At 45.6% G+C, this 72,089-nt stretch overlaps 1 protein-coding gene and 1 long non-coding RNA gene across 4 annotated transcripts; both read right to left on the bottom strand.

Annotated features, from left to right (window-relative positions):
- Nucleotides 1–41,613: 41,613 nt before the first annotated feature.
- LOC137349414 (zinc finger protein 229-like) lies at nt 41,614–49,490 on the bottom strand. Of its 3 annotated transcripts, XM_068014926.1 has the most exons (3): nt 49,440–49,490; nt 43,720–43,787; nt 41,614–43,239 (listed from the first exon to the last, which is right to left on the bottom strand). In XM_068014926.1, exon 3 carries the CDS (start codon nt 43,136–43,138, stop codon nt 41,693–41,695), a length of 1,446 nt encoding a protein of 481 aa, XP_067871027.1. In that variant the 5' UTR covers nt 43,139–43,239; nt 43,720–43,787; nt 49,440–49,490; the 3' UTR covers nt 41,614–41,692. The 3 variants fall into 3 exon arrangements, with proteins under 3 accessions (XP_067871027.1, XP_067871028.1, XP_067871029.1); XM_068014927.1 differs by lacking the exon at nt 43,720–43,787 and having other exon boundaries at nt 49,440–49,489; XM_068014928.1 differs by lacking the exons at nt 43,720–43,787; nt 49,440–49,490 and adding an exon at nt 48,514–48,732.
- A 6,155-nt stretch (nt 49,491–55,645) lies between these two features.
- On the bottom strand, nt 55,646–66,402 carry LOC137349419 (uncharacterized). The gene is made up of 3 exons (XR_010969393.1): nt 66,199–66,402; nt 59,194–59,351; nt 55,646–56,271 (listed from the first exon to the last, which is right to left on the bottom strand). It is a non-coding gene; the product is annotated as an uncharacterized lncRNA (long non-coding RNA).
- Nucleotides 66,403–72,089: the final 5,687 nt, after the last annotated feature.

Here is a 72,089-nt window from a genome sequence, read left to right as displayed (position 1 = left end):
AGCTAGTCTTAGTAATGATGTTATAAAACTATCAGTGATTGTTGTAAAAATCCATCTGATTCACCAATATTCCTTATGGAATGAAATAATGCTGTCCTTATTTAATGTGGTGTATATGTGATTCCAGACCCACAGCAATATTGTAACAGAGTTCACTGTTTGGTGTAGTGTCTTGCAAAGTTTAAGCTTAATTAGAAGTGATTATAAGTAATAATGCTTTCAAATATTGTTATAGTAACCATAATATGTGTAAGCTCAGTTAAACATGGTCTGAGGCTGAGAAGCAAAGCCTGATGCTGAACCAAGGTTATGTTAAAAAAAAACTGGCAGAGCAGCGAAAAAGAAACCTTGAATTAAATGTGAAAAGAATGTCCTGATATGTTTGAAATTAACAGATCGTGAAAAACTGAATATTAATTAAGTTACAATAAAAACAGAAGATTAAAAGCTTCGAAGATCTGTTATCACTCGAGTAAAAGACATTGCTGTACCTCATGTAACAACTGTATGAATTTCTAGATAAGAAATAACAAAGGTGCAAGAAAATGGAACAAAGAGATACCAGAAAACTAAGCATAAATTTCATTTTAAAGTTTTGAAAAATGATGATGGAACAGAATGAGTGAGATAGTCCAGGCGTGTGTCAGCTGCTACAGAGGCTCAAAGGCAAAAAAGGGGATAAAAGAATAGATATTGAACATGAGAAGCAGAACGAGAAACCCAGAGGAAGAAAGAAGAGAATCTTCAGAGAACAGAACCCAGGAAGAGAAAGAGAGACCGGACCACAGTTACTCGGAGGGCTACCGCCGAGGTTCTGAGTATCAGCCTGTGATTATTGTCTTTGTTAAGTATTACTTCTTTGCACTGAATGTAAACTGCTGAATAAATCGACAACACTTATAACCAATATATACCTGTACCCATAGTGATTTGTTGTAGTCACGAACAAGTCACCCTTGTTGGATTAAATTGAACCCTGAATCCAGGAAAGCTACAACTGGCACCCCAGATATCAATGAAGGACGTCTTCCCACTTGGGTAACAAATAGACATTTATCAGGATGATCCTGTTATCAGGACGATGCAGAATTCTGTAAAATTAGGAGTCTGATTGAGGTTCACCCGGTCAAGCACAAATGTCACAAGGTGGGGAACCAGAAGCTATTGGACTAGTAGTACACATGCCCAGTCTTATGAATGGAACCATGTCTAATCCTCTGTTTAGAACAGAAAACATAGGGGTTATGAGGGAAAGTGTCATTAATCGATTCCTGACATCACTTCAATGGTTGATCTAGTTAGAAGAACTAACTTGGATAGAACGAAACCTACAGGGATACAGAACAAGCATGGATATCCTCATTTGCCCATATGATTTATATGATCACTAAAGAGACACATGTGCTTTTAATTGGAATGGGAAGGGGCTGAACTGTATTGTGGAAGTTACAGGTTCATCAGATGTGAGAACTAGAACGGCCTATGTACGAGAAGGGAAGTCTTGTTTTATCACCTTCGAAGACTATTACCATCACGGGAACTTAAATGTTCAAATTGGGACCGACTGTATTACACCGATCAAAACCACAGTGATAGGGGGAAAACTCACCTCGCCATTGAGATGCCTGACCAACAGGTCTTACCAGCAAAAGATGGCTAGAACATAAACCTGGAGGTTTATGTCACTAAATTTGGGTACCACATCCCTGAACTACCTATAACCTTAACAACATTAATAAGTCAAGTGAACACCTCCCAACACCGTTATTACACACTACAGCAAGGAAATAAAACTATAGCTAAAGATATTCCAGGGGTAGGGGATTCATCACATTGGTGGGAAACAGGGTTAAACATGGAAATTCCCCCCTGGATTAGAATAATTTCACATGTATTGATTATAACCCAGTTATTGGCACTAATATACTTACTGATCCACACTTGCTACTTGAAGCACCTGGTGTGCCAGACAAGATCACAATTAAACATAATCACTGCACAAAATGTCTTGGAAATGAGTAAATATGTAAGTTCAAAGTATGCAAGAATTGCCCTTGAGGTGGGGATATTGTAAGATAATTCACTGCTTGGTGTATTGTTTCAAACCCACTAAGATCACCCAGATAGGGAATTATATCATGTTCCCTGTACCTACTCAAAACATTACTGAAATCAGAGTTGACTTTGGAATGCAGGAGGAAGCATTAAAGACAATAATTCAGTGGAGACACCCCATACCCCCTCTATCCTTAGATTTATAATCCATAATTAAAATATTGTAACATCCCAAAAGCACTGGTTTATGATGTGACAAGAACATGAACAATGAGACAAAGGAATTGGAAATCTGGGGGAAATAGACTTAGGTGGGAAACAGTTGTGAATACAAGTCAACATCCCTGACTCAGAACTATTTCTCTTCTGTTCATGTTGATACAAACGATGGTCACAATTGTAATAATAGTCTTCCTCTGTTACTTGAAAAATCTTACCTCAAGACAGCTGAAGCACACTGAATTGAGCTGGAACCCAGCTCTTGTGTCTAAAAGAAAGTAATAGTCAATGAAGAGTTGTGAGGGGTAAATATGTTGTCATATATTTCACCCTCAAACTTGGGAGTTGTAAGTAGGTTGGGTAGCGAGACTTTAGCTTAACTTGACCATTTTCACACTGTATCCTCTGGAACAACTAACAAGGTTAAGTAAGCCATTGTAATACTAACACATGAGTAAAAAAGTTAATTTTGTGTCTTGTTTCAGCAGCTACATTAATCAAATGAATGTATTAAGCAGTAACCCATCAAGAAACAATGATTACAAAGCAATGGACCTTGGTTGGTTTGTAATTAATGAATTAAGAATCATGCTGGAACGAATGGGCTTTAATTTAAAAGTATTATTTAAAAACTAAGTCTTAAGCTTGTAAGAAATTCAGTAGCAGTAGGACTTCGTAAGTCACTGTGACACAAATTCAGCAGAACAAGTTTTGTGACCCTGATCACATTCATTAACTTTGCTAAAAAGAATCAATTTCTGTACAAATTCAAAAATAAAAACAAGAAATGCTGGAACCACTCAGCAGGTCTGGCAGCATCTGTGAAAAGAGAAGCAGAGTTAACGTTTCGGGTCAGTGACCCTTCTTCGGAACTGACAAATATTAGAAAAGTCACAGGTTATAAGCAAGTGAGGTGGGGGTGGGGCAAGAGATAACAAAGGAGGTCTAGATTGGACCAGGCCACATAGCTGACCAAAAGGTCACGGAGCAAAGGCAAACAATATGTTAATGGTGTGTTGAAAGACAAAGCATTAGTACAGATTAGGTGTTAATACACTGACTATTGAACAGCAATTGCTGCTTTCACATGCGTTCAAATCCTCTGAAGAAGGAATTTTCCTCCACACAAGATCAGGGGGCAGGTTGTTCAACCTTGCCCGTCTAAGAGCGAAGTCCAAAGTACGGAAAGTCCTCATCAGAGAACTCCTCTTTGCTGACGATGCTGCTTTAACATCTCACACTGAAGAATGCCTGCAGAGTCTCATCGACAGGTTTGCGTCTGCCTGCAATGAATTTGGCCTAACCATCAGCCTCAAGAAAACGAACATCATGGGGCAGGATGTCAGAAATGCTCCATCCATCAATATTGGCGACCACGCTCTGGAAGTGGTTCAAGAGTTCACCTACCTAGGCTCAACTATCACCAGTAACCTGTCTCTAGATGCAGAAATCAACAAGCGCATGGGTAAGGCTTCCACTGCTATGTTCAGACTGGCCAAGAGAGTGTGGGAAAATGGCGCACTGACACGGAACACAAAAGTCCGAGTGTATCAGGCCTGTGTCCTCAGTACCTTGCTCTACGGCAGCGAGGCCTGGACAACGTATGCCAGCCAAGAGCGACGTCTCAATTCATTCCATCTTCGCTGCCTTCGGAGAATACTTGGCATCAGGTGGCAGGACTATATCTCCAACACAGAAGTCCTTGAAGCGGCCAACATCCCCAGCTTATACACACTACTGAGTCAGCGGCGCTTGAGATGGCTTGGCCATGTGAGCCGCATGGAAGATGGCAGGATCCCCAAAGACACATTGTACAGTGAGCTCGCCACTGGTATCAGACCCACCGGCCGTCCATGTCTCCGTTATAAAGACGTCTGCAAACGTGACATGAAATCGTGTGACATTGATCACAAGTCGTGGGAGTCAGTTGCCAGCATTCGCCAGAGCTGGCGGGCAGCCATAAAGACAGGGCTAAATTGTGGCGAGTCGAAGAGACTTAGTAGTTGGCAGGAAAAAAGACAGAGGCGCAAGGGGAGAGCCAACTGTGCAACAGCCCCAACAAACAAATTTCTCTGCAGCACCTGTGGAAGAGCCTGTCACTCCAGAATTGGCCTTTATAGCCACTCCAGGCGCTGCTTCACAAACCACTGACCACCTCCAGGCGCGTATCCATTGTCTCTCGAGATAAGGAGGCCCAAAAGAAAAAAAGAATTGAACAGCAGCAAGTGCAAACCTGAAAAAAAACAGTGGGTAAGCAAACTGAACAAACTAAGATGAAATGAAATAAATGCAAAAAAAAATTCTAAAAAAGTAAAAAAGAATGTAAAAAAAAAGGAAGAAAAAATAACTAAAAATGAAAGTAAAATGGGGGGCTGTCATGCTCTGAAATTATTGAACTCAATGTTCAGTCCGGTAGGCTGTAGTGTGCCTAATCAGTAGATGAGATGCTGTTCCTCGAGCTTGCGTTGATGTTCACTGGAACACTGCAGCAATCCCAGGACAGAGATGTGAGCATGAGAGCAGGGGGGGAGTGTTGAAATGGCAAGTAAACGGAAGCTCAGGGTCCTGCTTGCGGACTGAGCGGAGATGTTCCGCAAAGCGGTCACCCTGTCTGCCCTTGGTCTCCCCAATGTAGAGGAGACCACATTGTGAGCAGCAAATACAGTATACTACATTGAAAGAAATACAAATAAATCGCTGCTTCACCTGAAAGGAGTGTTTGGGGCCTGGGATAGTGAGGAGAGAGGAGGTAAATGGGCAGGTATTACACATCCTGCGATTGCAGGGGAAGGTGCCATGGGACGGGGACGAGGTGGTGGGGGTAATGGAGGAATGGACCAGGGTGTCGCAGAGGGAATGATCCCTTCAGAATGCTGACAGGGGAAGGGAGGGGAAGATGCGACTGGTAGTGGCATCACGCTGGAGGTGGCAGAAATGGCGGAGGATGATCCTTTGGATATGGAGGTGAAAAGTGAGGACAAGGGGAACCCTGTCACAGTTCTGGGAGGGAGGGGAAGTGGTGAGGGTAGAGGTTCGGGGAATGGGCTGGACGCAGTTGAGGGCCCTGTCAACCACAGTGGGGGGAAATGCTCGGTTGAGGAAAAAGGAGGTCATATCAGAAGCACCGTCATGGAAGGTAGCATCATCAGAGCAGATGCGTCAGAGACGGAGAAACTGGGAGAATGGAATGGAGTCCTTACAGGAGGTATGGTGTGAAGAAGTGTAGTCGAGGTAGCTGTGGGAGTCGGTGAGCTTATAATGGATATTAGTAGACAACCTATCCCCTGAGATGGAGACAGAGAAGTAGAGGAAGGGAAGGGAAGTGTCAGAGATGGACCATGTAAAGGTGAGAGAAGGGTGGAAATTGGAAGCAAAGTTGATAAAGTTTTCCAGTTCGGGGTGGGAGCAGGAAACGGCACCGATACAGTCATCAATGTACCAGAAAAAGAGTTGGGGGAGGGGGCCTGAGTAGGACTGGAACAAAGAATGCTCGACATATCCCACAAAAAGACAGGCATAACTAGGACCCATGCGGGTACCCATAGCGACACCTTTTACTTGAAGGAAGTGCGTGGAGTTGAAGGAGAAGTTGTTCAATGTGAGAACAAGTTCAGCCAGGCGGAGGAGGGTGGTGGTGGATGGGGACTGGTTGGGCCTCTGTTCCAGGAAGAAGTGGAGAGCCCTCAAACCATCCTGGTGGGGGATGGAGGTGTAGAGCGATTGGACGTTCATCGTGAAGAGGAGGCGGTTGGGACCAGGAAACTGGAAATTGTCAAAATGAAGTAGGGCGTCAGAAGAGTCACGGATGTAGGTGGGAAGAGACTGGATCAGCGGAGAAAAGATAGAGTCTAGATAGGAAGAAATGAGTTCAGTTGGGCAGGAGCTGTACAAATTCATACTGTCCAAGGAGATAACAACCATAATGAATAGAACTCTTCATAGGTTTTTATCTCAATTACTGGCAAAATGCTTTATCAATTAAGCCTCAATTAGAGTTGGGTCGGAACTGACATTACAGGACCTGGACCAACCATCGGGCAAACTAGAAAGGTGGTCTGATGGCCAAAAAGGGGATAAAAGAACAGCTATTGAACATGAGAAGCAACATGTAAAAAATCCAGAGGAAGAAAGAAGAAAACCTTCAGTCAACATAACACAGCAAGAGAAAGAAAGACTGTGCCACAGTCACTCGGAGGGCAAACGCCAAGGATCTGAGGTTCAGACTGTGACTATTGTTGTTGTTAAGTATTACTTCATTACACTAAATATAAATTACTTAATAAATCGTCTACACTTCATACCAACATATACCTGCACCCATAGAGGGTGGTTGTGGTCAGGGACAAGTCACCCTTGTTGGATTAAATGGAATCCTGAAAGTAGCAGGAAAGCTACACTTTTTTGACAAATCACCAAGATAGCAGACTACAAGTCATGGTCAAAACATCATTCATTAGTTACAAATCACACAACTTAATTAAATCTGGGCACACAGACACTTTATTGACATGTATAAATACATATAAATGTAATCAGTTATCCAGCAGTTGAGCTGGATAGGAATCGTATTTCACAAAACAAGTAACAAATACCGGGGTGAGAGTGGCAAAAGATCAAAAGGTCTGAAAATTAGTGGCTGAACACTAAAAAATACTGATTTTTTTGACAATGAATCATGTAATTATAACACTGTTATTCAAGCAAACTAGTTGAGTCATGGTAATTTTGTACAATTTTGCATATGTAATGAATAAACTTGCACTGCACTCAGAATACAATTTCATGAGACTTACCTGACAGTTGATAATTGGTTTACAGAGCTCCATGTTCTCATCAGGTGGCAGGACCGTATCTCCAACACAGAAGTCCTCGAGGCGGCCAACATCCCCAGCTTATACACACTACTGAGTCAGCGGCGCTTGAGATGGCTTGGCCATGTGAGCCGTATGGAAGATGGCAGGATCCCCAAAGACACATTGTACAGCGAGTTCACCACTGGTATCAGACCCACCGGCCGTCCATGTCTCCATTTTAAAGACGTCTGCAAACGCGACATGAAGTCCTGTGACATTGATCCCAAGTCGTGGGAGTCAGTTGCCAGCGTTCGCCAGAGCTGGCGGGCAGCCATAAAGACGGGGCTAAAGTGTGGTGAGTCGAAGAGACTTAGCAGTTGGCAGGAAAAAAGACAGAAGCGCAAGGGGAGAGCCAACTGTGTAACAGCCCCGACAAACAAATTTTTCTGCAGCACCTGTGGAAGAGCCTGTCACTCTAGAATTGGCCTTCATAGCCCCTCCAGGCGCTGCTCCACACACCACTGACCACCTCCAGGCGCTTACCCATTGTCTCTCGAGATAAGGAGGCCAAAGAAGAAGAATGTTCTCAATGTCCTGCTTCTGCCTATTTATAGCTTTCTCACGTAAAAGGTGTTCTGTGAAAATGTGTCAGCTTTAATGGAAAGCAATATATATAAGCATACCAGATGGCACGTTCTGGTACCTTGGTAAGCGATGTGGACAAATCAGTAGGTATATAAATTAATAAAAAGTAAACATTTATGAGACATTTACAATCCAGAAACATGAACATAAGCAGGGTAATTTTGTTATTTTGTACTGTGACATAATCACCTGAACGATGCAGAAAGTAAAACCAGGTAGGGAGGATTGTTTACCAGTTACACAGCCTGTCCAATTTACTGTCTATTAACTTAAATGGACAGGAATATCACATACATTCTGTTAGGAGCATGTGATACTCCTGATCCAATTTTCTTTACGACAATTATTTACCTCCCAGCACAAAAGAGGAAAATAACCTTCTTAATCTTCGCAAATGCGATGCCTCTATAGATAGAATTGCTTGTTTTTAAATATCATCACTTATGGTAGATTTTATCATTTAAAATAATTAGTCACATTATAATGATTGTAAATTAAAATAATCTTGTTTGCAGTGCAGATCTCATTATAATCTTTTTGAAAACTAATGAAAAATGTGGTTTTCCTCTTCAAATGGTCCAAATATTATGCAACATAAAAATTTTCCCAGCTCTTGCGAGTGACAGTGGAAAAGTAATGAGACTAGTGTTGTACCTCTAGGAAGCAAATCCTGCACTCCGGGTCCCAGTACTTTGTGGGACGTCCTGCCCCATGTGTCTAAAGATCTGCAGGTCGAGAATCAGCCTGTTCAGTGACCTGAAGACCCATGGAAGAAATTCGCAACCTTGAGTAGACATCATCCTCGAATCGAGGGACAGCCGACGACAACCTCTACAGTAACAAGTTTGAGGTTCTGTTGCATCATCGCCAAATCAGGCTCAAAAGTTTGGTAAAGGCCCTGTGACAATGCAGCAGGTCCAATGGACAGCTGTATATCCCAACAGTGATGAACACTCTGGCTCCTGTTCTCCTGCACCAATTGGTCCAGTGACAGCTGCATTTAACAGCAAGGTGAGCTGAAAATCATAACTATAGTGTTGGCTTGGAGAAAGGCAGCATTCTGTATATACTGAAGATTTACTACATTGGTCTCTGGGATGAGGGGGTTGTCCTATTATGAGGGGCTGAGTAAATTGGGCCTATATTCTCTGGAGTTTAGAAGAATGAGAAATGAACTAATTGAGACACACTAGATTCTGAAAGGGCTTGATAAGGTAGAAGCTGAGAGATTGTTTCCACTGGTCAGGGAATCGAGAACGCGGGGGCACAATCTCAGGATAAGGGGCCAATCATTCAGGACTCAGATGATGAGAAATTACTGCACTCAAAGCATCGTGAATCTTTGGAATTCTCTACCCAAGATGGTTGTGGATGCTCCATTGTTGAATATATTTAAGGCTGGGATTGATAGATTTTTGGTCTCTCAGAGAATCGAGTGATATGGGCAGCGGGCAGGAAAGTAGAATTGAAACCCAAGATCAGCCATGATCATATTGAATAGTGGAGCAGGCTCAATGGGCCATATGATCTACTTCTGCTCCTATTTCTTGTGTTCTTGTATATACATGTTCATACATGTACAGAGTATTGTGCCATCAGCCTGAGAAACCCAGTGACCATTTATAGTGACTGCAGAGAGCTCACAGTTTCACTGTAACCAATACACAGCACTTGTGGTGCAGGACAGTCTTTTCCAGATAATCTTCAGCAATGCCAAAACACACATTGAAGAAAGATGGCCAGAGTTATACTCCTTGCCCTGCATCACTGTGGTGTAAAAGACAGCTTCACACTGACTCCAGGTTGACAGTGTGACTGGGGCAGTAGACAGTGAAAATGGAGATGAACAATGAATGGAATTCAGCCATACACCTGAGAAAACCGATAAGTGAGAATTCCAGATCACTTCAGTTGCTCCAAAGCACAGGACATATTAAGTTTATACAGTTCATGTTCACTGCAGGATATTCACATTCAGTAACCAGTTTGTGCAGAGTTTTCAGAAATTATTTCAGACACACACTGCTGTGTAAATGGAAGCAAGTTTCAAATTCCTATTGACAGACCAATCTTTTTGCTGCAGACCAGCGACTTGCCAGCTACTGATCCTGCACCATTAATTTTAAGCCATGTCAAATGAGCTGTGTCAGTTCTCAGGTGGTCTCTGCTAAGATATCCCATGAAGGCAAAAATAAACATTGGGAATTGGTCTGTGTATACACACATCTCCTTTTTGTCTATTTACAGAAGACTGACACACTGAAGTTGTGAAGGAGTGTGCAGTTCCACACACTTGCTTTCCTGGTTGAAATTCATTTCCACCAAGGTGGAGGACTATAAAAAATAAAGATGACTTAAAAAAGGTAAAACAGATCACCGAGCAGCTTTGTGGTTGGCCGACTTCAAAAAAATCATAACTGACAGTTGCAATTTCTTTCAAAGCCGGTCTTGTGGTTAAGGTGGGATTGGGAGAAGCCAATGGTGGATTTCCGAAACCCCAATGTCGGAAATCTGCCATTTGGTGGAAATTTCTCATCCCTGAGTTACTTGTGAACTCGCTGGTGTGTCAGCAGGTGGGGTGAAGTAGTGAATTCCTTCCCACATTCTGGGCAGGTGACTGGCCTCTCTCCAGTGTGAACTCGCTGGTGTGTCAGCAGGACGGATAAATGATTGAATCCCTTCCCATATTCGTTGCAGGTGAATGGCCTCTCCCCAGTGTGAATGTGCTGTTGTGTAGTGAGGTTGCCTAATCGCCTGAACCCAGTCCCGTAGTGAGAGCACCTGAACAGTCTCTTGTCAGTGTGAATACTTTGATGGGACATCACTTCAGCAAAACGTTTATAGCAATTCCCACAGAATGGACATTTAAAAGGTCTCTCCCCAGTGTGAACTCACTGATGTGTCAGCAGGTAGGATGATTTAGTGAATCCCTTCCCACATTCACAGCAGGTGAACGGCCTCTCCAGGGTGTGACTGCATGGATGAGTTTCCAGCTCAACTGGATAATTCAATCTCTTTCCACAGTCCCCATATTTACATTGTTTCTTCCCAATGTGACTGCAGTTGTGTTTCGACAGGGCAGATGATTGGTTGAAACCTCATCCACACACAGAATATGTGTACAGTTTCTCCACACTGTGATCGGTACTTTTTCCTTCCACGTTCAAAATCCAGTGATATTCGGGTTACGATAAATTGGGCGACTCCTTCAGATCCTGATCTGACATTTGCTTTGCATTTCACAGCTGCAATTCCTCCCCTTCTAAAACCCTGTGAAATTGATTTAAAACTGAAAAAAAGAGTGTGTGAGAGAACCCACAAAAACACAAAGGCAGGTTGTGAAATGGAGCTGAATGAATCTGGTAATTTATGGGGCCATCACTAGGAAAACGTGACCATGAAAGCTGCTGGATTAATGTACAACCCCAACTGGTTCACTAATGTCCTTCAGTGAAGGGAACCTGCCACCCAGTCTGGACCTACACAAGACTCTGCCCTCTATGGGAGGAAAAAGAGAGAGAGGGAGAGGGGCAGGGAGAGGAGAGGGAGTTTATATATCGACAACTCGACCAGAACTTTGACAGAACCTCCAAAAACCTCAACTTCCATCATCTAGAAGGACCAGGGTAGCCCGTGTATATGAACACCATCATCTCGAAGTTCCCCTCCAAGTCACGCACCATCCTGACTTGTCTGACTGACATCCAGTACTCGATGAACAGAAATTTCATCCACTTAAATATTGGGAAGTCTGAAGCCATTGTCTTCAGTCCCTGCTACAATCTCCACTCCCTAGCCACCAGCTCAATCCCTCTCCCTGGTAATCGTCTGAGGCTAAACCAGACCATTCATAACCTGGATGTGGTATTTGACCCTGAGATGATCTTCCGACTGCATATCAACACCATCACTCAGACCACCTATTTCCACCTCAGTAACATCACCAGACTTCACCACTGTCTCAGCTCATCTGCCTCTGAAACTTACATCCATGTATTTGTTACCTCTCAACTTGACTATCCTGGATGGCCTCCCACATTCCACCCTCTGTAAACTTGAGATCATCCAAAACTCTGCTGCCTGTGTCCTGACTCGAACCAAGTCCTGTTCACCCATCACCACTGAGCTCACTGGCCTACACAGACTCCCAGTTAAGCATCACCTCAATTTTAAAATCCTCATCCTTGCTTTCACATCTCTCCATACTCTCACGCCTCACTATCTCTATAATCTTCTCCAGCCCTACAACACTCTGAGAGATCAGAGCTCATCTAATTCCGGAATCTTGAGCATCCCCGATTTTCATTACTCCATCACTGGTCGCCATGCCTTCAGCTGCCAAGGCATTAAGCTTTGGAAATCCCTCCCTAATCCTCTCCGCCTCGCAACATTGTCTTCCGTGCTTCAGACACTTCTTAAAACCCAGCTTTTTAATCCAGCTTTTGGTCATCTGCCCTAATATCTCCTTATGTGGCTCAGTGTCAAATGTTGCTTTCTAACACTCCTGTGAAATGCCTTGTAACATTTTATTACATTAAAGATGCCGTATAAATACAAGTTGATGTTAAGTTGGACATTTATCACCGTTCCTTCATCATCACTGGGTGAAAATCCTGTAACTCCTTCCCCAACACCACTGTGGGAGCACCTTCAACACAAGGACTGCAGCAGTTCAAGAAGGCCCACCATCAGCTTCTCAATGGGCAACTGCGAATTGGCAATATATGCTGGTCTGGCTAGTGACGCCCATATCACAGGAATGAAGTAATAACGTGTGTATATGTAAACTGGATTGAAAGCCTCTACAGAAATACTTGTTAATGAAATAATACTCTTTTACATCGAGTGGTTGTGTCTGTTTAGCAACCTCATCTCCCCTGAATTCTACCTCCCTTGACAGCCTCACTATGAAAATTGTTGCACCCGACTGGGCTCAAAAGTACTCGGAATTAAAGCCAGCAGTTGCTCCCCCATCCCCACTCCAGCTCAAATTGATGGAACAAAAAAGACCAACACAGGACATCAGGGACTGACTTCCACATCCAACACCCACCCTGATACAACCTGCTCTTAATTCGTCCATCTGTGTTTCTCGACTCAATTCTGTGAGAAAAGCTTGCAATAAAACAAAAGCAATATACTGCAGATGCTGGAAATCTGAAATAAAAGGCGAAAATACTGGAAATATTCAGCAGGTCGGGTTGCATCTGTGCAGAGAGAAACAGAGTTAACGCTTCAGGCACATCAAACCACCGCCGGTGCCTGCAGCCTGGAACTCGGAATGGGAGAAGGAGGAAAAATGAGGAGAGGCAATATATTCCAACACTCAGCAACCGACAGTCCACCTCCATCACCGGGATAGGGAGACAAAGTTTAGAAACGGTCAGCAACACGACTCCAGTAAAACATCCCAGGAGCAAAAGGGAGAGCAGTGTGTGTACCTGCCCTGATATCCCCCTCCCCAGGCCTGTCAGTCTAACCCCCCACTCCACTGCTCAGCCGAGCAGCTTGCAGCTTCCTGCACCTTGAACTAGCCGTGTCCTGGTGTGGCCCAGTCCAAGGAGAGTCTTTGTGGAAGCAGGGAGGGGGGGACCTCCTGCCCTGTGCTGTGTCCCAAATGTGTCCCTGTGCTGTGTCCCCCAGGCCCCTTTATAACCGAGATAAGTTTCCTTCAAAGTTTTGCCCTGTGATGTTAAAGTTTAGTAATCCTTAGTTCCTGCAAAAGAGCAGGAAATCTGGCGGCCATTACCGTCAGCAAGAGAAGCCCGGCAGCTGCCCTGCCCTGCCCCGCCCCGCCGCCAGTCGTGTGCAAACGCGGGACCGGGAGCTTCTTATTGGGGGTATTGAGGCTGCAACAGCTGTCTCTGAAACCATCACTGGGACTGCGCCTGCTCAAACACTGTTCGGCATTGCGCATCCTCAAGCACTGTTCGGTATCGCGTTTGCGCGAAACGCTGTCTTGCGCCTGCGTACTGCTCTCCTGCGTTCTCAATAGGGAATATTCTTAACCGCGGAGAATCTTGGGTAGAAACCGCGCCATTGAACGGTCCAATTCGAGCGGCGGAGCAAACCGGAAGGGAGAAGTGAGGAATCGACGCGGTGATTGAGCGGGGAACTGAATGCGTCGATCGCGGGAGGGACCTGAATGCGGTAACTGATGCGGCGATTGCGCTATTGTGGAGGTGATGTTGGGTTTAATTTGCTTTTCGTGTCCAGTGAAGCAGCGCCATCTTTAGACAGCTGCCTGTGACGTCGCAGACAACAGCGTTTTGGACGATGATGGTGCATTTGCGCACCTGCAGCAAACGAGTCCGAAAATTAAAATCGTTCCCAAAAGAAGCTTTTTAAAAACATTGATTCATGGGATGTGGGAGTCGCTGGGCAGGCCAGCATTTATTGCCCATCCCTAATTGCCCTTGAGAAGGTGGTGGGGAGCTGCCTTCTTGAACCGCTGCAGTCCATGTGGGCTAGGTACACCAACAGTGCTGTTAGGAAGGGAGTTCCAGGATTTTGACCCAGAAGTAGAAGAATATTGAGGGAAATTTCTCCAGACTGAGGGTTGTTAAGATCTAGAATATACCGTCTGAATGGATGTTGCAATCAGATTGCACAGCAACATTCTTGAAGAGGACAAATTTCCAGGGTGATGGAGAAAAGATGGATTATGGGATTAAACTGCCTGTTCTTTCGGGCCCCTGCTGAGGAATACGAGCGAACAACCCCACTGCCCTGTGGTTGTCTCAGGAGAGACTCAGGCCAGGAGAGTAAACCCTCACAGAAAATCATGAGAGGAACCCCTAATGCGGTCATGTGTCACCTTTGTCATGTTTCCAGCAGTTCCTGCAGCCAAACTGCTGCCAAACGTTGAGCTCTGCCCTCCTTTGGACCCCTCTAGGAAGGCTGACAGGGGTGTTTTGATGCTTGAGCAACTCACAACCTCCATACATTCTGTCCAGGAATGCGCCATGGGCAGGTCACTCCATAGTCACCTCACAGCGACCAAAACAACACGGAAGGCAGCAGTTACGGGGTCGTCGCTTCTCTTTCAGAGAGCCGGCACAGGCTCGGTTGGTCGACAGGCTTCCTTCTGTGCTCTAAAATTCACTGACTCCATCATGTTCATTATCACATCAACTGGGAGATACAACACAACTCAAGGCTCACAGACAATGATGCCCAGAAGATGTTCAGGGATGGGCAATAAATGCTGGCCTAGCCAACGATGCCACATCTCATGAACGAACATACAAAAAAGGGCAGTTCTCTAATGCTTTGTATGGATAATTTAATTACAGAGCAGACAGTTTTTTAAGCTGTGATGGCCGAGTGGTTAAGGCATTGGATTTGAAATTTAATGGAGCTTTCCCTGTGAAGGTTCAAGACCTGTTCACAGCAAACTTTGCATCTGTTCTCTTGAGTTACCTGCCTGGTGAGATCACAGACTTGTTTACCAATCAAATCTGCATCTGCTATAATCTATCAAACCAATTGATGCAAAGCTCATTTTTCCAATTTTAAACATTGAAATATATTAATTACATATTGTAGTTTTGTTAGATGACAAATGTAAAATTGGGTGAGAAATAAACACTGAAAACAACCAGAAAAAAGTGTTTTCCTAAACATCCTTGCAAAATTTAGAGGAAAAATAGCACCTTCAGCGAATGAGTGGGAATACTGTTTGGTTTCAATAAGTTGAACCAGATTTCTTTGTGTAAAATGACAGTGGCAGAACTCAAATCTTCTTCAAATCATAGATGTTTCCTGCTGACAGTGAAATAAGAAAAGCAGCTAACCTGAGGAGCATTGCAGAGCTTCCCTGGTCGTCTAGTGGTTTAGATTCAATCCTCTTAATACCATCCTCTGGTTTCCATTCTTGATTAGGTAAATCAGAACTTCTTGCTGCTGTGGCAACTTTCAATTACTTGTTGCATGAAAACAGAAAATGTGGAGTGAAGAATGCTCTTAAAGCTCTCGATTGGTGATTTTTGATCAGAGCTGGAGAATCAGTGATGTAACTTGACAAGAACAATTACAGATACAGTTGGTGAGTGAAAGAAAGCAAGTTAAGGGCTGTGGAAAAGTTGCAACATGGAGTGATATACTGACTAAAGGGATGATAGTGCAAGGCAAAATGTTGTTGGTAATGGGATAGCTTTTTCTGCTTGCTATACAAACTGGCACAAATATCACTCCTGAGCAACCAAACACAACTGCTCTGTCAAAAAGCATGCTGGGCTGAATGGCCTCCTTCTGTGTTGTACCATTCTATAATTGTATGTTTCTCAACATCACTAATGCTGCCTTCATTCTGCCATCTCACAACCCATTACAGCCAAATATACTTTCTTGCCTTGTGCCCTTTCCTTTTGATCTCATGACAATGAGGAAATTCAATGAGAAGTTTTCTTGTCATTTCTATCACCAGATCTGGAACCTGCTGAATGACATTTTAAATGGTGCCAACCCTTTACTGCAGCTCAACTCATCAAACATTCACTGTTATCATTGGCCTATTCGGTATCTTCTTGCACTACATCTGCTGAACAACATTACTTTCTTGTAGCTCCACTTTCTTCACATTGAAAGCCTGTCAGAAATATGCAGTTTCAAAGCTAAGCAACTTGTAAAAAATTGGAAGAGGGTGACAGTGTCTAATTGCGAATGGGAACAACTCTTGTATATTCATGCGTTCAGTATCTGGAAGAAGCAGGAAGATGAGATCCTGGTGCTTATTTATCCTGTTATCTGTGAAACCCATCGTTTCTCAATGTCCTGCATCTTTCAATCCCACTCCCTGCTTTCCAGGTCAGGCTGGCTTTCACTAATTTGGTCTGTTTGCATCAAGCAGCTCATTCACCTGGTAGCTGGAGGAGCAGAGGGAGCTGGAGGAAAAGCAGTGATAGAAGCAGAAGGAGATGCCACATGAAACTAACAGGATTTGATGTGTGTCAGTTGTTTCTGCTGATATATGACAGCCCGTGTATTTCCTTGCACATTTCACAGGAGCCGCATTGATTCTGTTGTTGCGTTTTGGAAATTGAAACTTGTACATCCGCAGCTTGTGGTTCTATTTCATGTTACTGTCCATTTAATGCTTCTGCCTTCATCACTCAGTGCTGTCATTACCTGGATAAATCATTTCTGTTCAAACTAAACAGTCCATTTTGTATGAGAAACATCTCTGTGGTGAAAGTAGACTGAAGTGAAGGAACAGGAATAGCAGCGCATGTCAGTTAACTTGCCGGGCAGCGCAGTCAATTCCCTCGTGGTCTTGCTGTGTTTATTTTATTTTTATTTCCAAAATATACTTTATTCATAAAAATCTGTAAAAATTACATTGCCAAACAGTTTCCAAACAGCACCAAAAAATACAAACATTGCAAAGGAGATCAGTTTCCTTCAATACTGTCATGAGTTTCTTCCCAACCCTTCCGTTTCACAATTGTCATGTCAATTACAGTTTTACATTCACAGCAATTGAGAATATTAACGATACAGTTCGAGGGGTTTCCCATTGATCCAGCCCCTCAGTCCAGCTTGGTGGGGGAACCTTACACTGTGGTCTTTCCCCATTGAGCCTTTGCTGCGGCTGCCCCAAGCTTTAGTGCGTCCCTCAGCACGTAGTCCTGGACCTTGGAATGTGCCAGTCTGCAACATTCGGTGGTGGACAACTCTTTGCGCTGGAAGACCAGCAAGTTTCGGGCAGACCAAAGGGCGTCTTTCACCGAATTGATAGTCCTCCAGCAGCAGTTGATGTTTGTCTCGGTGTGCGTCCCTGGGAACAGCCCGTAGAGCACAGACTCCTGTGTTACAGAGCTGCTTGGGATGAACCTTGACAAAAACCACTGCATCTCTTTCCACACCTGCTTTGCAAAGGCACATTCCAGGAGGAGGTGGGCGACCGTCTCTTCCCCACCACAGCCAACGCGGGGGCACTGTGCGGAGGGGGCGAGACTTCGGGTGTGCATGAAGGATCTGACGGGGAGGGCCCTTCTCACCACCAGCCAAGCTACATCTTGGTGCTTGTTTGAAAGTTCTGGTGATGAGGCATTCCGCCAAATGACTTTGACGGTCTGCTCGGGGAACCATCCGACAGGATCCACCGTTTCCTTTTCCCGTAGGGCCTTGAGGACATTCCGTGCAGACCACTGCCTGATGGACCGGTGGTCAAAGGTGTTTTCCCGCAGAAACTGCTCCACGAAGGATAGGTGGTACGGCACCGCCCAACTGCACGGAGCGTTGCGCGGCAATGTGACCAGCCCCATCCTTCGCAACACCGGGGACAGATAGAACCTCAGCACGTAGTGACACTTGGAGTTTGCGTACTGGGGATCTACACATAGCTTGATGCAGCCGCACACGAAGGTGGTCATCAGGATGAGGGCCGTGTTGGGTACATTTTTCCCGCCCTTGTCCAGAGATTTGAACATCGTGTCCCTCCGGACCCGGTCCATTTTAGATCCCCAGATGAAGCGGAAAATGGCTCGGGTGACTGCCACGGCGCAGGAGTGGAGTATGGGCCAGACCTGCGCCACGTAGAGCAACAACGTGAGCGCCTCACACCTGATGACCAGGTTCTTACCCACAATGGAGAGAGATCGCTGCCCCCACATGCCCAACTTTTGTCGTACCTTGGCTACTCGCTCCTCCCATGTTTTGGTGCACGCCCCGGCCCTTCCGAACCATATCCCCAGCACCTTCAGGTAATCTGACCTGACGGTGAAGGGGACAAAGGATCGGTCAGCCCAGTTGCCAAAGAACATGGCCTCGCTCTTGCCGTGGTTAACTTTGGCTCCCGAGGCCAGTTCGAACTGGTCGCAGATGCTCATCAGTCTGCGCACGGACAGCGGATCCGAGCAGAAAACGGCGACGTCATCCATGTACAGGGAGGTTTTGACCTGAGTGCCTCCGCTGCCTGGGATTGTCACCCCTCTTATGCTCGCATCCTTCCTAATAGACTCAGCAAAGGGTTCAATACAGCAAACAAACAAGACCGGGGACAGAGGGCAGCCCTGTCTGACTCCAGATTCGATCGGGAAACTTTCCGATTCCCACCCGTTGACTGAGACTGCGCTACTGATGTTTGTGTAGAGCAGTTGGATCCAATTGCAGATTCCCTCCCCAAACCCCATTTTGGAAAGCACGTCCATCATGTAGGTGTGCGATATCCTGTCAAAAGCCTTCTCCTGGTCCAGGCTGATGAGGCAGGTGTCCACCCTCCTGTCCCGTACGTAGGCGATCGTATCCCTGAGTAGCGCGAGACTATCAGAGATCTTCCTGCCGGGTACAGTACAGGTCTGATCGGGGTGAATCACCAACTCCAGAGCAGACTTGACTCGACTGGCTATGACTTTGGACAGAATCTTGTAATCAACATTAAGCAGTGAGATGGGCCGCCAATTTCTGATTTCTGCCCTCTCCCCCTTCTGCTTGTAAATGAGGGTGATGATGCCTTTTCTCATGGATTCTGACATGCTGCCGGCCAGGGGCATACTCTCATATACTTCCAGCAGGTCCGGGCCGACCCAGTCCCACAGGGCCGAGTACAACTCGACCGGTAAGCCGTCGCTCCCGGGAGTTTTACTCGTCTCGAAAGACTCGACGGCCTTTGTCAGCTCGTCCAGAATTAGCGGCTTGTCCAGTCTCTCCCTCCTGCTGTCATCTAAGACCTCTGTGATAGATGACAGGAAGGACTGGGAGGCTCTGCTGTCTGTGGGCTTCGCGTCATACAGCCCAGCATAAAAGGATTTGCTGATCCTTAGTATGTCGGACTGCGAAGACGTTACCGAGCCATCTTCTTCCTTCAGGCTGCTGATAACAGAGCTCTCTCTGTGTACCTTTTGGAAGAAGTAACGCGAGCACGTCTCATCCTGCTCGATGGAGCGGACTCTGGACCGGAAGATGATCTTGGAGGCCTCCTTGGCAAAGAGCGAGGCCTGCTGGCTCTTCACCTCTTGGAGGTCCTCCTTGACCTCGACCCCCATTGACTGCAACCGGAGTAGATTTTGCATAATTTTCTGGTGTCGGGACAGTTCCCTCTGTCTCTCTCTCGCCTTCTGAACACCTTTGTGGATGAAGAACCTCTTGATGTTCTCCTTTATCGCTTCCCACCAGTAAACTGGAGACTCAAAGAGGGGTTTCACGGTCCTCCAACCTTTGTAATCCCTTTTGAGTTCCTCAACGTTCTCTGGGGTCAGCAGTGTCGCGTTCAGCTTCCACGTCCCTCTGCCAACCCGCTGGTCGTCCTGTAAGTGACAGTCGGCCAGTAAGAGGCAGTGGTCGGAGAAGAACACCGGCTTGACGTCGGTGGATCCGACCGTGACAGCACGGGACACAAACAGGAAGTCAATCCTGGAACGGGCAGACCCGTCCGATCTTGACCATGTGTATCTGCGCTGCGCTCCGTCTGCAGGTTTGCTGAAGACGTCGTGCAGTTTGGCATCCTTAACTGTTTCTATTAGGAATCTGGACGTAGCGTCCAGTTTGCTGTCGTCACTGCCGGATCGTCCAGCCGCATCGATGATGCAGTTGAAGTCACCGCCTAGGATGACCGGAGAACTAGACTTCTCAGCCTTCTTGACTTGACTTTCATGTGTGGTGGGGCAGGCCACCTCGACAAAACCTGCCTCAGTTATGCTCAGGCGGCAAGGCCCAAGGAAAGGCTTTCCATTAAAGTTGAGACATCGTGGGGAAGAGACGGTCGCCCACCTCCTCCTGGAATGTGCCTTTGCAAAGCAGGTGTGGAAAGAGATGCAGTGGTTTTTGTCAAGGTTCATCCCAAGCAGCTCTGTAACACAGGAGTCTGTGCTCTACGGGCTGTTCCCAGGGACGCACACCGAGACAAACATCAACTGCTGCTGGAGGACTATCAATTCGGTGAAAGACGCCCTTTGGTCTGCCCGAAACTTGCTGGTCTTCCAGCGCAAAGAGTTGTCCACCACCGAATGTTGCAGACTGGCACATTCCAAGGTCCAGGACTACGTGCTGAGGGACGCACTAAAGCTTGGGGCAGCCGCAGCAAAGGCTCAATGGGGAAAGACCACAGTGTAAGGTTCCCCCACCAAGCTGGACTGAGGGGCTGGATCACTGGGAAACCCCTTGAATGTATCGTTAATATTCTCAATTGCTGTAAATGTAAAACTGTAATTGACATGACAATTGTGAAACGGAAGGGTTGGGAAGAAACTCATGACAGTATTGAAGGAAACTGATCTCCCTTGCAATGTTTGTATTTTTTGGTGCTGTTTGGAAACTGTTTGGCAATGTAATTTTTACAGATTTTTATGAATAAAGTATATTTTGGAAATAAAAAAAAAAGTTGAGGCATCTTCACAGAACACCTTTTACATGAACAAGCTATAAATAGGCAGAAGCAGGACATTGAGAACATGAAGCTCTGTAAAACCAATTATCAGCTGTCAGGTAAGTCTCATGAAATTGTATTCTGAGTACAGTGCAATTTTATTCATTACATATGCAAAATTGTACAAAATTATCATTACACAACTAGTTTGCTTGAATAACAGTGTTATAATTACATGATACATTGTAAAAAAAAAATCAGTCAATTTTAGTCTTCAGCCACTAATTTTCAGACCTTTTGATCTTTTGCCACTCTCACCCCAGTATTTGTTACTTATTTTTGTGAAATACTCTCCCTATTAGTGCTCAACTGATGATTACATTTATATGTATTTATACATGTCTATAAAGTGTCTGTATGCCCAGATTTAACTAAGTTGTGATTTGTAACCAATAAATGATGTTTTGGCCATGACTTGTAGTCTGGTATCTTGGTGATTTGTCAAGAAAGTGTAGCTTTCCTGCTACTTCCGGGATTCCATTTAATCCAACAAGGGTGACTTGTCCCTGACCACAACAAACTACTATGGGTGCTGGTATATGTTGGGTTTAAGTGCAGCAGATTTATTAAGTAATTTATATTCAGTGTAAAGAAGTAATACTTAACAACGACAATAGTGGCTTTCTGTTCCTCAGATCCTCGGTGGTTGCCCTCTGAGTGACTGTGACGCAGTCTCTCTCTTGCTGTGTTCTGTTGACTGAAGATACTCTTCTTCCTTGCTCTGGATTTTCTGTGTTGCTTCTCATGTTCAATAGCTGTTCTTTTATACCCTTTTTGGCCATCAGACCACCTTTCTCGTTTGCCCGATGGTTGATCCAGGTCCTGCAAAGTCAGTTACTACCCTCCTCTAATTGAGGCTTAATCAATAAAACATGTTGACAATAATTGCGATAAAAACCTATGAAGAGTTCTATTCATTATGGTTGTTATCTCCTTGGACAGTATGAATTTGTACAGAAATTGATTCTTTTTTAGCAAAGTTAATGAATGTTATTGGGTCACAAAACTTTTTCTGCTGACTGTGTCACAGTGAGTTACAAAGTCCTACTGATACTGAATTTCTTACAATCTTAAGACTTAGTTTTTAAACTTAATACTTTTAAATTAAAGCCGATTCTTTCTAGCATGATTCTTAATTCATTAATTATAACTCAGTCAAGGTCCATTGCTTTGTAATCATTGTTTCTTGATGGGTTGCTGCTTAATACATACATATATTTGCTGATACAAGACACAAAATTAACTTCTTTGTTCATATGTTAGTATTAAGATGATTTACTTGATATTGTTAGTTATTACAGAGGATACAGTGTGAAAATAGTCAAGTTAAGCTAAAAATCTAGCTACCCAACCTACTTACAACTCCCCAGTTTGAGGGTGAAATATCTGACAATATATTGACCCCTCACTACTTTTCATTGACTGTTACTTTCTTTTAGACATAAGAGCTGGGTTTCAGCTCAATTCAGTGTTCTTCAGCTGTCTTGAGGTAAGATTTCTCAAGTAACAGAGGACGGCTATTATTACAATTGTGACCATCGTTTGTATCAAAGTGAACAGAATAGAAATAGTTCTGAGCCAGGGATGTTGACTTGTATTCACAACTGTTTCCCATCTATATCTATTTCCCAAATTTCCAATTCCTCCCTCTCAATGTTCATGTTCTTGTCACATCTTAAACCGGTGCTTTTGGGATATTACAATATTTTAATTATGGATTATAAATCTAAGGATAGAGGGGGTATGGGGTATCTCCACTGAATTATTGTCTTTAATGCTTCCTCCTGCATTCCAAAGTCGACTCTGATTTCAGTGATGTCATGAGTAGGTACAGGGAACATGATATCATTCCCTATCTGGGTGATCTTAGTGGGTTTGAAACAATACACCAAGCAGTGAATTATCTTACAATATCTGCACCTCGAGGGCAAGGCATTTATGCCGACCCCTCAAATTAAATTCTTGTATACTTTGAACTTATATATTTGTTCTGTCATCATGTTTCATTGTGATCTTGTTTGGCACACCAGGTGCTTCAAGTAGCAAGTGTGGAGCAGTAAGCATTTAAGCACCAATAACTGGGTTATATTCCAGGGGTGGCACAAAGGTGCAGTGGTTCGCACTGCAGCCTCAGCTCCAGTGACCAGGGTTCAATTCTGAGCACTGCCTGTGTGGAGTTTGCATGTTCTCCCTGTGCCTGCGTGGGTTTCCTCCGGGTGCTCTGGTTTCCTTCCACAGCCAAAAAGACTTGCAGGTTGATAGGTAAATTGGCCATTATAAATTGACCCTAGTATAGGTAGGGGAATATAGGGACAGGTGAGGATGTGGTAGGAATATGGGATTAGTGTAGGATTAGTATAAATGGGTGGTTAATGGTCGGCACAGACTTGGTGGGCTGAAGGGCCTGTTTCAGTGCTGTATATCTAAATCTAAAAATCTAAATCTAATCAATTCATGTGAAATTATTCTAATCCAGAGGGGAATTTCCATGTTTAACCCTGTTTCCCACCAATGTGATGAATCCCATACCCCTGGAATATCCTTAGCTATAGTTTTATTTCCTTGCTGTACTGTGTAATAACGGCGTTGGGAGGTGTTCACTTGACTTATTAATGTTGTTGAGGTTATTGGTAGTTCAGGGATGTGGTACCCAAATTTCGTGACATAAACCCCTGGGTTTATGTTCAAGCCATCTTTTACTTGTGAGACCTGTTGGTCAGGCATCTCAATGGCGAGGAAGGTTTTCCCCCTAGGACTGTGGTTTTGATCGGTGTAATACAGTCGGTCCCAATTTGAACATTGAAGTTCCTGTGATGGTAATAGTCTTCTCAGGTGATAAAACAGGACTTCCCTTCTCGTACATAGGCCGTTCTAGTTCTCACATCTGATGAACCTGGAACTTCCACAGTGCAGTTCATCCCCTTCCCATTCCAATTTAAAGCACATGTGGCTCTTTAATGATCATATAAATCATATGGGCAAATGAGGATATCCATGCTTGTTCTGTATCCCTGTAGGTTTCATTCTATCCAAGTTAGTTCTTCTAACCTGATAAACTATTGGAGTGATGTCAGGAATCGATTAATGACACTTTCCCTCATAACCCCTATGTTTTCTGTTCTAAACAGAGGATTAGGCATGGTTCCATTCATAAGACTGGACATGTGTACTACTCGTCCCAATAGCTTCTGATTCCCCACCTTGTAACATTTGTGCTTGACCGGGCGAACCTCAATCAGACTCCTAATTTTACAGAATTCTGCATCGTCCTGATAACAGGATCATCCTGATAAATGTCAATTTGTTACCCAAGTGGGAAGATGTCCTTCATTGATAACTTCTCGGTTGTCTCTGAACCGTTCTACCAACCAATTCCCATATATGACACATACATCATTATGAGTTGCTTGGTCAGCGGCCTTTCTGTCCTCTCGGGTAAGGTTATTAATCTTTCTCACATGATTTTCTGTCTCGTGTATAATGTCTCGTAAGTGCACGCCCATTGTCTGATCCTCTCCCAGCTCTTCATATTCTATGCTATTTTGTTTACTGAGTATATTTATCAATTTCTCCTGTCCATAACTGTATCTGTGAAACTGCCAAGTCCAGAGAGTTAATCATTGAGGTGACTGTATTAAACCAGTAAATCCAGCATTTATCAAGCCTCTCTTTCGCCTACTTCTTGTTTGATTAATTTCATTTCTAGTATTGTTCTCATGGAGGAATGCATTCTGTACATCCTCTACACTTGGGACAAGGTAGTCTTTTCCCAATCCCCGTCAAAAACCGCTGTCTCATCCCTTGAGTTAACTGTATTGTTTTATTGGGACACCATTTGGGCAATACTAAATCAGTTAAGTTTAAAATGACAGGGACCACTTCTGGTATTACCTAGTGATATACTGTTTTGTTGGTGGGGATAATTACAAGGCCATTTCCAGGTCCTGCTTCTAATTGAGGACATTTCCTCTCTTGGCCCTGACCCCAAACATCTGAACTATCCTCCTTCTCATACAGTGTGAGCATTACACTGTTGAGCTACCCGTTGGTCTTGTGCATGCAGTTATTGTATCCTTGAATCTTATCCTGACTCTAGCTATTCCACCTCCCCAACCACACCCCACCTCCCCTACCCGCCTCCCCCCAATCAATTTTAGAGTAGTTATATCCTCCCCATTGCTTCAAAGTTACTAAAAAGGTTCGTTGTCCAATTTCTGTTATTGGACCATACATTAGACCCAATACAAGAGCACTGCCCTTCGTGTCTCTTCCACCATCATGGCCAACACATTGGATGTATCCTTCACTCTCTGAAACCACTGGGCCTTGGTTTGATTCTTTTATCTGCTCCCAAGTCCCTTTATTCTTTCCCAGAAATTTCCACACGCTCGGGCCTCCTTTACCTTGCACCGAAAATCCACTCCATATCCCTCTTTTATTTCTCACATGGAAAGTCTTCCTGGGAGAAGACCACAAACTATTATGTGGTTACACTATCTCTTTTACTATTTCTTGTCCAAACCGGGAGATCCCCCTCATATGTTTTATTTCAGTCATTGTAGTTCATTGATCTTTTGTGTCCACCAAGAATCTGAGGTTCTGATCCATAAATTGCAAATGCGATGCATTCAGCTTCTTTGTCCAAAGATCCCCTTCAGGCATCTTGGTGTAATGAGTAGATCGTGTCTCGATGTTTCAAAAAAATGTGAAGATGAAAACCCTGGTGTCTGCTGCCTTATATTCAACAAAAACTAGTTTCAGTTGTCAGTCAGAGTCTCATTTCTGGGGTGCCAATTGTGGCTTTCCTGCTACTTTCAGGATTCAATTTAAGCCAACAAGGGCGACTTGTTCGTGACTACAACAAATCACTATGGGTACAGATATATATTGGTTATCAGTGTTGTAGATTTATTCAGCAGTTTACATTCAGTGCAGAGAAGTAACACTTAACAACGACAATAATCACAGGCTGATACTCAGAACCTCGGCGGTAGCCCTCCGAGTAACTGTGGTCTGGTCTCTCTTTCTCTTGCTGGGTTCTGTTCTCTGAAGATTCTCTTCTTTCTTCCTCTGGGTTTCTCGTTCTGCTTCTCATATTCAATAGCTGTTCTTTTATACCCTTTTTTGCCTTTGAGCCTCTGTGGCAGCTGACCAGATCCTGGACTATCTTACTCATTCTGTTTAATCATCATTTTTAAAAAACTTTAAGATTACATTTATGCTTAATTTTCTGGTATCTCTTGGTTCCATTTTCTTGCACCTTTGTTATTCCTTATCTCGAAATTCATACAGTTGTTACATGAGGTCCAGCAATGTCTTTTACTCGAGTGATAACAGATCTTAGAAGCTTTAATCTTCTGTTTTTATTGTAATTTAATGAATATTCTGTCTTTCACTATCTGTTAGTTTCAAACATACCAGGACATTCTTTTCACATTTAACTCAAGGTTTCTTTCTTGCTGTCCTGCCAGTTTTTAACACAGCCGTGGCTCAGCATCAGGCTTTGCTTCTCAGCCTCAGACCATGTTTAACTCAGCTTACACATAGTATAGTTACTTTAATAATATCTGGAAAGAATTATTACAAATAATCACTGCTTATTCAGCTTAAACTCTTCAAGACGCTACACCAAGCAGTGCTGTGAGTCTGGAGTCACATGTAGACCAGGTCAAGTAAGGACAGCATTATTTCATTCCGAAGGAACATTGGTGAAGCAGATGGGTTTTTATAATAATCAATGACAGTTTTATAACATCATAACTAAGAGTTGCTTTTGATTCCAGATTTTTCAGTTAATTGAAGTTTTAATTAATTCAAATTAAATTCCACCAGCTGCCATGGTTTAAACCCATGCCCCCAGACTGAAATCCCATTACATTACCACTATTCCACCATCACCATAACACTGCAGCTCCTTGTGTACAGGAGAATGTCTGTTCTCTAACACCTCGAGGGGACAGAATAAAGAAAGATCCCAACTGCGAGAGATCCTCGTATCATTTGCAAATATCGTTCAAATGCTGACAGGTTCAAACTGCCAGTTTCCATCACATTGAAGTCAATGGAAAATGGGAGAGTGGTTATGTTGGAACAAAACACTAGTTAGACCACAGCTCACGTCCTTCAGCCCCACAACCCTCTATGTTGTTGTTGGATTACACCCTGAGATAGACAATGTAAACAGATTCCCCTCACCCACCAACACAGCAACTTCTTCACAAAACACAAACACGTTTTTAAGACATGATCTTCTTTTCTGAAGCTGTGTTGAGTATCTGTAATGACTTCTCTTCCCCAGTGATCAGAAACAGCATCTCTTAGGATCCATACAAACATCTTCCCTGTGATCGAGCTCACACTGATGGATCTGTAGTTCCCTAGCTCTGATTTGTCTCTGATTTGGAAAATGGGAACTACGTGAGCTACCTTCCAATCTGAGGGAACAATCCCTGACTCTACTAAGCTGTTGAAGATACAGACAAGGGGCTCACAGATCACCCATCCCATCTCTTTAAACACCCTTGGATAGATATCATCTGGACCTGGAAAACCATCAGGTTGGAGATTTCCTATTTTATCCAGGATGACAATCCCTTTCTAATTTAATATTTATGATGTTATTGTTAACAGCACATCCCACAGCTGGAATCTGAGCATCATCCACAGGAGTGCAGACTGATGTGAAATAGTCATTTAACAGTTCTGTCATAGCCTGGTAATCTGTTTCAATCTGTCCTGAACTGTCTCTCAGTGGCTCAAAACCATCTGTACCCATCTTCTCACTCCTGATGTAGCTGGAAAAGCTTTTGCCTCTATTACCATCATTGTGCACCATATTCTTTTCCAAAGATCTCTCAGTTTCTCTAATGGCTGTTTTTGTCTCCCACAATTGTGGGTGAAATTTGTCCCTATTCTCCTGGAAACAGAATTCAACTTGTTCCAAACTAGGTTCAATGTAAGACAGTTGGGGAGTCAGGCATCATTCACCCATAGACTGACATGGGCAAGTAAAACCCCAGACAGATCCTTAGTAAGGATTCCTCTGGTACCTCACCTTATATTTGAAAGGATACTGAAACCCAGCTTTCTCACAGTCCACTCCTGGAGGCTCCACTCCCTCAGCCTACAACCTTCAGCAGAGGCAGTGGTGGAGTTCCACAGTGGGAATGATCCCAGAGTAACTGAAGTGATAGCACTCCTGTGGATGTTCTGTGTATTTTTAGTTATCCTGGTGTCTAACACTCATACTTCAATAAAATATGTAATTCCTGGCAACACGCTGCAGGTCCTTCTTTATCTGGAGATTAAATATCTGTTGTATAATTGTACCAGAAGTGAACTCCTCCTTCTTCTACTGATGTAGACTTGAATTTATTTAGTTTCAAAAGGTTTGTTTGAAATTAAGTAACACCAGTGTTAAAATTGTAGACTCAGGACTGTCACACAAACACATTAAATCTCCACAGAGTAATACAATATTGATTTTCAGACTGGAAACTTAAACCTGCCGTTTCACTTTCAGTCAAGAACAATACCCAGTTTTACACCAATCTCTGATTTGACAGCACGTTTCCAGCATTCACTGTTGTTCTTCCTGACTCTAAACACAGTTGTCAAGGAGCCTTCTGTTTCGTGCCCAGGAGTTCTGAACATAGAAGAGAGTGGCTGGAACACATTTCTTACAGGCCTCAGGATCAACCCACAAGGTGACTTTGCTGTTAGTGAAGAGAGACAAGAAAGACCAAAGTGCCGTTTGTCCCTCTCAGTGTGATCCTGAAGGACTGTGTTCAGGCTGAAGTTCTGTTCCTGCTGTACGATCCTCCCCCAGATTGTCCTTTCTGAGCTCCAGCCAGGTGATGCTAAACACTCAGGTGGGAAAGACAACAAATCTACAACAATGTGTTTAAACAAAAGCTGATTTATTTGACATTTATTTTCTTCAGGATTATCCTATCAATCGAGGTCTTTGCTTTGGAAGATGGAAGTGAGATGAATTTCCAAGCACAATTCATTCAAACTGCAGGCCAAGTGGTTGCATTGTTGAGTTGGTAATCCGGGGTTTCTGGATAGATCGACTTTGTCAAAGACATTTGAAAATAGAAATAAAAGCAACATTCTGTACATGTTAGAAATCAAAACAGTAACTGCTGGAAATATTCAGCATCTGCTGAGAGAGAAACAGAGTTCTGCTGAAAGGTCACAGACCTGAAACATTAACATTAACATCACAATTATACAGCAAGACCTGGTAGCTCAGGTGGGTAGAGCACTGCGGTAATAACACAATGATCATGGGTTTAATTCCCATACAGGCCAAGGCTTTAGCCCAGGGTGCTGTCAGTGCCTTGTTTGGATACATGATGCTGTTGTGTTGTCATTGCACTTATCATCCACAGGCCATGGGTCTTTGTCAGAGGCTGAGAGTTCAATCCCACCATGACAGCCCGTGCTGTATTCTGGACTTCATTATCTCAGGCAAATCTGGTCTTTTTTTCAACTCAGCTCACTGAAGGTGGCATGAAATTATCATTGATTACTGAATAAACCCTTAGCGTTCTCCAATGTTATTTAAAACTATAGAAAAATTATGGCACTGAAGGAGGTCATTCAGCCTGTCGTGTCCGTGCTTGCTGGAAAAACTACCTGCTCGATCTAATCCCCTCTTCCAGCACCTGGTCTGCAGCCTTGCTGGTTACATCAGTTCAGGTGCACTTCCTGGTACATTTTGAAAGAGTTTTTTGAGAGTTTTTGCCTCCACCACTGTTCCTGGCAGTGAATTCCAGACACCCACCACCCTCTGGGTGAAAACATTATTTCTCATATCCCCTTTAATCCTTCTACCAATCACCTTAAATCTGTGTACCCTGGTAATTGACCTCTCCACTAGGGGAGCCAGGTCCTTCCTGTTTATTCTATCTAGGCCCCTCATAATTTTGTACATCTCAATTAATTCACCCCTCAGACTCCTCTGTTCTGAGGAAAACAACCCTAGCCGATCCAATATTTCTGCATTTCTGCAACTTTCAAACCCTGGCAATATTCTTGTAAATCTCCTCCGTACTCTCTCCAGAGCAATAATGTCCTTTCTGTAATGTGGTGACCAGACGTGTACGCAGTACTCTAACTGTGGCCTAAACAGTTCCAGCATACATCTCTGCTTTTGTCTTAGAGTCATAGAGTTACACAGCACAGACACAGACCCTCAGCCCATCGTGTCCGTGCCGACCATCAAGCACCTACCTGTCTACTTCAATACCAGGAGCATCCGGAATAAGGTGGGTGAGCTTGCAGCATGGGTTGGTACCTGGGATCTCGATGTAGTGGCCATTTCGGAGACATGGGTAGAGCAGGGGCAGGAATGGATGTTGCAGGTTCCGGGATTTAGATGTTTCAGTAAGAACAGAGAAGATAGTAAAAGAGGGGGGGGGGGTGCGGCATTGTTAATCAAGGAGAGTATTACAGCGACAGAAAGGACGTTTGAGGACTCGTCTACTGAGGTAGTATGGGCCGAGGTTAGAAACAGGAGAGGTGAGGTCACCCTGTTGGGAGTCTTTTATCGACCTCCAAATAGTTCCAGAGATGTAGAGGAAAGGATAGCAAAGATGATTCTCGACAGGGGCGAGAGTAACAGGGTAGTTGTTATGGGGGACTTTAACTTTCCAAATATCGACTGGAAATACTATAGTTCGAGTACTTTAGATGGGTCAGTTTTTGTCCAGTGTGTGCAGGAGGGTTTTCTGACACAGTATGTAGACAGGCCAACCAGGGGCGATGCCACATTGGATTTGGTACTGGGTAATGAACCCGGCCAGGTGTTAGATTTAGATGTAGGTGAGCACTTTGGTGATAGTGATCACAATTCGGTTAGGTTTACCTTAGCGATGGGCAGGGACAGGTATATTCCGCAGGGCAAGAATTATAGCTGGGGGAAAGGAAATTATGATGCGATTAGGCAAGATTTAGGATGCGTAGGATGGGGAAGGAAACTGCAGGGGATGGGAACAATCGAAATGTGGAGCTTATTCAAAGAGCAGCTACTGTGTGTCCTTGATAAGTATGTACCTGTGAGGCAGGGAGGAAGTTGTCGAGCGAGGGAGCCGTGGTTTACTAAAGAAGTTGAAGAGCTTGTCAAGAGGAAGAAGAAGGCTTATGTTAGGATGAGATGTGAAGGCTCAGTTAGGGCGCTTGAGAGTTACAAGCTAGCCAGGAAGGATCTAAAGGGAGAGCTAAGAAGAGCAAGGAGAGGACACGAGAAGTCATTGGCGGATAGGATCAGGGAAAACCCTAAGGCTTTCTATAGGTATATCAGGAATAAAAGAATGACTAGAGTTAGATTAGGGCCAATCAAGGATAGTAGTGGGAAGTTGTGTGTGGAATCAGAGGAGATAGGGGAAGTGTTAAATGAATATTTTGCGTCAGTATTTACAGTAGAGAAAGAAAATGTTGTCGAGGAGAATACTGAGATTCAGGCTACTAGGCTAGATGGGATTGAGGTTCACAAGGAGGAGGTGTTATCAATTTTGGAAAGTGTGAAAATAGATAAGTCCCCTGGGCCAGATGGGATTTATCCTAGGATTCTCTGGGAAGCTAGGGAGGAGATTGCAGAGCCTTTGTCCTTGATCTTTATGTCGTCATTGTCGACAGGAATAGTGCCGGAAGACTGGAGGATAGCAAATGTTGTCCCCTTGTTCAAGAAGGGGAGTAGAGACAGCCCTGGTAATTATAGACCTGTGAGCCTTACTTCGGTTGTGGGTAAAATGTTGGAAAAGGTTATAAGAGATAGGATGTATAATCATCGAGAAGAATAAATTCATTAGCGATAGTCAGCACGGTTTTGTGACGGGTAGGTCGTGCCTCACAAACCTTATTGAGTTTTTCGAGAAGGTGACCAAACAGGTGGATGAGGGTAAAGCAGTGGATGTGGTGTATATGGATTTCAGTAAGGCGTTTGATAAGGTTCTCCATGGTAGGCTATTGCAGAAAATACGGAAGTATGGGGTTGAAGGTGATTTAGAGCTTTGGATCAGAAACTGGCTAGCTGAAAGAAGACAGAGGGTGGTGGTTGATGGCAAATGTTCATCCTGGAGTTTAGTTACTAGTGGTGTACCGCAAGGATCTGTTTTGGGGCCACTGCTGTTTGTCATTTTTATAAATGACCTGGAAGAGGGTGTAGAAGGGTGGGTTAGTAAATTTGCGGATGACACTAAGGTCGGTGGAGTTGTGGATAGTGCCGAAGGATGTTGTAGGGTACAGAGGGACATAGATAGGCTGCAGAGCTGGGCTGAGAGATGGCAAATGGAGTTTAATGCGGAAAAGTGTGAGGTGATTCACTTTGGAAGGAGTAACAGGAATGCAGAGTCCTGGGCTAATGGGAAGATTCTTGGTCGTGTAGATGAACAGTGTTGGTGTCCATGTGCATAAATCCCTGAAGGTTGCTGCCCAGGTTAATAGGGCTGTTAAGAAGGCACATGGTGTGTTAGCTTTTATCAGTAGGGGGATCGAGTTAGGAGCCACGATGTCATGCTGCAGCTGTACAAAACTCTGGTGAGACCGCACCTGGAGTATTGCGTGCAGTTCTGGTCACCGCATTATAGGAAGGATGTGGAAGCTATGGAAAGGGTGCAGAGGAGATTTACTAGGATGTTGCCTGGTATGGAGGGAAGGTCTTACGAGGAAAGGCTGAGGGACTTGAGGTTGTTTTTGTTGGAGAGAAGGAGGAGGAGAGGTGACTTAATAGAGACATATAAGATAATCAGAGGGTTAGATAGGGTGGATAGTGAGAGTCTTTTTCCTCGGATGATGATGGCAAACACGAGGGGACATAGCTTTAAGTTGAGGGGTGATAGATATAGGACAGATGTCAGAGGTAGTTTCTTTACTCAGAGAGTAGTAGGGGCGTGGAACGCCCTGCCTGCAACAGTAGTGGACTCACCAACTTTAAGGGCATTTAAGTGGTCATTGGATAGATATATGGATGAAAATGGAATCGTGTAGGTCAGATGGTTTCACAGGTCGGCGCAATATCGAGGGCCGAAGGGCCTGTACTGCGCTGTAATGTTCTAATTCTAATACCTACCGATCCCATTTTCCAGCACTTGATCCATAGCCTTGTCTGCTGTGGCGTTTCAAGTGCTCACCTAAATACGACTTAAATATAGTGAGGTTTCCTGCCTCCACCAACTCTTCAGGCACTGAGTTCCAGATTGCAACCACCCTCTGGGAGAATTTTATTTTCCTCAAATCCCCTCTAAACCTCCTACTCATTTACCTTGAATCTATGCCCCCTAGTTATTGACACCTCCGCTAAGGGAAAAAGTTTCTTCCTATCTGCCTTATCTATGCCCCTCATAATTTTGCATACCTCAATCAGGTCCCCCCTCAGCCTTCTCTGCTCGAAGGAAAATGACCATAGCCTATCCAGTCTCTCTTCATACCTGAAATGCTCCAGCCCAGGCAACATCCTGGTGAATCTCCTCTGCACTCTCTCCAGTGTAATCACATCCTTCCTATAGTGTGGTGCCCAGAACTGTACACAATACTCCAGCTGTGGCCTAACTAGCATTTTGTACAGCTTCATCATAACCTCCCTGCTCTTCTATTCCATGCCTCAGCTAATAAATGCAACTATCCCAAATATCTTCCTAACCATCTGATCTCCCTGCGCTGCTTCCTTCAGTGATCTATGGACAAGTACACCAAGGTCCCTATGTATTTCCTAGGGTCTGACCATCCATTATATATTCCCTTGCCTTGTTAGTCCTCCCAAAATGCAACACCTCACACTTCTCAGGATTAAATTCCATTTGCCACTGCTCTGTCCATTTTACCAGCCCATCTATGTGCTGTAAGGGAGGTGGTGGCATACTGGTATTGTCACTGGACTAGTAACCCAGAGACCCAGGTATTGCTCTGAGGACATGGGTTCGAATCCCACCAAAGCAGAAGGTGGAATTTGAATTCAATGAATAAATCTGGAATTTAAAGCTAGTCTAATGAAGGCCATGAAGTCATTGTCGATTGTTGTAAAAACCCATCTGGTTGACTAATGTCCTTTAGGGAAGGAAATCTGCTGTCCTTACCTGGTCTGGCCTACATGTGACTCCAGATCCACAACAATGTGGTTGACTCTTGCATGCCCTCGAAATGGCCTAGCAAGCCACTCAGTTCAAGGGCAATTAGGGATGGGCAATAAATGCTGGCCTGGCCAGTGACGCCCACATCCATTGAAGGAATATTAAAAAAATATATCATCCTGTAATCTAAGGATTTCTTTCTCACTATTTACAAAACCACCCATTTTTGTGTCATCTGCGAACTTACTGATCATACCTCCTATATTCACGTCTAAATCATTAATGTACACTACAAACAGCAAGGGTCCCAGCACCGATCCCTGCGGTACACCACTGGTCACAGGCTTCTAATCACAAAAACAACCCTCGACCATCACCCTCTGCCTCCTGCCACTAAGCCAACTTTAGATCCAATTTGCCAAATTGCCCTGGATCCCATGGGCTCTTACCTTCTTGACCAATCTCCCATGCGGGACCTTATCAAAAGCCTTACTGAAGTCCATGGAGACTACATCAACTGCTTTACCGTCATCTACACATCTAGCCACCTCCTCAAAAAATTCAATCAGGTTTGTTAAACGTGATGTCCCCCTGACAAAGCCATGCTGAGTATCCTTGATTAACCCCTGCCTCTCCAAGTGGAGATTAATCCTGTCCCTCAGAATTTTTTCCAATAGTTTCTCTATCACTGATGTTAGACTCACTGGCCTGCAATTACCTGGTCTATCCCTGCTACTCTTCTTAAATAATGGTTCCACATTTGCTGTCCTCCAGTCCTCTGGCACCTCTCCTGTGGCCAGAGAGGATTTGAAAATTTGTGTCAGAGCCCCTGCTATATCCTCCTTTGCCTCACATAACAGTCTGGGCTACATCTCATCTGGGTCTGGGGATTTATTCACTTTTAAGCCCGTTAAAACCGCTAATACCTCCTCCCTTTCAATACTAATTTGTTTAAGTATATCACAAGCCCCCTCCCTGAGCTCTACACTGACATCATCCTTCTCCATAGTGAACACAGATGAAAAGTAATCATTTCAAACCTCACCTACATCCTCCAGCTCCACACACAGATTGCCACTTTGGTCCCGAATGGGCCCTACTCTTTCCCTGGTTATCCTCTTGACCTTAATATACTTATAAAACGCCGTGGGATGTTCCTTTAGCTTGGCCACCAGTGATTTTTCATGCCCCCTCTTCACTCTTCTGATTACTTTTCTAAGTACCCCCCCCACCCTACACTTTCTATACTCCACGAGCACCTGCACTGTTTTAAGCCCTCTGAATCTGCCATAAGCCTCCTTTTTCCCCCCATTATCCAATCCTCTATATCCCTTGACATCAAGGGTTCCCTGGATTTGTTGGTCCTACCCTTCACTGTTCGGTAACATGTTGGCCCTGAACTCTCACTATTTCCTTTTTGAATGACTCCCACTGGTCACAAGTAGCTGCTCCCAGTCCACTTTGGCCAAATCCTGTTTTATCATATCTAAATCTGCCTTCCCCCAATTCAGTACCGTTATTTCTGGTCCTTCTTTGTCCTTTTGTTTGTTATAATTCCTGAATAATGCTTGTGTTTTAGGCAGTGAGATGCATTTTGATGTTTAAATGCAATGTGCAGCAGCCATTTTAATTCATTTTCGAGTCATAGAGTCATTAACAGCATAGAAGGAGGTCATTCGTTGAGTTTCTGATTGTGGATTTCTCTCTGTGTGTCTCTCTCTTTCTCCCTATCTTTCTCTCTGAATGAGAGAAGTGGGAGAGAGAGAAAGGAGAGAGCGAGGGAAACAGTGGGTTGTCATCCTTTCATCTACGAAAGATGATCGACATGCAGCAAACAAGCCATTTGGGGGGGGGGGGCGTATCTTCTCTTGGTTCACCTTTGCTGATGGCTGCAAAAGCCAATCGTTGAGACGCAGACTCTGCCACAAGTGCTGCACATGAAGCTGTCAAGTGATGCTGTGAGTTGTTGTGTTTGACATTGGCGTCTGTTGCCAAGCTGCTGCAGCAACTGGTCATCGTGGTATTGCACACCAGTCCACAGGATGTGTTGCCATTTCCCTCTTTCATCAGTTAGTGACTCCCAAGTGCGATAGTCGACATTTAGGGCCTTCAGGTCACGCTTGCAAGCAACCTTGAAGCGGAGCTTTGGGCGCCCACTGGTCGCCTGGCCCCGGCTGCCTTGGTCCTTGGGTTTGCAGCCATCCTCTATCTTGTGGACTTGTCTGATCCACCAAAGCCACCTCTGTTTGATTAATGCCAACACACTTGGGAGCTCTGCCTTTGAGAGGACTGCCACATTTGTGATTTTGTGCTGCCAGGATATACCCATAATGGGCCACAGACAGCAAAGATGGAAATTATTGAGCTACTTTCCCTGGTAGCTGTCATGTTTCATAGCCATACAGCAAGGTGTTGAGATCACAGGCCTTATAAACCATTAGCTTGGTCCTAATGGTCAGCATGATGTTATCCCATGCATTGACATGTTACAGCTGCTAAAAAATCTCCTGGAGAGAGAAATGAAACATTGATGAGAACAAAGCAAAGACTTTTTAAAATAAAAGACACATCAATAGCCCAGGGCTCCTTTTCTCTGTCACTCACTAACATTGACAATCTCTGCATCATTTACCCATCCCTCACAATAAACCCAGAGACTGTAAAGTGGGAACAGATGTAAAATGTGAGAGGGACTATTAGGTGCTGAGATCTTGCCCATTGTTATGTTAATCCAGCTACCAGGGCTGTTTTGAACAGAGACATTCCAGGGAGCTGCTTTTTGATGATCTGTGAACTTATTCCTACAAGGTCATTGTTGAGAACATTTGCTGCATCTTTCAGCTAATCAACAGAGGGACAGTGACATGACCAGGCCCCAGTCTGTCCAGAAGCTGAGAAACTCTCTTTAAAACTGCCATTAAGGTGTTAATTCCTTATCATTGTCCCAGGATTTATCTTTACACATCAGGCCTTTGGCAAGGGGGTGAGAAGGGGGTGGGGAGAGTGGTTTGCGACACAGGCTGGGAGCTGGGCAGTCACTAAACACTGGAGAGCCCCAGAGCCTGTCTCTCTCCCTCTGTGTTTAACCTGTCATTTCAATCTCTTTCTCTCCCTCTATTTCTCTCTTTGTCTCACCATCTGTTTATGCCTCATTGTAAAAACACAAACACTGCTGATTCCCCATCCCTCTTCTGTTCACTGTTCCCATACCCACTCAGCCCAGGATTGGTGTTTTGTACATGCAATGTCACAGTGTGAAGAAGCTGATGATTCCTTCGGGAGATCTTTTAAACCTCACTGTCCCAGGATTTACTTTTGCAAATCAGATCTTCTGGAAGATGAAATAAAACCAGAAAGTGCTGGAAATACTCATAAATAAATACATATAAATTGTGTGGCACTGTATCAAATGCCTTTTGAAAGTTCATGTACCCCACATCAACAACATTGCCCCCACCAACCCTCTCTGTTATGTCTTCAAAAACTCCAGCAAGTTAGTTGAACACGATTTTCCCTGAACAAACCCACATACTGAGTTAGGTGACATATTGAGTATTCTGGAAGGGAGCAAAAAATTGCATTGTGTCATTGATAGATTTAGCGAGTGGAGATAACAGAGACAGCAGGAGGTCAATGTGGGGAAGTGCGAGGTCATTAACATTAGAGTCATGTATGGAACAGAGGAGACCATTCAGCCCATCAAGTCCGTGAGTTCTCCACACAGTAATCCAGTCAGTCCTACTCCCCTGCTTGACCCCTGTAGTCCTGCAAGTTTATTTCCTTCAAGTGACCATCCAATTTCCTCTTGAAATCACTGATTGTCTCTGCTTCCACCACCCTCATGGGCAGCGAATTCCAGATCATTTACTACCCACTGCGTAAAAAAGTGCTTCCTTATATTCCCTCTGCATCTCTTGCCCAAAACTTTCAATCTGCGTCTCCTAATCCTTGTACCATTAGTTAATGGGAACAGTTTTCCTTGTCGAACTTATCCATGCCTGTCATAATCTTTTACACTTTGATTAAATCTCCCCTCAATCTCCTTTGTGCAAAAGAGAACAACCCCAGATTTTACAACCTCACCTTGTAACTAAAATTTCCCATCCCTGGAACCACTCTGGTAACTTAGATCTAAGGAAGATGAAGCAGAATATTTTCTAAATGATTAAAAGTTAGGAACTGTGAAGGGACAGAGAGATTTCGGGTTTCATGCACAGAAATGACGAAAAACTACTGGACTGGGAGAAAAGGGAATTAAAATGTCTAATGGAATGTTTGCCTTTATCTGAAGGGTGAAAGTAATGCTGCAGTTATATGCAACTCTGGTTACACATCATCTGAAGTGAGGTGTTTAATTCTGGGCAGCACATCTCAGGAAGGATATATCAGCTGTGCAGGAGGTACACTGCACATTCACCAGAATGATATCAGGGCTAAAAGGGTTAAATTGTGAGGACAGGTCATATAGACTGGGCTTGTATTTCATAGAGTATGAATATTAAGGGGTGATGTAATTCAGGTATTAAAGAAGATTAAAGGTTTTAAGGGGGTCGATGAAGAAAAATGATTTCCTCTGTTGGTGGAATGCAGAATAAGATGGCACAACATTAAAATTAGAGCTGGGCCATTCAGGGGTGCTGTCAGGAAGCACTTCTTCACACAAAGGATAGTGAAATCTGGAACACTGTCCCCCCAAAAAGCTGCTATGGATGGGGAGAAAAGGAAAATGTCAAAACTTGTGAGTTACCTATTGGGTAAGGTTACAGGGATATGTAACCAACTCTGGTAAAGGTAGTTGCGATATGGATCAGTCATGATATAACTGAATAGAGGAACAGGCTCGAGGAGTTGAATGGCCTCCTCCCACTCATGTGTTCCTCTGTTTTACAAGATCACTGGGACTGATTCCCTGAGGCTCTTCTCACAATACTGAGACCTTCTACTCCTGACCATTATGAAGCAAGGGTTTTCAGGGTGGTCTAGACAGGACAACAACCTCCCCTTCATAGACACATGATCCTGACTGTGAGGTGACAGTGCGTCTGGGAGAACGATGGGTGGACACAGTGTGTGTTGTTATTTTAATGATAATCTGAACCTCAAGAAACAAACCACCCTGAGGAGTGAAATAAGGTTCGTTGGCTCCTGCTATCTGGGCTGTTTGAGCTGGACAATGGCCTGACCCAGCACTGACAGGACAGGAAAAGCCCACTAGGAGATGGCACAAGGCCAAATTAAGACTCAAGTACAGCACTTTTATTAAATAATCAGTTGAGAAAGGGTTCAGTAATAACATTGTAGAAAGAGAGAAAATGGGGAGCCTTTGTCCAATTAGCCTCACATTAGTTGTAGGCAAAATGCTAGAATGTATTATCTGGGGAAATGGTAACAGGGCACTTAGAAAATCATAATATGATTCAGCAGAGTCAACATGGACTTGTGAAGAAGAAATCATGTTTAACAAATCTGTTAAGAGTTTCTTGAGGATGTAACTAGTCAGGTGAATAAGGAGGAAACAGTAGTTTATTTGGATTTTCAAGAAGCAAGAAGCATTTGATAAGGTGCCACACCAGAGGTTATTACACACAATTCTTTCTTCAATCATAAGTTCAGAAGTGGGGATGTTCGCTGATGATTGCACAATGTTCCGCACCATTTGCGACTCCTCAGATACTGAAGCAGTCCGTGTAGAAATGCAGCAAGACCTGGACAATATCCAGGCTTGGGCTGATAAGTGGCAAGTAACATTCAAGTCACACAAGTGCCAGGCAATGACCATCTCCAACAAGAAAGACTCCAACCATCTCCCCATGACATTCAATTGCAGTACCATCACTGAATCCCCCACTGTCAACATCCTGGGGGCTACCATTGACCAGAAACTGAACTGGGAGTAGCCATATAAATACTGTCGCTACAAGAGCCGGTCAGAGGCTAGGAATCCTGCGGTGAGTAACTCATCTCCTGACACCCCAAAGCTTGTCCACCATCTATAAGGCACAAGTCAGGAGTGTGATGGAATACTTGCCTGGATGGTACAGCTCCAACAACACTCAAGAAGCTCGACACCATCCAGGACAAAGCAACCCACTTGATTGGCATCCTATCTACAAACATTCACTCCCTCCACCACTGACACACAGTGGCAGCAGTGTGTACCATCTACAAGATGCACTGGAGGAAATTACCAGGTGGGTTTTTAGGACAATCCGTAGTTTCATGGTCACCAATATTGATCCTCGCTTTTTAATTGCAGTGGTGGGATTTGAATTCATGTCTCAGCATCATTAGTCCAGGCCTCTGGATTACTAGTTCAATAACATAACCACTATTGTACAGCACCCCCACTCTGCTCCATCTCCTCCTATGAGGAGAGGTTGAGTAGACTAGGCCTATATTCCCTGAGGTTTAGAAGAAGGAGATGTGATCTGACTGAAACATCAATTGTTAAGGGACTTGACCGGGTCGATGCTGAGAAAATGTTTCACCTGGCTGGGGAATCAAGACAGTCTCAGGATAAGGGATCAGCCATTTAGGACTGAAATGAGGAGAAATTTCTTTACTGGAAAGGTTGTTAATCTTTGGAATTCTCTTCCCCAGGGAGCAGTGGATGCTCAGTCATTGAGTATATTTAAGACAGAGATTGATAGATTTTTGGGTATTACGGTAATTAAGGGATATGGGATAGTGTGGGAAGGTGGAGTTGAGGTAGATGATCAGCCATGATCTGGGTGAATGGCAGAGCAGGGTCGAAGGGCCGAATGGCCTCCTCCAGCTGCTATTTCTTATGTTCATTAAACCTCAGTCTGGTTCCTCTCGAGCTGCTGAGTGAGTGAATTAAATCTTTCTCGACAAATCACCAAGATACCAGATGACAAGTCATACCCGAAACATCATTTATTGGTTACAAATCACAACTTAGTTAAATCTGGACACACAGACACTTTATAAACATGTATAAACACATTTAAATGTAATCAGAGTTATCCAGCAGTTCAGCACTAATAGGGAGAGTATTTCACAAAACAAGTAACAAAGATTAACCAGACGATTCAGTGATTGACTGTAAATCAACACTAATGGATGCTGAGTATTAATTACAGCAGGGACCGGAGTCTGAGCTTATAAATTGGTGAGTTTACTTGAAGAGCAATTCCTTCACTATCTGACACGTTAACAGTTGTGAACAGCCTGTCTGTCCAACAGCTCCAGTCTCCGAGTGCTTAGAAACACACAGAGCTTAAACAGCCTCATTCTTGAGCTAAAGAACAGACTTTCTCCTGTCAATATAGAGTTACAGGATTGGCCTGTGATCTGTTTATTGTTCATCTTTTGTTCAGTACATTTACTGAGTGGATTTAAATTGAAAATGAGGTTTGAAGACATGATGGTCTATTCACACATGAATGAGAGATGCTGTGGGGCAGACGCTCAGTCCAAGAGGAGCAACTGACATCAGAAATAAACCCCAACTGTCAGAATGAACATGGTTCAGTCTGGATATGATTAACAGCAGCAACAGCAGAATCCAACCCCTGTAATTATCTGTGAACTCGCTGGTGTCTCAGCAGATAGGATGGCTGAGTGAATCCCTTCCGACACACGGAGCAGATGAATGACCTCTCCCCAGTGTGACTGAACTGGTGTGACACCAGGTGGGATGACTGAGTAAATCTCTTCCCACAAACAGAGCAGGTGAACGGCCGCTCCCCAGTGTGAACTCGCTGGTGCCTCAGCCGAGCGGATGAATTAGCAAATCCCTTCCCACACTCAGAGCAGGTGAATGGCCTCTCACCAGTGTGAACTCGCTGGTGTTTCACCAGCTTGGATGAAGTAGTGAATCCCTTCCCACACTCAGAGCAGGTGAATGGCCTCTCCCCAGTGTGAACTCGCTTGTGTATCAGCAGGGTGGATGAATGAGTGAAACCCTCCCCACAATCAGAGCAGGTGAATGGCCTCTCCCCAGTGTGAATTCGTTGATGTGCCAGCAGGTTCCATGACAGAGAGAATCTCTTCCCACACTCAGAGCAGGTGAATGGCCTCTGGCCAGTGTGAACTCGCTGGTGCGTCAGTAGGGCGGATGAATGAATGAAACCCTTCCCACACTCAGTGCAGGTGAACGGCCTCTCCCCATTATGAACTCGCTGGTGTGTGAGTAGGGCGGATGAATGAATGAATCCCTTCCCACACTCAGTACAGGTGAACGGCCTCTCCCCAGTGTGAATTCGCTGGTGTGTCAGCAGGTTTGATAACTGAGTGAATCCCTTCCCACATTCTGTGCAGGTGAACGGCCTCTCTCCAGTGTGAACTCGCTGGTGTGTCAGCAGCTTTGATGACTGAGTAAATCCCTTCCCACACTCAGAGCAGGTGAACGGCCGCTCCCCAGTGTGAACTCGCTGGTGCATCAGCAGGGTGGATGAATAAGTGAAACCCTCCCCACAATCAGAGCAGGTGAATGGCCTCTCCCCAGTGTGAATCCGTTGATGTGCCAGCAGGTTCCATGACAGAGAGAATCTCTTCCCACACTCAGAGCAGGTGAACGGCCTCTCCCCAGTGTGAAATCGCTGGTGTTTTAGTAGGGCAGATGAATGAATGAATCCCTTCCCACACTCAGTGCAGGTGAACGGCCTCTCCTCAGTGTGGATTCGCTGGTGTGTCAGCAGGTTTGAGAACTGAGTGAATCCCTTCCCACACTCAGTGCAGGTGAATGGCCTCTCCCCAGTATGAACTCGCTGGTGTGCGAGTAGGGAGGATGACTGAGTGAATCCCTTCCCACACTCAGTGCAGATGAACGGCCTCTCCTCAGTTTCACTGTGTTGATGAGTTTCCAGCTCAGACGTGTAATTTAATTCTTTCTCACGGTCCCCACATTTCCACAGCTTCTCCCCAGTCTGACTACACTTGTGTATCGACAGGCCAGCTGATCGGCTGAAGCCCCGTCCACACACAGAACACGTGTACGGTTTCTCCACACTTTTTGCTTCCATGATCAAAGGCCGATGATATTCAGATCCTGATGAATCGAGTGACTGTCACATCTTGAGGTGATGTTTGAGTTTCCTTCCGCAAATCCTCCCTTTCTAATATCCTGTAACATGAAGTTACAACAGGAAAAAGGGAGTGAGAGAGAACCCACAAAAACACAAAGACAAGTTGTGAAATTGAGCTGAATGAATCTGGTAATTTGTGGGACCAGAACAGAGAGTGGGCGGGGCTTCAGGGTCCCAGTGACCAGGACAGAAAATCATTGACTCATTAATTTTATTCTCACTCTGCACACAGGGGCTGGAGAACTGAACCGAGCCACAGTACAGGGAGGGAGAAAACTGGCAGAGGAAGAAAGAAATGGTGCAGATGGTGTCATGGGTTTGGATTTCAGCACAGGGAGGAGGGAGAGTGTGTGGGACTGCGATTTACAGCTTTGGGGAAACAAGAGAGGAATAAAATGTTCCATAGGATCTCGAATTGTCTGTTCTGAATTTCTATCCTGTACTGACAGTGATGACTTTTATTACCTCCTTTTACAGGGGATTAGGAGAGGATTTACACACATTGATTTGATGCTCACTCTGCATGCAGGGGCTTTCGCACCATCTCTCCTGAAGGTGCTGGGGTCACTGTTTACATCCCACTGAACTGTAAGAAAGAATATCTTATTAGATGATATTAAAGATAGTATTATATTCTAATATTATAACGAGAGGCCGTTCACCTGCTCCGTCTGTGGGAAGGAATTTAATCGATATCCAAAATGCTGAGACACCAGTGAGTTCACAAGTGACTGTAGCTGTTGCATTCTGTAATTATTGCTGCTGTTAATCACATCCAGGACTGAACCATATTCATTCTGACAGTGGGGTTTATATCTGCTGTGTTAATATTCTTTATAGCTGGGGTGGAGTTTAATATTCCAGCAACTGATTTGCTTTACTTTGTAACTTTTACTCTTCAAATAAAGTAGCTCCCTTTGGGCTATTCTCAGGGTTTTGTGGGATGAAACCAAACAGTGATTTACTTGTACTTTTGGCAATTTTGTATATTATATTCACTGCTCACATGAGATCTGTTCTACATTGGGAAGAGCAAACACAGATAGGGTGATCACTTTGAGAAACATCTCCATTCAGTCTGAAAGCATGTTCCTGGGTTTCCAGTCACTTCGCATTATAATTCTCCGTCCCACTCCCACTCTGACCTCTCTGTCCTCGGCCTCAAGCCCTGTTCCAATGAAGCTCAATGGGAGCTCGAGGACTTTACAACCTTCCGGACTCAACATTGAGTTCAGCAGTTTTTGTAACAACAGACAGTTGTCGGGATCTGGAACGCTCCACCTGAAAAAGGTGGTTGAACCTGATTCTATCAGTAATTTTAAAAGGGAGTTGACAGGTATTTGAGAATGAGGAACTTACAGGCTTACAAACAACAAGTGGGTGTGTGGGACTAAGCACAACTGCTCTTTCAAAGGGCCAGCACAAGCACAAAGGGTTGAATGGCCTCCTTCTGTGCTGTAAATTTCTATGATTCTAGGAGTTGGCCATTTAGCCCCTCGAGCCTGTTCCACCAGGAAATGAGATCATGGTTGATCTGTGATCTAACTCTATATACCCAACTTTGTCCCATTTCCATTAATACCTTTGGTTAACAAAGATCTATCAATGTCAGATTTAACATTAACATTGATCTCGCATCAACTGCTGTTTGTGGAAGAGAGTTTCAAATTTCTACCACCTTTTGTGTGTAGAAATGTTTCCTAACTTCACTCCTGAAAGGTCTGGCTCTCACTTTTACTCTACACCTCCTAGTTCGACACTCCAGAACATCCAGCCCATGGGCCAGAATCCAGCCTGCCAATGGTTTCCACCTGACCTGCCAAAACATTCAGTGACTGACAATGGTCACAGCTCCTTTACCAACATGGCGGAGACACGTCACTGCACATGTCCTCCTTTACCAAGATGACAGACCAGCTTCAGTACCTGATATTTTGGCTCCTTTAGTAAGATGGTGGTGCCCGGGCTGAGCTGCTTCTCTGCTGGCGCTTCCCGCCCAAACTCCAGATCCAATGCAGCCTTCCCGGCCGTGAGCTCAGGACCCAGGCCAAGCACTGGCTCTGCCTGTGTATGTACTCAGCCTGGGCCTCAGGCTCTTCATCACCGTCTGAGGAGGTGCAGGCCCAGCAGCAAGGTGCAGTGGTAACCGGGCCCCGGGAGCAGGCTGCCGGGGTGACCGGGTCCTGGGAGCAGGGTGCCAGGGTGACCGGGCCCTGGGAGCGGAGCAGAGAGACAGAGGCCGACACGGAGACAGAGGCCGGCAGACATGGAGCGAGAGAGAGCGGGGGAGGGGGAGAGAGAGAGCGGGGGAGGGGGAGAGAGAGAGCGGGGGAGGGGGAGAGAGAGAGCGGGGGAGGGGGAGAGAGAGAGCGGGGGAGGGGGAGAGAGAGAGCGGGGGAGGGAGAGAGAGAGAGCGGGGGAGGGAGAGAGAGAGAGCGGGGGAGGGAGAGTGAGAGAGAGAAAGCGGGGGAGGGAGAGTGAGAGCGAGAGCGGGAGAGAGCGGAAGAGAGGGAGCGCGGCGAGGGTGAGAGAGAGAAAACGCTGGGGGGGCGGGGGATGAGAGAGAGAGCGGGGGCGGCGGGGAAAGAGAGGACAGGAGAGAGAGAGCGGGGGCGGCGGGGAAAGAGAGAACAGGAGAGAGAGAGGGGGAGGGAGAGAGAGAGAGGGGGGGAGGGAGAGAGAGCGGGGGAGGGAGAGAGAGCGGGGGAGGGAGAGAGAGCGGGGAAAGAGAGAGAGAGAGAGAGAGAGAGCGGGGGAGACAGAGTGTGAGAGAGAGAGCGGGGGAGTGAGAGAGAGAGCGAGAGCGCACGGGAGAGAGAGCGAGAACGCACGGGAGAGAGAGCGAGAGAGAGAGAGAGAGCGGAACAGAGGGAGCGCGGCGAGGGTGAGGGAGAGAAAACGCTGGGGGGGGGGAAGAGAGAGAGTGGGGGCGGCGGGGAAAGAGAGAACAGGAGAGAGAGAGAGAGCGGGAGAGAGAGAGAGAGAGTGAGGGGGGAAGAGAGAGAGAGAGAGGGGGAGAGTGAGCGGGGAAAGAGAGAGAGAGAGTGAGCGGGGAAAGAGAGAGCGGGGAAAGAGAGAGCGGGGAAAGAGAGAGCGGGGGAGAGAGAGTGAGAGAGCGCGGGGGAGAGAGAGTGAGAGAGAGCGGGGGAGAGAGGGCGGAGAGAGAGAGCGGGGGAGAGAGAGTGAGAGAGAGAGCGGGGGAGAGAGAGAGAGGGGGGAGAGAGAGAGAGAGCGGGGTAGAGAGAGTGAGAGAGAGCGGGGGAGAGAGAGTAAGAGAGCGGGGGAGAGAGAGTAAGAGAGCGGGGGAGAGAGAGTAAGAGAGCGGGGGAGAGTGAGAGTAAGAGAGCGGGGGAGAGTGAGAGTAAGAGAGCGGGGGAGAGTGAGAGTAAGAGAGCGGGGGAGAGTGAGAGTAAGAGAGCGGGGGAGAGTGAGAGTAAGAGAGCGGGGGAGAGTGAGAGTAAGAGAGCGGGGGAGAGAGAGAGTAAGAGAGCGGGGGAGAGAGAGAGCGGGGGAGAGAGAGAGAGAGCGGGAGAGAGAGAGAGCGGGAGAGAGAGAGAGAGAGAGCGGGAGAGAGAGAGCGGGAGAGAGAGAGAGAGGGCGAGGGGGAGAGCGAGACGGAGAGCGGGAGAGGGAGAGAGAGCGGGAGAGAGAGAGAGAGAGAGAGCGGGAGAGGGAGAGAGAGAGCGGGAGAGGGAGAGCGGGAGAGAGAGAGAGAGGGAGAGGGAGAGAGAGAGAGAGATTGGGAGAGAGAGAGAGAGCGGGAGAGAGAGAGAGAGAGCGGGAGAGAGAGAGAGAGAACGCAGGAGAGACAGAGAGAGAGCGAGCGGGAGAGAGAGAGAGCGGGAGAGAGAGAGAGAGAGCGGGAGAGAGAGAGAGAGAGAGAGAGAGAGAGAGAGAGCGGGAGAGAGCGAGAGAGAGAAAGCGGGAGAGAGAGAGAGAGAGAGCGGGAGAGAGAGAGAGCGGGAGAGAGAGCGGGGAGAGAGAGAGAGCGGGGAGAGAGAGAGAGCGGGGAGAGAGAGAGAGCGGGGAGAGAGAGAGAGCGGGGAGAGAGAGAGAGAGCGGGAGTGACAGAGAAAGGGAGAGAGAGCGGGAGAGCGGCGAGCGAGAGAAAGAGCGGGGGGATGGGGAAGAGAGAGAGAGCAGGGGGGAAAGAGAGAGAGAGAACGGGGGAGAGAGAGATAGAGAGCGAGAGAGAGACGCAGTGGTTAGCACCGCAGCCTCACAGCTCCAGGGTCCTGGCTTCGAATCTGGGTCCTGCCTGTGCGGAGTTTGCAAGTTCTTCCTGTGACCGCGTGGGTTTTCGCTGGGTGCTCCGGTTTCCTCCCACAGCCAAAGACTTGCAGGTTGATAGGTAAGTTGGCCATTGTAAATTGCCCCAAGTGTAGGTAGGTGGCAGGGAATATGGGGTTACTGCAGGGTTAGTGTAAATGGGTGGTTGTTGCTTGCCACAGACTCGGTGGGCCAAAGGGCCTGTTTCAGTGCTGTATCTCTAAATAAAGTAGAGAGAGCAGGAGACAGGGAGAGTGTGAGATCAAGATCTCTCCTCACAAATGGAATCTATCTGGAATTCTCTGCATCGCTACATCAAGTGTGCAGGCAGACAATGTCTGCTACTGCAAGCAAAAACCATGCCAGGTAACTCACTAAATCAGTGTTCAACATAGTGTTGGGAAAGTAAGTTAATACATTAGTTTCCTCATTTAAAGTTTATTCACAAAAATGCACATTTTTGTTATATTGATGAACAGTCAAATAAATTTCTAATACCTTTACCTTTCCGAAAGTTGCTCACCTCCGGCCACGATGTAGGACAACATTTAGAATGTAGCCCCTAATGCGTAAAGGCTGGACATTCCTGATCTATACTATCAGTTCTAACATCCTGAAAATTTCCAGGTTGTCAGAAGGGATAGAGAGAGGCAATATATGCTTAATGGCACAGTTCTAAAGAGTGTGCAGGGACAGAGGGACCTGGGGGTTCATATGTATAGATCATTGAAGGTGGCAGGACATATTGAGAACAGTTAGCAAAGAATACGGGACAAAAACAAGAAATGCTGGAATCACTCAGCAGGACTGGCAGCACCTGTGGAAAGAGAAGCAGAGTTAACATTTCAGGTCAGTGACCCTTCTTCGGAAGAATACGGGATCTTGAGTTTGATAAATAGAGGTACTGAGTGCAAAAGCAGGGAAGTTAAGGGGAACTTTTATAAAACTCTGCTTCATCCACAACTAGAGTATTACATCCAGTTCTGATCACCACACTTTAGGAAGGATGGGAAGGTCCTTGAGAGGGTGTAGAGGAGATTTACCAGAAAGGTTCCAGGGATGAGGGAATTTAGCTACAAGGTTAGGTTGGAGAAGCTGGGATTGTTCTCCTTGGAACGCGGGACTGGGAGCTTCTTATTGGGGGTGTTGAGGCCGACACCGGATGTTTCTGAAGCCTCCCTGCACATCCGCCAGCTTCATTCCTCCCCTGCACTCGGCGATTTCTCACCCACTGAGGATCTGACACGACTGCTTCCGTCCAGCTCGAGCACCTTCACTGCCTTTGATTCTGTGAGCAACTCGTGCAATAAAACAAAAGCAAAGTCCTGCAGATGCTGGAAATCTGAAATAAAAGGAGAAAATGCTGGAAATACTCAGCAGGTCTCTGTGAAGAGAGAAACATATTTAATGTTTCAGGCACATCAAACAGCCGGTGCCTGCAGCCTGGAACTCGGAGTGGGAGAGGGAGGAAGAATGAGGAGAAACAATATAGTTCAACACTCACAGCAACCTACAATCCACCGACATTACCGGGATAGGGAGACAGAGTTTAGAAACACTCAGCAACACGACTCCAGTAAAAGATCCCAGGAGGAAAAGGGGGAGCAGTGTGTGTACCTGCCCTGATATCCCCCTCCCCAGGCCTGTCAGTCAAACCCCCCACTCCTCCCAGTCCACAGCTCAGCCTATCAGCTTCCTGCACCTTGAGCCAGCCCTGCCCAGGTGTGGCCCAGTCCAAGGGGAGTCTTTGTGGAACCAGGGAGTGGGGGAGGGGGGACCTCCTGCCCTGTGCTGTGTCCCAAATGGTTCCTCCCTCCCTCCCCTCCCCCAGGCCCCTTTATAACTGAGCTCAGTTTCCCGCAGCTGCCGCCCGCTCGGTGCAAACACAGGACCGGGAGTTTGTTATTGGGGGTGTTGAGGCCTACACCGGGTGTTTCTGAAGCCTCCCCGCCCACCAGCCGCCACTTACCGGCTGCAGAACCGTCTCTCCGGCGCCTTCACCCTCTGGCTTGAAACACTGGTCCGCAATGCGCCTGCGCACCCGGGACTTAACCTCTGACCTCACAATGTCTGGGTGATTAACGGCAGCTCCGGACCAATAGGAAGAGGGGGCGGGACAGGAGGACAGATTCTGCGCAGTTCCTCCCTCATTTGCTTCTCTTTGAAAGCCCGAGGATGAATCCATCAGCATCCGGGACCTGTCAGCCCGCAACTCCATTAGTTCCTTTTCATAAAACTGTCTCATTCCCTTTGAAATGTTTCAATTAAACCTGCCTCCACCACACTCTCAGACAGTGCATTCCACACATTAACCACTCGCTGGCTGGAAAAGTTTTTCCTCATGTTATTTTTGTTTCTCTTCCCAATTACTTTAAATCTGTTCCCTCTCGTCCTCCATCCTTTCACCAGTGGGAACAGTTTCTCTCCATCTACTCTGTTTGACCTGATGCCATGAGACATCATGGGGTCCGGAGCCCATGTTGAGGACGTCTCGGGCAACTCCCTCCTGACTGTATAACACTGTGCCGTCACCTCTGCTGGGTCTGTCCTGCTGGTGGGACACCTAGGGATGGTGATGTCAGTGTCTGGGACATTGTCTCTAAGGTATGATTCTCTGTCCAGACCCCTCATGATTTGGAATACCTCGACCTAATCACCTCTCAGCCTTCTCTTCAAGGAAAACAGCAACCTTTTTCTTCTTTATCGTAATCTCTACCTCTTTTATAATCCAGGGAGCTCTGGATTTATTTGCCCAAACTTTCCACTTCGAGGGAACATATGTTGACTGTGCCCGAACTCTGTCTTTTTTGAAGGTTACCCATTGTACAGCTATCAGGTTTCCTGGCAACTTTTGAATCTCATTTATTCAGCCAGCTCCATTCTTACCCCATTGAAGTTGTCTTTCCCCAGTTAATTACTCTTACTCTGGATTGTTATTGGTCCTTTTCTATGGTCAGCCTAAATCTTATGATACAATGATCAATCTCCCCTACATGCTTCGGTTCCGAAGAAGGGTCACTGAACCGAAACGTTAACTCTGCTTCTCTTTCCACAGATGCTGTCAGACCTGCTGAGTGAATCCAGCATTTCTTGTTTTTGCTCCCCAACTGATACTTGATCCACTTGGCCCACCTCATTCTCAAGAACCAGGTCCAGGAATGCCTCCTTTCTCATTGGACTAGCAACATACTGTTGTGGAAAACTTTCCTGAACAACTCGAAGAACACTTGCCCCTCACTGCCCTTCACACTACTACTATCCCACGATATGTTTGAATCAAGTCGCCCATTAGAACTACCCTATATTTTTTGCACCTCTCTGTAATGTCCTTGCATTTTTTTCTCCTCCACGTTCTTCCCACTAGCTGGTGGCCTCTTGACAACACTGAGCAATGTAAATGCACCTTTTTTGTTCCTTCGTTCGAGCCAAATTGATTCTGTTCTTGACCCCGATGGGACATCCTTTTTCTCCAACACTGCAATGTTCTCATTAATCAATACTCCACCGCCCCTTTCCCTTTCCTTTCTTTGCTGAAGACCTTGTATCCAGGAATATTTAACACCCAGTCCTGCCCTTCTTTGAGCCAGGTCTCTGTTCTCGCCACAAGATCATATTTCCACATGGCAATCTGCACGTGTACCTCACCAATCTTATTAACCACACTCTGTGCATTCACATACATGCACATTAACACTGATTTAGACTTTATTACTTTCTCCCTGACTCTGACCCCACCTTGTAACTTGCTATTCCCTACTCGAGTGCCATCGATCTCTCCCAGTATTCTGTGCACCTTGGTGTTCCAGTCTGATATTTTCCCCTGGTTCCCATACCCCTGACAAGTTACCAGTTTTGCTTCCCTCCAATCTGAGCTCCCTCTCAGGTTTCCATCCCCTTACCAATCTAGTTTAAACCCTCCCCAACAACACTAGTAATCTCCTTGTGAGGATATTAGTCCCAATCCTGCTTCGATGCAACCCGTCCATCTTGTACAGGTCCCACCTGTCCCAGTGCCTCAGAAATCTGATGCCCTCCCTCCCACACCAGTTCTCCAATCACCTGTTTAATCAGTCAATTCTCTTATTACTTTGCTCACTTGCACATGGGAGTGGGAGTAATCCTCAGATAACTGCTTTTGAGGCCCTGCTTTTTTAATCTTCCTAGTTCTCTAAAATTTGTTGTCAGGAACTCATTTACCCTTTCAATCTATGTTAATGGTGCCAACGTGGACCACGACCTCTGGCTGTTCACCTTCCCCCAGATCAATGTCCTGTAGCCGTACCGTGACATCCTTGATCCTGGCACCAGAGAGGCAACACACCATCCTGGAGTCCGATCTACGGCTGCAGAAAGGCTTCTGTGTTCCCCTGACTAATGAAAGCCCCATCACTACTGTTCTTCCACTCTTCCTCCTCCCCTCCTGTGCAGCTGAGCCACCTGTGGTGCCACAAACTTGGCTCTGTCTGCACTCCTCTGAGGAACCATCACCCACACCAGTATCCAAAATGGAAAACCGATTAGCAAGTGAGATCATATCAGGGGACTCCTGCACTACCTGCCTGGTTCTCTTAGACTGTCTGTCGGTTACCCATTCCTTATCCTCCTGCATGCTTCTAACCTGTGGTGTGATCACCTCCCTAAACCTGCTATCCATGTAGTTCTCTGCATTGTGGATGCACCACAGTGACTCCAGCCACTGCTCGAGCTCCAAACCCTAGAGCTCAAGCTTGTGCAGCCGGTGACACTTCCTGCAGATATGTTTGTCTGGGACACATGGTGCGTCCATGACATCCCACATGTCACAAGCTGTGCATTGCACTCAGCCAAGCTGCACTGCCGTACCTTAACTTACCAGACTACTTAGAAGTGGAATATGTGACCAGTTACTCAACCAACCAGCACCTTTCACTGCACAGAAACAAGAACCAAATACTGGAAGACAAAAAAGTAGAAAAAAGGAGCACCTCCTCTCCCCTTCACTGAACTCACCACTCAGCAAACACATACCTCCAGACTCTGTTTACAATCTGCACTCCTTATCAATCTTTTAGTCATTCTTTACTGTTTTTCTATATTCTGTCCAACATTCTGATCTGCCACCCATCTTTGTGCAATTATATGCTTTTCCTTTAATTTTGATATGACCTTTAACATTTCCAGTAAACCATGGATAGTGAGTCCTCCCCACTCCGAATCCTGTTCATACTGAGAATCCCAGGGTGGAGAGCTGAGATATCCTGTCTCAAAACACAGTCACAGAGACACAGCATCATTTACAGCACAGAACAAGGCCATTTGGCCCATCAATTCCATGTCAGCTCTCCAGGGAGCAATCCACTCAGTCCCACTGCCCCACATCAGCCCATAGCCCTGCAAGTTTATTTCCTTCAAGTGACCATCCAGTTTCCTTTGAAAATCATTGATTATTTCCATTTCCACCACACACATTGGCAGCAAGTTCCAGGTCAGAACCACTTGCTGCATAAGAAGTTCTTCCTCACATTCCTGCTTCAACTCTTACTCAAAACCTTCAATCTGTGTTCCCTAGTTCTTGTACCATTAGTTCATGGGAACAGTTTTTCTTTGTCTAATTTATCAAAGTCTCTCAGAATCTTGTGCATTTCTATGAAATTTTCCCTCAATCTCCTTTGCTCCAAGGAGAATAACCCCAACTTCTCCAACCTACCCTTGTGAATTCTCTGCTGTGTCAGCAGGTGGGATAACTGAGTGAATCCCTTCCCACACACACAGCAGGTGAACGGCCTCTCCCCAGTGTGAACTTGCTGGTGTGTCAGCAGGTGGGATAACAGTGAATCCCTTCCCACACACGGAGCCGGTGAACGGCCTCTCCCCAGTGTGACTGAGTTAATGAATATCCAGCTTTGATGGAGAACCGAATCCCTTCCCACAGTCCCCACATTTCCATGGTTTCTCCATGGCGAGGGTGTCCTTGTGTCTCTCCAGGTTGGATGATCAGTTGAAGCCTCGTCCACACACAGAACACGTGTACGGATTCTCCCCGTTGTGAATGGTGTGATGTTTTTTCAGGCTGTGTAACTGGTTAAAGCTCTTTCCACAGTCAGTCACTGGAACACTCTCACTCGGGTGTGTGTGCGTCTCGGTGCTTTTCCAGTCACACTGATGTTTGAAATCTTTTCCCACAGGCAGAACAGACAAACATTTCTCCTTCCACATTCTCAGTCCGATGATATTCAGGTCCTGATGAATCGAATGTTTCTGTCAGATCTTGATGTGATGTTTGGTTTGAATTTCCCGTCAGTAAATCCTCCCCTTCTAATACCCTGTAAAAGGAGTTTACAAAAGTCAGCACTGTCAATCCAGGATAGAAATTCAGAACAGACAGTTCTAGTTTCCATGGAACATTCTTTCCTCTCTTGTTTCCCCCAAACATGTGATCCATTCAAACTAAAAGAAGCCAAAATAAGCAACAAATTGTAACAGAAGAAAAGGGAACCTTCCCAACTGAACCAGAACATTGCTCCCAGTGTCCATGAGACACTCTGCATCCTGAGGTGTCCACCGGTTGCAGAAGGCCACCCCGGCATGGACAAGACCAGGGAAGACAGGGCAGCAGCCAGAGTGACACCCCCACTCCCAACATGGTCCCTGTACATCCTGGACCTACACATTGTTTCTCAGCCTGAGCGAGAGGGAGAGAGAGAGATGGAGAAGGTGAGAACTGAATGTTTAAATATACAAGACAGATACAAACCTGGGTGGGTTTGGGGTGGATGAGGTGAGGGTGAGGAGGGCATTGGTGGGACTGGGGGGTTTTGGAAGGGCAGGTCATCGAAAGGGCTGTGGGTGTGGGTGGTGTTTTAATCAGGCCCAAGAGCAGGTCCCGGAAAAGATCCTCCAACCTTCCCACCCCACCTCCACACCGAGTGGCCAGAGATTAGGAGAATGGGGTTAAACTGTAACCAAGGCCATTGATAAGGTCCCACAAGGCAGACTGGTCATGAATGACAAGCCCATGGGATCCAACACAAAACAGCAAGTTAGAGCCAAAATTGACTCAGAGGCAGGAAGCAAAGAGTAATGGTTGATGAGTGTTTGTGTGACTGGAAGGCTGTTTTCAGTGAGGTTCTGCAGGGATCAGTACTGGCTTTTTGTTCGAGAGATCAATGGTTTGGACTTGAATGTAGGGGATTTGATTAAAAAGTTTGCAGATGAAACAAAAATTGACCATGTGGTTGATAATGAAGAAGAAAGCTGTAAACTGCAGGAAGATATCAATGGACTGGTTAGGTGGGCAGAATAGTGACAAATGGAATTCAATCCGGAGAAGTGTGAGGTAATGTATTTGGAGACAGCTAACAAGGCAAGGGAATACACAATAAATGGTAGGATATTGAGAAGTATAAAGGAACAGAGGGGCCTTGGAGTGCATGTTCATAGATCCCTGAACATGGCTGGGCAGGTACATAAGGCGTAAGAGATACTTGCCTTTATTAACCAAGGCAGAGAATACAAGAGCATGGAGGTTATGTTGGAAATGTATAAAACACTGGTTTGGACACAGCTGGAGGACTGTGTACAGTTCTGGTCAAAGCACTGCAGGAAAGATGTGGCTATATTAGAGAAAATACAGAGGAGATTTACAAGGATGTTGGCTGGATTGGAGCATTTTCGTTCTGAGGAAATATTGGATAGGTGAGGGTTGTTTTCTTTGGAACAGAGGAGGCTGAGGGGAGACCGCATTGAAGTGTAGAAAATGATGATGGGTCTAAATAGAGTGGATAGGAAGGACCTATTCCCCTTGGCTGAGGGGTCCATAACCAGGGGCATAGATTTAGAGAAAGAGGTAGGAAATTTAAAAGGGATTTGAGGGGAAATGTTTTCAGACAGAGGGTGGTGGGGATCTGCAACTCACTGCCTGGGAGGGTGGTAGAGGCAGAAACCCTCACAACAATTAAAAAGTACTTGGATATGCACGTGAAGTGCCCTAAACTACAAGGGTATTATTACGACCGACCGCTCAAGTCAAAGCCCCCCCAGTCAAAATATCCAATTTTGATAGTGGTGGGAGAAACGCACTGTTGATTCAGTCCCGTCCCTCACAGATCGCCTGACATTTTAAACATTCCAAATTAAAGATCCAGCCAAATTGTACCATCTATTAACCCCCGAATAAGGCTAACCAAACCAGGTGTCTTTAGATCAACAAATTAACTGTTTAATTAGAAAAACTAAATTCTTAAACACTACTAACATATAAACAGTTAAAACAGAAAAAATAGTGACTTTGCATATTTATGCTCCTGCCGAAGTGAAATCTTCCTAAATGGAATAGTCCAATGTTGCTTGAAGTCCTCACAGCCGTGTGATGGGGGGAGAAAATAAGAGTTTCTTCAACAGTAGAACAGTCCACAGTCTAGTTCAGCAGTTGAATTGATGCTGTTCTTCTCCAGCGATAAATTTCAACAATTACAGTTCAGTAGTTAAAGGAATTGGATATTTTTTTTTAGAAATTAATCTGGCTTGACATCAGAATTCTGAGAGTATAATAAATAGGGTTTAAATAAACCAAGAGAGTGCTCTCTTTTCCTTCAGTATATGCTGGATGATCATCTGTGTCTGTCTCTGTTAACGGTGTCTCAAATGCTACTTTTTCAACTAGTTTCAAATGTCAATTGGAAACAATGCATCTCTCGATCTTCAGTCTCTGAGTGGATGTATCCCGGGGCAACGAGAATACATTCTTTGACTCAGTCTCTGGAGCTTGTTGCCTCAAAGCAGTACTGCTCCTTTTCCAGCCTTAAAGGCACACTGCATTCTTCCTAGAAAAAAAATACAGGATCATCACACTATGGACCAAGAGCTGGAAAGCGGGATTCGGCTGGATGGCTCCTTGTCAGCCAACGAGGACACGATGGGCCGAATGGCCTCCTTCCGTACTGTAAATTTCCAGGATTCTAAGTTGAGAAGCAGCCCCTTCGGGTAACGATACAGGGGCTGTAACCTCTCACAGTGAATATATACATGGCCCATGGACTCTTCAAGGCTGCAAACATCACATGCAGCCTGAGAGTGGGTGAAGCTGCTGAAAACCCTATTGTCCAGGATGCTCCATCTCCTGGGCACTCGGACCCAGTTGGAAACAGTTTGTCAGGTCCTGTTTGCTCTCTGTGCCTTCACCAAGATGGCTGTGCTTGCACCCTGACCCCGCCCTGTCCAAGATGGCGGCCAGTGACCCCTCTCCCCCGGGCCTGTCACCATGAGGTAAACACAGGGCCTCTTGGCCTACCCCAGGTGTATATGAAGCCTCCGAGCCCACCCACGGCTCCAATTCCTCCCCTGTACCCACAATCTCCTCTCGCCTCCCGATCCACCTGGTCCATCTCAGTCCATCTCCATTTCCTACGCTGGCCATGCTCAGTGCACTGTTCGATCCCACGCCAATACACCGGGCCCCTGTGGTCATTGAAAAGGGACTGACCCTTATCACGGGAGTCCTGGGTAATGAATCCTCCACTGAAAGCTCCAAATATTGAATGGATGATTTTGTGTCATCCCATTGAGATCAGGGCCAGAGAGACAATGGAGAAAATTATTCAATAAATTATACAGAAACCCGAGTGCCCGGGACATCAACTATGGTATGAAGTACACTGGGAATTCTGTTCTTCACCCACATTTGGACTCAGGAATTAGAGGGATGTTTTCATAACTTGTAGTTGACACCAAACTGGATGATAGAACTAATAATGTGGAGGAGTGCATTGAAATCCAGGAAGACATAAACAGGCTGGCAGACTGGACAGATAAATGGGAAATGAAATTCAACATAGTGAAATGTGAGCTGGTTCATTGTGGGAGGAGGAATAAGGAGGCCAGTTATTGGTTAGAATGTAAGAACTTAAATGGAGCAGAGGAGCAAAGAGATCTGGGAACAGAGTCACATAAATCACTAAAAGGAGCAACACAAGTGGATAAGAGAGCAAAGAAAGAGCTGATGTTCTTTTCTCGAAGAATGCAATGTAACAGCAGGGAGGGAATGTTGAATTTATAGAGAACCTCACTTAGAAGGACTGTGAGCAGTTCTGGTCTCCAGATTAAAAAAGGATATTGAAGACTGAAGAAAGTGCAGAATAGATTTACAAAGATGTCACCAGAGAGGATGTTACTATCCAGCAAGATTGAGCAGGCTGGGGATCCTTGCTCTGGAAAAGAGAAGACGAGGAGTAGATCTGATAGAGGTCTTTAAAATTATCAGGGAGTCAGAACAAGGGGGCAGCAATATAATACAGACATTAACAGGTCAAATAGAGAACTTAGGAGGAATTTGTCTACTCAGAGTGGTGAGAATGTGGAACTCACTGCCATGTGGAGTGATTGAAGGTGATAACAATGATGTATTTAAGGGGAGGCTCAATACATTTATGAGGGAGAAGGGAATAGAGGGATATGAGGGCAGGGTGGGATGATGTAATTAGATTGGGAGGAGGCTCATGTGGATTATAAACAGCAGCACAGACTAGAGGGGCTGAACGGCCTGTTTCTGGGCTGTAATTCTGTGCACATTCAGCCTGGGTGGATTAATGCTCAGGTTCACTGGGCCCAGGGGTGGATTAATGAAAGTTCTGGCTCTATGTTTTAGATGATGCTGCCGGGTATTGCAGGTGATGGAGAAGAGTTTCTCTCTATCTACCCTATCAGTTTCAATTAATATCTTGAAAACTTTGATCAAATCACCCCTTAATCTTCTGAATTCCAGGGACTACAACCCTCACAGTGAGGTGATTCATTCTGGCAGAAGGAATAGGGAGAGGCAACAAACACTTAATGGTACGGTTCTAAAAAGTTTGCAGGGATAGAGAGACCTGAGGGTTCATGTGCAGAGATCACTGAAAGTGGAAGGATGTATCGAGGGAACAGTTGGCAAAGCAAATGGGATCTTGGGATTCATAAATCGAGGTATTGAACACAAAAGGAAGGAAGTTATGCTGAACATTTATAAAGCTCTGGTTAGGCCACAACTAGAGTATTGCATCCAGTTCTGGTCACCACACTTTAGGAAGGATGTGAAGGTCCTTGAGAGGGTGCAGAGATTTATCAGAATGGTTTCTGAGATGAGAGAATTTAACTACAAGGTTAGGTTGGAGGAGCTGGTGTTGTTCTCCTTGGAGCAAAGGAGATTGAGGGGAGATCTGATAGAGGTGTTGAAAATGATGACAGGTTTAGATAAGACAGACCAAGAAACGCTGTTCCCATTAGCTGATGATACAAGGATTAGTGGACACAGATTCAGGTTTTGAGATACAGGAGGGATGTGAGGAAGCAGTTTTTTTACACAGTGAATGATAATGACCTGGAACTCACTGCCTACGAGGGTGGTGGAAGTGGAGATGATCAGTGATTACAAAAGGAAATTAGATGGGCACTTGAGGCAAATAAACCTGCAGGACTACGGGGATAGAGTGGGGGAATGGGACTGACTGGATTGTTCTGCAGAGAGTGGGATGGAATCAAAAAGATCAATGTCCTCCTCCTGTGCTGTAATGACTCTGATTCATTTGTGTAATCTCGCCTCGTAATTTAACCCTTGGAGTCCAGGTATCATTCAGGTAAATCTACCCTGCACTCCCTCCAAGGCCATTATATCCTTCCGAAGGTGTGGTGCCCAGAACTGAACACAATATTCCAGGTGTGGTCTAACCAGGGCTTTGTGTATCTCAGTGCTTTTCCACTCTCACTGATACCTGAAATCTTTTCCCACAGACAGAACAGACAAAGCTTTCTCCTTCCACATTCAAAGGCCGATGATATTCAGGTCCTGATGTATCGAGTGACTCTGTCAGATCTTGATGTGATGTTTGGCTCGAGATTCCCCATCTGCATATCCCCTGCTTCTAAGCCCCTGTAAAAGGAGTTTACAAAAACCATCACTGTCAGTCCAGGATAGAAATTCACAACATTCTCTCCTCCTGCTTCCTGGCCCAGGATGACTGTACATGCACCCTGCTGTACATTGTCCTGAGGGAGGCCACACACCAGCCTGGATTCACGTCTGCGGCTGCAGAAACGCCTGTGTATTCCCCTATCAAATCTCCTATCACTATTGCTCAGTCAGTCAGCTTTGTGACCCTCTGTGAAGCTGATCCAACTGTGCTGCCATGGCCTTGACTCTGGCTGCACTCCTTAGATGAACCATCACTTTCATCAGTATTCAGAACTGAATACTGGTTGGAGAGTGAGATGCACTCAGGGGTCTCCTGCATTCCCTGCCTGTTTCTTCTTGACTGTCAGTTGGCCACCCATTGCCTCTCTCCCTGCATACTCTTCAGCTGCAGGGTGACCATATCGAGAAACGTGCTGTCCACAAATCTCTCACCTCATGGATGCACCGCAGTGACACCAGCTGCAGTTCATGCTCCGAAAACCGGAGCTCGAGGTGCTGCAACTTGTTTTATCTTCATCCATGTGATGTGGGTGTTGCTGGCTCGGCCAGTATTTATTGTCCATCCCAAACTGCCCTTGACAACTGAGAGGCTCGCTCGGCCATTTCAGAGGGCATTTCAGAGTCAGCCACATTGCTGTAGATCTGGAGTCACATGTAGGCCAGACCAGGTAAGGACAGCAGATTTCCCATCTCATGAACCAGATGGCTTTTTAATTGCAGATTTATTAATTGAATTTAAATGTCACCATCTGCCGTGGTGGGATTCGAACCCATGTTCCAGTGACATTACCCTGATGTCACCACCTCCCCCAATGATACTTCCTACACAAATGGTTATCTGGAGTTGGCACATTACACAGGATGTGCACTCCAGAGGTCGGAGCAGCCCCATCATTGGCAGGAATTTGGGACTTGTAACTGCAAAGGCTTTTGTTATCAAAAAGGACTGTGTAATGTATCAGTGTGGTGTGATATAGTCAAGTGTTGAATAAGTAAAGAAAATATCTTTGTAAATAGCTGACACCACAATTTACAATCAAAGTGCTGTTTAGATAATTGTGGATTTCTTTTAGTTTAGTTATTAGAACAAAAGACTGAAAATGTGAAATCTTGTGTAATTTATTAGTGTGGTCTGGGGATTCATATCTCATATTTTTCATATTGACAATCTCTGAGGTTGTAACAACTGGAAAGTGGGATGAACAGATACAATGGGCGGAATGGCCTCCTCCTGTGCTGTAAATAGAGTCAGAGAGTTATACAGCACAGAAACAGGCACTTCGGCCCATCCTGTCCGTGCCGGTCATCAAGCACCTAACTATTCTAATCCCATTTTCCAGCACTTGGCCCATAGTCTTGTCTGCTATGGCGTTTCAAGTGCTCATCTAAATACTTGTTAAATGTTGTGAGGGTTCCTGCCTCTACCACCTCTTCAGGCAGTGCTTTTCAGATTCCAACCACCCTCTGGGTGAAACTTTTTTTTTCCCCACAAATCCTCTCTCAACCTCCTGCCCCTTACCTTAAATCAATGTCTCCTGGTTATTGACACCTCCACGAAGGGAAAAAGTTTCTTCCTATCTAACCTATCAATGCCCCTCATAAATTTGAATACCTCAATCATGTCCCCCTTCAGCCTTCTCTGCTCTAATGAAAACAACCCCAGCCATTTCAGTCTCTCTTCATACCTGAAATGCTCCAGACCAGGCAACATCCTTGTGATACTTCTCTGCACCCTCTCCAGTGCAATCACATCCTTCCTATAGTGTGGTGCCTAGAATTGTACACAGTACTCCAGCTGTGGCCTAACTAGCGTTTTATACAGTTCCACCATAACCTCCCAGCTCTTATATTCTATGCCTCAGCTGATAAAGGCAAGTATCCCATATGCCTTCCTAACCACCTTATCTACCTGTGCTGCTGCCTTCAGTGATCTATGGACAAGTACACCAAGGTCCCTCTGACCCTCTGTACTTCCTGGGGTCCTACCATCCATTGTATATTCCCTTGCCTTGTTAGTCCTCCCAAAATGCATCACCTCACACTTCTCAGGATTAAATTCCATTTGCCACTGCTCTGCCCATCTTACCTGCCCATCGATATCGTCCTGTAATCTAAGGCTTTCCTCCTCACTATTTACGACACCACCAATTTTCATGTCAACTGCGAATTTACTTATCATGCCTCCTATATTCACATCTAAATCATTAATGTACACTACAAACAGTAAGGGTCCCAGTACCGATCCCTGCGGTACACCACTGGTCTCGGGTTTCCACTCGCAAAAACAACCCTCGACCATCACCCTCTGCCTCCTGCCACTAAGCCAATTTTGGATCCAATTTGCCAAATTGCCCTGGATCCCATGGGCTCTGACCTTCTTAACCACTCTCCCATGTGGGACCTTATCAAAAGCTTACTGAAGTCCATGCAGACTACATCAACTGCTTTACCCTCATCTACACACCTAGTCACTGCCTTGAAAAATTCAATCAAGTTAGTTAGACACGATCTCCCCCTAACAAAGACATGCTGACTATCCCTGATTAATCCCTGCCTCTCCAAGTGGAGATTAATCCTGTCCCTCAGAATTTTTTCCAATGTTTTCCCAGCCACTGATGTTAGACTCACTGGCCTGTCAGTACCTGGTTTATCCCTGCTACCCTTCTTGATAATGGCACCACATTCGTAGTCCTCCAGTCCTCTGGTACCTCTCCTGTGACCAGAGAGGATCTGAAAATTTATGTCAGAGCCCTTGCTCTCTCCTCCCTTGCCTCACATAACAGCCTGGGATACATCTCATCTGGGACTGGGGATTTATCCACTTTTAAGCCCGCTAAAACAGCTAATACTTCCTCACTTTCAATGCTAATATGTTCAAGTGTATCACAATCCCCCTCCCTGATCTCTACACCTACATCATCCTTCTCCATAGTGAACACAGATGCAAAGTAATCATTTAAAACCTCACCTATGTCCTCCGACTTCACACACAGATTGGCACTTTGGTCCCTAATGGGCCCCATTCTTTCACTGCTTATCCTCTTGCCCTTAATATACTTAGAAAATGCCTTAGCGTTTTCCTTGATCTTGCCCGCCAGTGTTTTTTCATGCCCCCTCTTTGCTCTCCTAATTACTTTTTTTTGTACCCCCCCCACCCCACAAACTACACTTTCTATACTCCTCCAGGTCCTCTGCTGTTTTCAGCACTTTGAATCTGGCATAAGCCTCCTTTTTTTTTCTGATCCAATCCTCTATATCCCTTGACATCCAGGTTTCCCTGGACTTGTTGGTCCTACCCTTCACCTTTACGGGTACACGTTGCCTCTGAACCCTCACTATTTCCTCTTTGAATGACTCGCACTGGTCTGATGCAGTCTTTCCTACAAGTAGCTGCTCCCAGTCCACTTTGGCCAGATCCTGTTTTATCATATTGAACTCGGCCTTCCCCCAATTCAGTACTTTTATTTCCAGCCCGCCTTTGTCTTTTTCTTAGAGTTATGGTCACTATCCCCGAAATGCACCCCCACTGACACTTCTACCACTTGTCCAGCATCATTCCCTAGGATTAGGTCCAGTACTGCGCCTTTTCTTGTTGCACGTTCTAGGTACTGGCTCAAAAAAGTCTCCTGTATATATTTTAAGAACTCCGCCCCCTTTAAGTCTTTTACACTCAGACCATCCCAGTTGATATCAGGTAAGTTGAAATCCCCTATTATTACTCCATTATTTTTACACCTCTCTGAGATTTGCCTACATATCTGCTCCTCTATCTCTCCCTGACTGTTTGGAGGCCTGCAGTACACTCCCAGCCAAGTGATTGCCCCCTTTTTGTTTTCAAGTTCTACTCATCTGGCCTCATTTGAAGAACCTTCTCAGATATCATCCCTCCTTCGACAGGTTTGCGTCTGCCTGCAATGAATTTGGCCTAACCATCAGCCTCAAGAAAACGAACATCATGGGGCAGGACGTCAGAAATGCTCCATCCATCAATATTGGCGACCACGCTCTGGAAGTGGTTCAAGAGTTCACCTACCTAGGCTCAACTATCACCAGTAACCTGTCTCGAGATGCAGAAATCAACAAGCGCATGGGTAAGGCTTCCACTGCTATGTCCAGACTGGCCAAGAGAGTGTGGGAAAATGGCGCACTGACACGGAACACAAAACTCCGAGTGTATCAGGCCTTTGTCCTCAGTACCTTGCTCTACGGCAGCGAGGCCTGGACAACGTATGCCAGCCAAGAGCGACGTCTCAATTCATTCCATCTTCGCTGTCTTCGGAGAATACTTGGCATCAGGTGGCAGGACTATATCTCCAACACAGAAGTCCTTGAAGCGGCCAACACCCCCAGCTTATACACACTACTGAGTCAGCGGCGCTTGAGATGGCTTGGCCATGTGAGCCGCATGGAAGATGGCAGGATCCCCAAAGACACATTGTACAGCGTGCTCGCCACTGGTATCAGACCCACCGGCCGTCCATGTCTCCGCTATAAAGACGTCTGCAAACTCGACATGAAATCGTGTGACATTGATCACAAGTCGTGGGAGTCAGTTGCCAGCATTCGCCAGAGCTGGCGGGCAGCCATAAAGACAGGGCTAAATTGTGGCGAGTCGAAGAGACTCAGTAGTTGGCAGGAAAAAAGACAGAGGCGCAAGGGGAGAGCCAACTGTGCAACAGCCCCGACAAACAAATTTCTCTGCAGCACCTGTGGAAGAGCCTGTCACTCCAGAATTGGCCTTTATAGCCACTCCAGGCGCTGCTTCACAAACCACTGACCACCTCCAGGCGCGTATCCATTGTCTCTCGAGATAAGGAGGCCCAAAAGAAGAAAGAAAAGAAACTGCAGTAATTGACTCCTTGATCAACAGTGCAATGCGACCGCCTCTTTTATCCCTTCTCCTGTCACACCTGAAGATTCTATACCCTGGAATATTGAGCTGCCAGTCCTGCCCTTCCCTCAACCATCTCCGTGATAGCAACTATATCATAATCCCATATGCTAATCAACACCCTCAATTCATCTGTCTTGCATTAAAATAAATGCAATCCAGCCTTGCATTTGTCACTTGTGCCTTAACAGGTCTATATTTGCTCTGCCTAACAGACTGACTCAGTTTCTCTTCGAGATTTGACTGAGCATCACCCACTCCTATACCTCCACTCTGTATCCCATTCCTCTGCCAAATGTGTTGAAACTGCCCCCAACAGCACTCGTAAACCTCCCAGCAAGGATGTTCGTCCAACTTATACGGGTCCCACCTTTGCCAGAAACAGACCCAGTGATCCAGGAAGCTAAAGCCCTCCCTCCTGCACCATCTCTTCAGCCACGCATTCATCTGCTCTATCCTCCTATTCCTATACTCACTAGCATGTGGCACTGGAGTAATCCAGAGATTACAACCTTTGAGGTCCTGCTTTTTAATCTGCCACCTAGCTCCCTAAATTCTTGTTTCAGGTCTTCATCCTCTTTTTACCTCCGTCGTTGGTACCAATGTGTTCCACGACCTCTGACTATTCGCCCCCCCCCCCCCCTTCAGAATGTCCTGCTGCCATTCCGTGACTAACTTGACCCTAGCACCAGGGAGGCAACATACCATCCTGAAGTCATGTTTGTCGCCACAGAAATGCCTATCTGTATCCCTTACGATAGAATCCATTATCAGTATAGTTCTTGCAGTCCTTTTCCTCCCCTGCTGTGCAGCAGAGCCATGCGTGGTAACACAAACTTGGCTGCTGCTGCTTTCCGCTGGGAGGTCATTCCCCCCAACAGTATCCAAAGTGGTCTATCTGTTTGAGAGGGGGATGGCCACAGGGGACTCCTGCACAACCTGCCTGCGCCTACTACTCCATCTGGTGGTCACCCATCTCATTTCTGCCTGTGCAGCCATTACCTGCAGTGTGACCACCTCTCTAAACGTGCTATCCACAACGTCCTCAGCATCGCCGATGCTCCACAGTGAATCCACCTGCAGCTCCAGCTCCATAATGCGGGTAGTCAGTAGCTGCAGCTGGATCCACTTCCTGCACACATGGTCGTCAGGGACACTGGAAGCATCTCTGATTTCCCACATCGCGCAGGAGGAGCATATCACGGGGCTGAGCTCTCCTGCCATGACTTACCTTTAGATTAATTAGTTACTCCCTTTAAAAAATATTAATTACACGAGAGGATTGTTCTACTCCAAACACTACCCACGACAATCTAAATTACTCTAATTTTAAAAAAACACACTCTTAGAACTCACTTTATCACTCGAGGTCTTTTTTTAAACAACTTTCCCCTTATTTTTTAAAGCTAATTAAATTGACTAACAGTTGTTAATTACCCAACCAATCACAAACAAAGAACAAAGAACAGTTCAGCACAGGAACAGGCCATTCGGCCTGTACGTGGGTTTCTGCTGGGTGCTCCGGTTTCCTCCCACAGCCAAAGATTTGCAGGTTGATAAGTAAATTGGCGATTGTAAATTGCCCCTAGTGCAGGTAGGTGGTAGGGGAATTGAGGGCTTGTGGTAGGAATATGGGATTAATGTAGGATTAATATAAATGGCTGGTTGATGGTCGGCACAGACTCGGTGGGCCGAAGGACCTGTTTCAGTGCTGTATCTCTAAATAAATAAATAATAAACCTCAATACTTAAAAATAAAAGACTACTCACCGGCTACTCACTTCCCTTCTATTGGTGTCAGTTAAATCTCAGGAAGCTGCCCCTTATTCTGATGAAAACTGGAATGTTTAATTTCCAGCTCCTTGGACAAACTTCCGAACTTTGGAGAAAGGGAAACAAAGTTACAAAACTTACCAGCCAATCAACTCACAGGCTTCCTGACTCGCTGGAAACGGGAGAAGAAACTGGGAAATGGCGGCTCGGATACTGAAGTCGCTGCACCATCACTTTAATGCGGCCCCTCCCTTCCCCCGGGGTTCTCGCCGCACGTCCGCCGAACCCGGCGGCTCTGATTCAGGGCCTGAGAGCCGTTGAAACTCGGTGTTCCCGAGGCTGCGCTCAACTTCCGGGAACGGCACCGCGCATGCTCCGCGGAGACAGACGACTCCGTGGGGCGGAGCCTTCTGATGCGTGCGTGTTGCGGTTCTTGGGGTGGAGATAGGTCATATTTCTGCGCGCGGTGCATTCTGGGCACTATAGGCTGCCATTTACCAGTCGGGGAATGGAGGGGTAGTACATGGTTCATACTCAGAAAAGTAAAATGGTATAAAGCAGCAAACATATATTAATGGCGCGTTTGCTGGCAACGAAACCAAATAGGTGCTGCATCACTGGTACATGCGCAAATGCAACCTCATCGACTGAATCGTCACTGTGCCTCAGGCAGCTGCCAGGAGTAAAGATGGCACTGCTGAATTTGACACAAAACGCGAATTAAATCCAAACCGCCTCAATGGTCGCATTCAGGTCCCTGCTCCCTTCCATGATCACCGCTTCAATCACCGCATTCAGTTTCATGCTCAATCACAGCTTATCTTCCCCGCTCCCTCCGATGCCCTTTGACTCGTCATTTTCGATGACTCTCCCACTCCCTTCCAGCGCTTATATTGGGAAGTTCAATGGCGGGGCTTCAACCCAACATTGTCGGCGTTAAAAAAAAATGTTCACGGTTCACGGCATTGGAGTCCAGGCATGCGCAGTGCCGAACTACTTTTCGCGGAAGCGCAATGCCAAGCAGTGTGAGTGATGGCGGCGGACAAGGTCCTTGTGAGTTGCATCACACACTGCACCCCCTTTTCCTCCGAGGATGTTTCACTGTAGTTGTGTTGCTGAGTGTTTCGAAACTCTGTCTGCTAGAGCTGGAGGAGATTGTAGAGATAGTGAGGCGTGAGGGTATGGAGAGATTTGAAAGCAAGGATGAGTATTTTAAAATTGAGGTGCTATTTAACTGGGAGCCTGTGTCGGCCAGTGAGCACAGTTGTGATGGGTGAACAGGACGTGGTTCGAGTAACGACACAGGCAGCAGAGTTTTGGATGATCTAAAGTTTATGGAGGGTAGAATGTGGGATGCTGGCCAGGAATGTGTTAGAATAGTCAAGTTGAGAGGTAACAAATACATGAATGTATGTTTCAGAGGCAGATGAGCTGAGACAGTGGTGAAGTCTGGCGATGTTACTGAGGTGGAACTAGGCAGTCTGAGTGATGGTGCTGATATGCAGTTTGAAGCTCATCTTGGGGTCAAATATGATACTAAGGTTATGAATGGTCTGGTTTAGCCTCAGACAGTTGCCAGTGAGAAGGATAAAGTTGGTGCCCAGAGAGTGAAGTTCGTGGCAGGAAGTGAAGACTTCCCAATCTTTAATTGGAGGAAAGTTCTGTTCATCCAGTACTGGATGTCAGACAGTCAGGATGGTGTGTGACTTGGAGGGGAACTTTGAGGTGATGGTGTTCACATACACCTGCTACCCTGGTCCTTCTAGATGATGGAAGTTGAGGGTTTGGGAGGTTCTGTTCAAAGTTCTGGTCCAATTGTACATACATAAAATCACCCTCCTCTCCTCCTTCCCTCCCTCTCTTTTTTTTCCTCTCCCTCCTTCCTCCTATAGAGGGCAGAGTCTTGTGTAGGTCCAGACTGGTTGGCAGGTTCCCTTCCCTGAAGGACATTAGTGAACCAGTTGGGGTTGTCCATCAATCCAGCAGCTTTCATGGTCACTTTTCCTATTGTCAGTCCCATGAATTACCAGATTCATTCAGCTCCATTTCACAACCTGCCTTTGTGTTTTTGTGGCTTCTCTCACAGACAAATTTTCCATTTTCATGAAATTTCACAGGGTTTTAGAAGAGGAGGATTTGCAGTTGTGAAATGCAAAGCAAACATTTGATCGGGTTCTGAAGGACTTGCCCAATTTATCGCAACCCAAATATCACTGGATTTTGAACATGGAATTAAAAAGCACTGATCACAGTGGGGAGAAACTGTACACGTGTTCTGTGTGTGGAAGAGGTTTCAGCCGATCATCGGGCCTGTTGAAACACAAGTGCAGTCACACTGGGAAGAAACCATGTAAATATGGGAACTGTGGAAAGGATTGAATCATCCATTTGAGCTGGAAACCCATCCATGCAGTCACACTCTGGAGAGGCTGTTCACCTGCTCTGAGTGTGGGAAGGGATTCACTCAGTCATCCTACCTGCTGAAACACCAGCGAGTTCATACTGGGGAGAGACCTTTTAAATGTCCAGATTGTGGGAATTGCTATAAATGTTTTTAGAATTAGAATTAGAACATTACAGCGCAGTACAGGCCCTTCGGCCCTCGATGTTGCGCCGACCTGTGAAACCATCTGACCTACACTATTCCATTTTTATCCATGTGTCTATCCAATGTCCACTTAAATGCCCTTAAAGTTGGCGAATCTACTACTGCTGCAGGCAGGGCGTTCCACGCCCTTACTACTCTCTGAGTACTACTGAACTGATGTCCCATCAACGTGTTCACACTGAGGAGAGACCGTTCAGGTGTTCTTATTGCAGGGCTGGGTTCAAGCAATCATCTGAGCTCACTGTACACCAGCGCAGTCACACTGCAGAGAGACCGTTCATCTGCTCTGTGTGTGGGAAAGGATTCATTACTTCATCCCACCTGCTCAGACACCAGCGAGTTCACAATGGGGAGCGGCCATTCACCTGTTCAGAACACAGTAGGGGATTCATTACTTCATTCCATCTTCTGACACACCAACGAGCTCTCACTCGATAGAGGTCATTCTCCTGCTCAGAGTGTGAGAAGAGATTCACTACTTCATCCAACCGGCTGACACACCAGCGAGTTCACACTGGGGAGAGGCCGTTCACCTGCTCAGAGTGTGGGAAGAGATTCACGACTTCATCCAACCGGCTGACACACCAGCGAGTTCACACTGGGGAGAGGCCGTTCACCTGCTCAGAGTGTGAGAAGAGATTCACTACTTCATCCAACCGGCTGACACACCAGCGAGTTCACACTGCGGAGAGGCCGTTCACCTGCTCAGAGTGTGAGAAGAGATTCACTACTTCATCCAACCTGCTGACACACCAGCGAGTTCACAAGTAACTCAGGGCTGAGAAATGTCCATGAAACAGCAGATTTCCAACATTGGGATTTTGGAAATCCACCAATAGGTTCTCCCTTTCCGGCCGCGACCGGCTTTGACAAAAATTAAAGCAATCAGTTCTGATTTTCTTTTTTTAAAGTTGACCAAATACAAAACTGCTCGGTGGTCTTTTTACCTGTTTTTAAGTTGTGTTTATTTTTTATAGTCGGTGGAAAGGAACTTGAAGCAGGATACTAAGTGGGTGGATGTGCATACTCCTCCACAACTTCTGTGTGTCAGTGTTCTGTAAATTTCCAAAAAGGACACAGACCAATTCCCAATGTTTGTTTTTGCCTCCATGGGATATCTTAGCAGAGGCCACCTGAGAACTGACACAGCTCATTTGACATGGCTTAAAATTAATGGTGCAGGATCAGTAGCTGGCAAGTCGCTGGTCTGCAGCAAAAAACATTGGTCTGTCAATAGGAATTTGAAACTTGCTTCCATTCACATTTGAATATTTTGAAGACAGAGGGAGATAGATTCTTGATAAGCAAGGAGGTGGAAGGTTATCGGGGGTAGTTGGAAATGTGGAGTAATCAGTTCAGACATGAACTTATTGAATGACAGAGCAGGCTTGAAGGGCTGAGTGGCCGACTCCTGCTCCTAATTTGTATGTTTAGACACACACTGCTGTGTACAAACAAAGTAATTTCTGAAAACCCTGCACAAACTGGTTACTGAATGTGAATATCCTGCAGTGAGCATGAGTTGTATAAACTTCATATGTCCTGTGCATTGCAGCAACTGAAGTGATCTGGAATTTCCACTTATCGGTTTGCTCAGGTGTATGGCTGAATTCCATTCATTGTTCATCTCCACTTTCACTGTCTACTGCCCCAGTCACACTGTAAACCTTGAGTCAGTGTGAAGCCGGTTTTTGCACCTTAGTGATGCAAAGCAAGGAGTATAACTCTGGCCATCTTTTTTCAATGTGTGGTTTGACATTGCTTAAGATTATCTGGAAAAGCTGTCGTGCACCTGATCTTGCTATCTGCTTCGTTCAGGTGATTAACGCAGCACAAAGTAAGAAAAATGACCCCACTTATCGTCAAGGTTCTGGATTGTCAATGTATGTTAAATGTTTAGTTTTTATTAATTTATATACCTACTGATTTTTGCACATCACTTACCAAGGTGCCAGAATGTTCAGTCTAGTTTGCTTCTAAATGTTGCTTTCCAGTGAAGTTGACACATCTTCACAGAACACCTTTTACATGAAAAATCTATAAATAGACAGAAGCAGGACATTGAGAACATGAAGCTCTGTAAAACCTATTATCAGCTGTCAGGTAAGTCTCATGAAATTGTTTTGAGTACAGTGCAATTTTATTCATTACATATGCAAAATTGTACAAAATTACCATGACACAACTAGTTTGCTTCATTAAAAGTGCTATAATTACATGATTCCTTGTCAGAAAAATATTCTGACTTTTTGTCTTCAGCCACTAATTTTCAGACCTTTTGATCTTTGGCCACTCACCCTTGCATTTGTTACTTGTTTTTGTGAAATACACTCCCTAGTGTTGCTCAACTGCTGGATGAATCTGATTACATTTATATGTGTTTTTAAAATTCATTCTTGGAGTTTGGGCGTCGCTGGCCAGGCCAGCATTTATTGCCCATCCCTAATTGCCCTTAAGAAGGTGAGCTGCCTTCTTGAACCACTGCAGTCTATGTGAGGTAGGTACATCCACAGTGCTGTTAGGAAGGAAGTTTCAGGATTTTGACCCAGTGACAGTGAAGGAATGGCGATATAGTTCCAAGTCAGGATGGTATGTGACTTGGAGGGGAACTTGCAGGTGCTGGTGTTCATCAGCATTTGCTGCCTTTGTCCTTCTAGTTGGTAGAGGTTGTGGGTTTGGAAGGTACTGTCTAAGGAGCCTTGGTGCGTTGCTGCAGTGTACCTTGTAGATGGTACATTTTATGCATGTCCACAATGTGTGTACTCAGATTTAACTCAAATGTGATTTGTAACCACTAAATGATGTTTTGGGCATGAATTGTAGTCTGGTTTGTTGGTGATTTGTCAAGAAAGATTTAATTCATTTCCTCAGCAGCTCGAGAGGAACCAGACTGAGGTTTAATGAACATAAGAAATAGGAGCTGGAGGAGGCCATTTGGCCCTTCGAGCTGCTGTGCCATTCACCCAGATCAAACACTGGAATAAAAATCCGCCTCCTGGGGCAATTGGATGAGTCCAGGTCTGATAACAGTGTCTGATTCCTGGTCTGATGCTACTGTAGGTAATGCACAAGTGGTGAACCTATTAGTTCCTGTTAGTATCATGTTGTGTGCCCCTGTCTACCATGTGAGAAACTGGGGTTATATTCTGTGATGAGGTGATTGTATATTTTTAAGACATCAAAATGTTATATGGTATAGTTTCATCTTAAAATACCACAGAAAACATTAGAAGAGGGCATGTTCTCTTTGAGTAATTTCTTGAGCAGAGACAGTTTTATCGCCAGGTGCCCTCACACTACACAGTGGTAGATAATTGTGGTCTCCTCTACACTGAGTAGGCTAAATACAGACTGCGTGACTGCTTTGTGGAACAACTCCCTTCAGTCTGCAAGCATGGCCCTTCGCTTCCTGTTTCTTCTCATT

This window comes from Heterodontus francisci, chromosome 34 (genome assembly GCF_036365525.1).
Source record: "Heterodontus francisci isolate sHetFra1 chromosome 34, sHetFra1.hap1, whole genome shotgun sequence".
Lineage (NCBI taxonomy): Eukaryota > Metazoa > Chordata > Chondrichthyes > Heterodontiformes > Heterodontidae > Heterodontus > Heterodontus francisci.
The sequence above is the reverse complement of the archived record's forward strand: the minus strand, read 5'-3'. Positions and strand labels throughout refer to the sequence as shown.

Excerpts from the sequence above, each read along its gene's own strand:
- LOC137349414 (XM_068014926.1), bottom strand. The coding sequence starts at position 43,138 with ATGGAAGCAAAAAGTGTGGAGAAACCGTACACGTGTTCTGTGTGTGGA.